The 72,089-nt window shown below is 40.2% G+C and overlaps 1 protein-coding gene across 1 annotated transcript; it reads right to left on the bottom strand.

Annotated features, from left to right (window-relative positions):
* Positions 1 to 19,724: 19,724 nt before the first annotated feature.
* Positions 19,725 to 60,982, bottom strand: LOC129105510 (contactin-4). Its single transcript, XM_054616576.1, is given in 23 exon segments — positions 19,725 to 20,444; positions 20,446 to 20,504; positions 21,871 to 22,039; positions 22,847 to 22,959; positions 26,197 to 26,377; positions 33,012 to 33,127; positions 33,234 to 33,468; positions 33,867 to 33,937; positions 34,520 to 34,669; positions 37,216 to 37,374; positions 39,444 to 39,561; positions 42,048 to 42,220; positions 42,816 to 42,943; positions 48,422 to 48,572; positions 48,900 to 49,029; positions 49,305 to 49,447; positions 52,499 to 52,683; positions 52,904 to 53,006; positions 53,558 to 53,761; positions 55,914 to 56,009; positions 57,102 to 57,277; positions 57,432 to 57,555; positions 60,922 to 60,982. Coding segments are annotated over 23 exon segments (3,078 nt in total). The 3' UTR covers positions 19,725 to 20,411.
* Positions 60,983 to 72,089: the final 11,107 nt, after the last annotated feature.

The raw sequence follows: 72,089 nt of genomic DNA, 5'->3' as shown, positions 1-72,089 counted from the left end.
ATAGCCCCACATCCAACAACTTATTACACTTAAATCATATCCTTATAATAATAATTCACTGACACAATATGAGTTCATGATTTTAATTACCGAAACCAAATCAAAGTAACCAGTACTTTTACATTTTATATTTACACTTTGCCAATATTTATTTAACATTTAAACTTGCATTAAATGTTTAATTGCATGTTATTTATACCTAAAGCACCTATGATCTATAATTTCATAATAACAAAGCATCATGACAATGTGAAAACAACGTGACACCGGGAAAGTGACAAAAGAGGGACGAGTACACAACCAAGCCAATTAACTAATCGCATATCAATTCAACATAAGCTGAGAGCTCAGACTAACTGTTGCGTTTGACGTCAGAATGTGCAGAAGTACGGCCACTGCATGAGTGGAAAAAGTTTGCATGCAATGTTGTGTGGTGGCAGAAACATAAACCATAACATCAAAAAACCATGAAGCAAAATCAAAGGTGTGTCTCAGGGAGGAGAGAGAAGCAGCGACTGAGCTCCAAGAGGGTTTTTAAGAGAGAGCGCTGACGCACAGTGACACACAGGGTTAAGGTGTTACCAGTGGAGCTGATGAGCCCAGGTGTTGCCACTTTACTGATCCCCCCCCACCCCCAAAACGCCTTGATGTCATCTTGATTTCTCGTGCCTTAGTTGACGAGTGAGGAGTCAAGGCAACAAGGATTTAACAAATGAGACATCGTCTCCTCAGAGTGTGATTTTAGAAGCAGCAGCAGCAGCTGAATCAGCTGTCCATGGCTTTGTTATAGCTCTGTATTTTATGATCTCTTTCATATGAGCATAATACTGTTTATGACTAGTTTTTTTTATATTTATATATATATATATATATATACTATTTACTAAAAGATCAGTAATTGTGGGTTTAAGTAAAGGATCTGAATAGTTCACATAGTACTCATAAATTGTACTGTGATTGTGCTTTTTAATAAAAAATGTCTAATGATAGGATCTGTTATGTAATAAACCTCCTATGCAATTTCCACAATTGCACGCATATGTCAGAGTGTCATTCACTGTGGTCTAAGAATATCCCTGAGGGAGGGGCTCTCAGTGCTTTACTTTACAGTGAACACCATGCTCAAATTGAAAACGCAGTGTTTCACAGCTCTCACTGTAATGTTAAAAATGGCTGCATTTCCTCCCAAACAGTCCCTGCTTACACTCACCTGGTGACCCCCCAGGGCACTGTTGTTGATGAAAAGAGGCAGCCCGATCTGTCTCCCAAATAGAACCCCATCGTCGAAATGTGCGCGAGCAGCAGATTCACTCGGCGTTTAATGAAAGCTTGGAGACATTGACCTGCGGGAAAGTGTTAGCCAGAGGTCAATGAGTGTGTCAAGTGTGGTCGATGAAACAGGCTGGAGCAACGACCCCCAAGCACTGTGAGAACCCCACACAAACGTTTTCACGCGGGGGTCTCGGGGTGATAACAGGATTTGATAAGTATTGATTTTTAAGGTTATATGAGACCCTCCTACATACTGTACATCAAAAAAGTATTTGACGCCACCCGTTGTTTGTTTGGTATGAGGCGCTCCCTCACGATGGCGCTCAAAAGGATGAAAGCTGAGGCAGTTGTTTCAGATTCAGAATATTCAGCATATCCTCAACAATTGAGCCTGCACATATTTGACACAACAACATCGCGTAATTCCACACAGTTCCCCTCCAGAGGGAAACGGGGCCTATTTCATATTTATGTCTAGTGAGGAGATGGTGTACTTGGCTGCGCTTTTGAGCGAGAGATTTCCCTAGCCTCTCACATAAAAATAAAAAAATACGCTACCACCCTTTAAACATTCAAGTCATGGTTCAGTTAGGTGCCTGCTGTCAATTTTATTTATCAACCTCCCTGGCCTGTTCTTTCATTCAGACAGGCGCTCCATCCGCCCCTCGAATATATCTCGGCAGGAGGGATGCAGTCGCCACCTACGAGGCATCCTCAAAGGCAAAGGGTAAACACGGCTCTCTACAGCACTTAATGTAATCACTGGGCAAAGAAACACATGCCTCAGCAACATCAAGCTACAGCACTGTGGGAGGTGTTAAGGTGAATAAAAGTGCCTCTCTGCATCCCGTGGCTTTGGAAGTGCAGATTCTCTTCAGAAAGGGGCCGCATCCCAGGAATTAGCCCCATCCCTCCGCGCTCCTGGTGTTCGCTCTTTTCATGCGGCACGTTGGCTGCAAGGCTGCGAGAACACAATGACTCCCCTAGGTTTTACGTCTGACAACGGGGCCGTGACGCTCGCAAACCAAAGTGATGGTTCCCCCGTGTGGAAATGCAAAGAGGAGCAGCCGCAATAAAACAGATAGATGCCCTGGATAATGCCAGAGGAGCACTCAAACTGTGGGGTTTTAATGACATAATGGGGGCAGTTGCATGCGTTTCCTATTAATTTGCAGTTTCACTTTATGTGAGAGGAGTACCGGTAACCACGTGAGAGCCTGAAGTAAAAACACACTGCTCATAGGGTGGCCATCACAGAGGATCTCGTTTAACTAATTTGCATTGAATTTTCTCTTTTTTTTTGAGGGTTTCGACTCCACTATTCCCAGTTGTACCTTGTTTTCTACCTGTGCAACCATCGTTGTTTTCCTTTCATTCCTGATGTGTCAAAAGATTCATCTCTGCAAAATGTTAGACCATGCCCTGGGTGAATACTGTCTGCGGGGAGGATCTCCATATTTTCTGAATAACCTTTAAGATGTTTGCTGCTGCAAAGAGTTTGATAAATGGGCCTACAATTATGAAAAAAAAGTATTTTTGAAAGTTAAAATAATCCCCTTCAGACTAAAGCGTGACCAGTATAATCTGTCGGTTCCTTTTTTATTCCAGTAGCTATATACTCATAATTTGCATTTGCTTATTGTTAATTTGACTTAAAAGACATAAATTAGGCTTTTTAAAAATGCAGAGTAAAAGCAGAACGCTGGTGCTTAAATTAATTAGCCTATAGTTTACGCTACACTGACGGCATGCCAGCAGCTGCTGCACAATTAGCATATGCATCATTATATGAACGTTTAAAACTGGTGTTTCATATTAATTCATCCTCCAGTAGAAGAAGTTGGCAACATGTGTGGCAAAATTTGAATTATAATATAGGCTTTATCTAATTTAACTGTATCCCAGTCTAAAGGGTCTTTTATAGACAAACACGAATAAGAAAATAAAGAGAGATGAATATAGAATCTTATCATCATTAAAATGTTATATTAATGGTGCTTAATTTGAAATTCAGTGCATATCTACTGCCTCCATTCGGCTCTCAACATGGCGTTATCAGCTTCAACCATGCTATTTTAGAGCAGTGCAGAGCGGCGGCCTTGTGCTATCAAGAGGGCACGCTCACATGCACGAACATATCGTACGGAGATCCTTTAAACTCAAATTTTAAGAAATACAAATAATTTGCTTGCAGTTCAATTAAAAAGCAATGTGGTTGTTGGACAGACCGTCGTTGACATCCCCGTAGTCCCACCGCTAGTATGGCTGAAAAAATCCCGGTGCAAAGGGAAGAAGACGGCTGGAGCCTCACTTGCCCCAAATAGGTCACCAGTATAAGGAATATCTGAATTATGATCTGGAAGACAAAAGAAGTGTAGTCGCTGAGCCACTTCCTTAACTTTCCTCATACTGCACCTTCATGCGTCATTGCTCATACTTCTGCATATATGTGGTGTGCTACATGACAACCATCTATAAGGAGGTGAAAATCACAACAAATGGAAACAGCTCTTCCCTCTCTCAGAGGATGAGGAAATAGTTAGATCTTCCCAGTGTGAACTACTTTTCACAGAGCACTAAGAGCTAAAACACATCATCTTAAAAGTTCCTGCACTGGATGTGAAGAAATACTTTCTCACTCTAAGGTGAGAACCTTTCCTCTCACTGCCTGTGCACAATAATTACATCAAGGGAAATGTGATTAATCAACAGGGTTTTCAATTAACAGGGAAGAAACATTTCTGAATATGACAGCTTTAATTTGTCAATTTAGTTTGTATTTTCATACACAACCAAGTCTGCTGGGCTCAACTCGAAGAGGGCCGGGGATAAACCCCAGACTGAGGGAAGATGCGTCGCCTCACATCTGTCGAGGAAGTTCAAAATTGCAGATCATGCCATGAGAGAGTGAACGCAGAGTTAACGCGGCACACTTGTTTTGGGACAGAGCCATGGCCATCAGTGGCACACACTCAAATAACTGATGCACTTAGAGGTGTTCGTTCAACAGCCAGAGCGGCACGGACAGAGCACACTTCATTGTTATTTTTTCATGCTTTTTTCACAGATCCACCGTATATTTTGCCGGATTGGCGGCGATGCATGGTCTCTGTTTCTTCGGATTGAAATGGGCCCGACTTGGATGTATTTGCTCAGCGATGCTTCAATAGCATTTACTGCCCTCGCAGATGGCTGCTCTCCTATAGCCTGGAGGATCATAGTCAAGTCTTAGCTGCTTTTAACTGCAACCTAGCGAGTTGGCTTCACTTTGTGTTAGTATTACAAATATCTCAGGGAGAGGAGGGTATTTATTCCCCGAACACTGGCAGATATGAGCAAGAGAGGACATGCAATTTTAAGGGGAAAAAATGAATGCACGTCTATGTGACAGCATGTGGGTGCTATAATTTGGTTGATAAGACATGATGTTATTTTCGCCATTTTGCATCCCACATCTGAATCAGGACCCTCAGTCATGTAGCGAGCCTTGTGCTTTTCCCCCACAAGAGAGATGATGAGGCTAATCCAGGACCATTCGATCAAATGAAGCTTTTCAGTCGGGCTATCTTTCAACGTCACATTTCTTTATGTTTGATCCATGAGGTAGGCTTGTCCCGTTGGCGTCATCTATCATCATCAAGTCGAGCTACTGGGCTCTCCTGACCACTGAGCAGTCGCTCTAGGGAGACGGATGCCTCCGAGGAACATCTGTCAGTCAAAGACTCACGGAGGCTTAACTGCATTTCCATCTTCAATCAACCACAAAGGAACGCATGAATCTTATGCACTGGAATCTAGTCCTTGTCAGGTTTGCATGCAAGTGTGCTGCTACTTAGGTACACAGCCAAACTCTGCATGTAGTCAGACTGACTTCCTCTTTGACATTCAATTTATAGTGATATTAATAATTAACTTTATTTATAGAGCACCTTTTATACAAGATGTGAAGCTCAAGTGCTTAAAAAATGCAGAACCTGCATCTCTTATAGCTCTTTGTAGGGTATTAAGTAAAAGACCTGCTTATAATTGTGTTAAAAAACCCAGCAGTAGAAGTTCTGAGAACTTGTGAAGGATTAAAGAACAACAAAGGGTTCTGCAATGTAGGCCGGTCCCAAACCATTAAAGATTTTGGGGGGGATCTATGAGCAGAAATGGAATATTATATTCATAGCTATGTTTTCATTGGTGGTATAACAACATTAAAATAAGAATCATTGTGTTTTTCTGTAGCTTAGAATTAGCCCTTCATATTTTCATAGGTCGTCTTTACGGAGTCCGCCATGTTGCACCACCATGTTTCTACAGTAGAACAGAACGGATAAATCAAACACTGGCTCTGGAGGGAGCCAGCAAACCAAGGCAGACGACCTGACACTGAGACAAGGAAAACACACTGTGTAAATGCTTCAGGGCAGGAAGGTGAAAACGAGAGACAGGTGAAACTACTCAGGGGGAAAAAAGGCGGGAAAAGACAGAAAGGCAGGAAGTAAAACCAAAGCTTGGCACAAGAGGAGAGAACTTTCAAAATAAACCAGAAAACAGAGTATACAAAAGCCAAGGTAATTACAGCAATGTTCATAGACAGGGACATAGTATTAAATTATTCAATATATAATTATGTAGAAAAAAGTGAAACTAACTAATTGGTTTTGTTGCCTTAATCTAACATTAGTTTGGTTGAGTAACGTCATCCTGAACGACAGAAAAAAAGGAGTGCAGAAACGTAGCATACGAATTTGAAATTGATATATTGTGTCAATATAAGAGAATACATTTTCGGGACTATTTCATGAACTGCCATGTGACAGTGTTGGGTATTTAGTTGGTTGCAACCAGTTGGCAACCTCCAGTACTGGCAAGGAAGTGTCTTAAAACTTGCGTTCTTTCTACTGGACATCAGGGGGCGCCTCCTCTGGTTGCAAAAAGTCAGATTGTATAGAAGTCTATGAGAAAATGACTTACTTTCTTCTATCCCTCTTAGAGAAAAACAGACCTAAGCAGGGTATGCTTTATAGCATGGCTGCCTTGTGATTGACAGGTCGCTTCTGTCCCTACCAGAGCCGTAGACAGCATCTCTACGTCACTCCTCTGCAGACCAAATATGGCCACTTCTGTTTACTGGTTGCAAAAAGGTTGCAAAAAGCCAAAATGGCGTCTCGAGGCATTACAATGGAAGGGGTGGGGGGTTGCTGATTAAACATCTTCTTTAATCAGCATTAAAGAAGATGTTTGAGATGCCGTAATAGCTCAAAAAGATGGAATGCAAAATAAGACTTTGTGGAGCCTTCGGAGGTGCAAGAGCAGCAGTTCATCCTGTCACTTGAGGGTCATCTTTGAGCGTGTTTGAAGGCTAATCAATGGCGGACAACATCTAACTACAACAACCTCTGATTTAAGCAGTCTAGTTAGCAGAAAACATCCAAACATGCCAGTGCTGCTCACCTAGATGGACCGAAATATCAATGCATCGAACAGCTGCTGATGAAGCACTGACAGAGAAAGGCTGTGGGGGGGCAACATGGTCCCCTGAAGGAAGGGAAGGACAGGACAGGCAAAAGATTTCGGGATGTTTCGCAGTCACAAAAGGTTGGGCCCCATTCAGACACAGAAGACGACAACGTTAATTGGGGTCACACCTCCGGGAGAAACTCTCCTTTCAGTGTAATTTTTTCTTGGTGGATGATTTGCCCGCAGGATCAGATGGAAAACTGGTACAAATTAGCCAATTTTTTCATCTGAGTCCCGCCAGTGAAGTGGGAAAACTGGGATCATTTCATCAAATCATATCGGTGTTTAGAAACAATATGTGGCGATTCCTCCGTTGCCAATAATAATAAGCACTCTTGCCAAGTTGCAAACACAATGTCATTAATCTGTTGTGCGCCACACTCAATTACTCCATTTTCTCCAAGGAGCTGGGAACAGACTGTGGCCTTAACTGTGGTTTCACACCATCTATAATTAGAAAAACAATTATTCAATTCCATGATAATCGTGGCGGCGGCGCTGTGCAACGCAAGCATATCACTCCCTGTGTACAGCCAGAGTGTCTCCCTCACCGTTCCCTCTCACCTTCAGAGTTCACGTGGGGCTAATGAACACAGCTCATAAGAGCTGCATGCTCCCACGATGGTTCGGGAGGATATTTCACCTGTTTATGTTCGCCATATGGTTGTTGGGGACCGGGGAATAAAGGTTACCTTCAAAAGGGGTCTCCACACACCAATGTCCTGTTTCATGTTTGCTTATGTGATAGTTGTGCAGAAGCTATTATTCTTAAATGCATTTATTTAGGTCACTTTGAGGACACTGTCACTGTCCTTTACTAAAAACCCTGAAATACCTTTAAATATATATATATATACACTGTTCATTTTCATGTAGAAGTAATGAAATTATTCTTTTATTTATATTGTCAGGACAGTCAAAGTCGAGTAGTGTTCTTGCAATGAACAATGTGACGTTTTGTTAATAAGACGTGACAGAAAGGAAGGCCTTTATCATTGTTCACTTGTTTTCCTTTCAGATTTTAAAGCCCAAATTAAAGCAAAAATGTATTGTGGACAATTCCCAATAGTATATTTGTATTTATCTATGCTGAATTGATGATTTTTTTACTAATTAAATCTTAAAGCCATTGGAAGCTCTACTATTAATCAACAAAACCCATGCGGCTTAAGCTCTTGTTGAAGTCTCTTTAATACCTCTTTAGCAAGTTAAAAAATATAATTTAAGATATAATATGAGCTAAGATATGTTTTAAACAAATAAACAGAAACAAAAAAAGTAATTCTGCAAATTTCTGCTAGTTAAACTAGGTGTAGGCCCAGTCACTAAAGCACTAAATAACTATACATAGCTTCAGGAGATGCATGCACTAAAGGAACATAATATCACTATGTATATAAATTAGCTGTGTGAGCTGTGTCCAGCTGTGGAAAGCCACACCAAAGTTTACTCTTATTTTGCTTCTTTTTAGATCACTCCTTTTTCTTTGCCGCCTAACGTGCTAGCTTCAGCTCCTTTTGAGGTTGCCAATCATCAGGGAGTGTACCTTCAACGTGATTGGTAGAGACCTCGGCAGCTCTACTTCTTGGTCTTCTCATGTTGGACGCTGTGGTGACTCACTATCTAGAGGTACAAGTGGTTTTACATGATGGGACAGGGCGGGGCTAGCTGGTTAGCATGCTCATTTGATTGGATATCTCTGCAACAACGTCTACACTGTAATCGCTTCACATTCTGTGATAATATTAGTTCATTTTTTAAATCATGTCAAAATTCTGCACACTGCACCTTTAAGACAAAAATAATTACATGTTGGTAATAGTGAGGATATAGGATAGCCTATACCTTTTGTAAGCACTAGAACAATATGGGCTGTTAATGCAGGTTACATTGCATTTTTGGACATTGCAACTCGGTTGCATACTATGCAAAGTGCTCCAGTGAGGAAATGGCAATATTGGCAATAATCACTGATATGAAGTCAGACCCAGTGGCTCCATTCAATCATACACATGTATGCAGCCTGTGGTCTTCCCTGCAGCTCCAGTCAGCGTCGGATATAGTGCTGACACGGTCCAGATGTCCACCCAGCACTCAGGCTGATTGCCTGAGACAAAGTGAGAAATGAAAATAAATGACTTCACCGGAGGAGAATCCAAGATCGGATCAGCGCTGAAGGACAGGAGTAAAGACAGCTAGTGAAGTAAGCCAGGGCATATAAACTGCAGAATGTGTCTGTTATGTGCTGTGTTCACTCAATTTATTATTCTATTTTTTTTTTGTTCAGTTTTGTTGGTTGTCAAGTAATTTCTTTCTCTTTGTCATTAACAAAGGGTCTGGTGATATGGCTAACAAGCGCAGATTTCTTTAACATCTATCCGTCTTAATGATGTTGAAGCAATCGGTCGTCTCAGTAATTGCATCTTTGAAGACGACTGCTTCACAGAGAGCACAATTGGCAATCCCCGGATTGGTAATTAAAAGTGCGCAGTGGAAGCTGGGATGGGATGATTAAGGTAGTGCAGGCTCTCTACTGATAGACGGAATAAAAAACTATATTGATAACAGTGCAGAGTCTGTATCAGCGTAGGCCTGTCATTCATCATCATGCAATACACACCAATTGAGATGTTACAGCTTTATAAAGCTGTTAGCCGGCTAATTTGTTGGCGTACAGTTGCGTATTTACACATCCAATAGACACATATCAACGATAGCATGTCCAAAGGTTGTGCTTCTGTCCATCACAAATCCAATACTAATATTCCTATTCTGTTGTTCTTCCTGAGGTTTTTTCCATTTTCTTTCCCAGCTAAAGTTTTATTTGATTGTTTTTCATATCTGAATGGAGGGTCAAATGACAGATTGTAAAGCCCCTTGAGGCAAATTTGTGATCTGTGATATTGGGCTATATAAATAAAATTGAACAAAACAAACAAACCGTCCTGTGTGGAGGAATATGCTGGGTGTGATTCATGTACAAATCCTGTTTATTTGGATAGCTGTAGAACTCTCCCACCCAAATCTAAATTGTTTTGTGTGAATCCTTGTTTAATTGAATCTCTACAACAAAGGTGGCGGTTGCAAAGTTAGCAAGTCATAATAGCTACATTGGCTTGAAACCAACTGGTATTTCCCTTTTTAAGCATAGGACAGTTTAGGCTATTTTGACTTCCACATGATAAATAATTGACATTTTCCATTAATAATAAAATAACCAACCCGATCTCTTTATCTTTATCAGGCTCATGTGAAACTGTCTCTCTTTATGTCCCTCTGCCCCTCCTGAGCTTCAGGTTGCTAAACATGTTACACATCACCGTAGTCTCACACCGTTTCTACCACATCACTGTTTGGTTTTTCTAAGACGCTCTTTTTCCTGTCACCGCCTGTGCTTTCTCACATGCAGCAAGGCGGCAATTGTGAGACTCGTAACGCCGTCAATATACCATTCACTCCTTCAGGGTTGCCAGTTTGGTAAATCGTTCCCTATTATCAATTTGAATAATCACACATAGATGAGCAGTTTTCACACACGCACACATTCATTCAAAGCCGCCGCAAATATTTAGTAAACACGTCCAGTCCGGCGGCATAGAGACTATAAATCGGTGCAGCGCTGCCTTGTAACGGTTTATCATCCATGCTAGTGTATCATCCTATTTACAGAGTAGATTTAATGTGCTGCATAGGCATGAGTCCATAGAGAATCATACTATTTACACATAAAGAAGATATTCAGCCTCCAGTCAAAAAATAAAGTGAGCATTTATTGTGTTTTGTCCTTTACACACTGTTCTTATATGTGTGCTTTGGAAGCTCCTGTGCAAGTAGGATGAAATACAGGCAACGAATGATAGAGTATAAACTCATGTTTCGGCGATCAATAATTTACAAAGGAGTGATCGGCGCGTCAATGTCCACATCCACCTGGGATTTCCAAGGTTAATGGCATACATGCATTAATGGGCCAAAGCGCAAAAGGTCGCTTGGCAGGATATAACGGATAAGAAGACATTATTCTTCTGTACTGAATGACACAAGCACGCAGTGAGCCTAATGTCAAGAGAAAAAGACGAAGTGCCAAACATGTCGTCTTTGCTTTGAGTTAAAAATAAAAGGACATGTGATGGTGTATTCAAGAGATGATTATGTACTGTTAGCGTTGCAGCAGGGAATAGATAATGGAAGACAAACACGAGGTAGTAAATATACTCACCAGGAATATATGTACCAAGCAGAGGACATGCTGTACTATAAGACGGCAGACTGACACAGAATGCTTTCTAGAATCCTCTCAGTGTTGCAGCGGGGTCGTCAGTACGGTCGGCATTCACACTGTAGCAGATGTGTGAATTGCTGCTCATGTCAGACTTTTTTAGGATGGTTTCCTTCATATCTATTCTGGGATGTAACCAATATCTGACACGGATGTGAACCGACAGCCATGTTGAAAAGACTGTGTGTAGAGCGAGAGTAACAAAAGATGTCACGTATCTGCAGCTTGTTTTGAAAACATCTCGGTTTTGATGCCTGCCCTCCATTTTTTGACATGAATTGAGGCTTCTCCCCAAATATCAGTCAAGCTATCAATTCAACTTCCTTTTCAAGTTTATCTTTATTTTTTATATATATATCGTCCTTCAGGACAGAAAAAAATGCTGGCTTAACCAAGCCGCCATAGAGCAAACACTAGTCGATGATATATTGTAATGAACTGAATAATGGCCAAATATTAAATGCGACATAAATTATAATTAATCAAATGTTTGCTTTAAGCTTTATGTTTAGGCTATAGCATTGACTGTATACAGGAAGTGGTTGTTGCCACCATGACGTCACTAATTGGAGTGTTTACTGCTGTTTTAAAGCCTTTAGTTTTAGCATTTTGGCGGTCGCCGTCCTGATTTTTTGGAACCAAAAGTGACCATATTTGGACGAGGGGGTGGAGTTAGGGAAGAGTGAGGCCAGGGGGAGCACAGCTGGCCCATGTACCGTTAGCATAGTGGTAGCTAGCTAGCTTGTTTAGCAATGTGCATCCGACTACTCTTTCTTAACTGTGATATTAGTTGGAATCATCATTTTGGCTTCAGATTAACAGCCAGACACAACCAGACACCACTGTTGTAGCAACCAGGCGGCAACCTCCTGTTCTGCCGAGCAATACTAAATGCGGCGGTGTCTTAAAATTTGCATTCTCTCTACTGACCAGCAGGGGGGTGACTCCTCTGGTTGCAAGAAGAGGTCTGATTGTATAGAAGTCTATGAGATATGACCCTACTTCTAAGTTGATTTATTACCTCAGTAAACATTGTGAAAATGAGTTTATGGTCTCAATATCTAGTTTCAATTCTTGTTCAATACAGCATGATGTTCATTTAGTCAATTATGGTCCATTTAGAGTAAAGTAGACCATAAAGGTGAGTATATGTTCGGGCGGGCTTACTGTGATTGACAGGTCGATGCCACTACCAAAGCAGTAAACGGCATCTCTACGTCACTCCTCCGCATTCTTGATATGGTATAGAACTATTGTAGCAATGCAGTGGTAGCGACGCCCTAGTAGCGACGCTGTGCTAGACATAAACTCATGTTAACAATATTTACTAAGGTAATAAATCAAGTCAGAAGCAGAGTCATTTTCTAATAGACTTCTATACAACCAGACTTAATTTTGCAACCGGAGAAGTCGCCCCCTGATGGCCATTGGAAAGAATGCAAGTTTTTAAGGCACTTCTGCTTTGGCACACAGGGCGGTTGTCTTTGGGCTTTAGCGAGGTCACTTATTACTCTTCTTGTTATAACACAGTATTTAGAGTGTTTCTTCCATGGTATCATTTAAAAAAGGTTTACTGACTATTTTTTATCAGCAGCCACAACACAATATCCATCATAACAGTGAGGTTCTGTAAAGAAATGTTGGCCTCCACAGACCACAATGAAAAATGAAAGTGATGAGTGGTGTGTTTGTCAGTCCCAGCCCTCACCAGTGGTCTTCCACACAGATCCTCTTCTCTGTGAACCCGGGAGGAGAGCTCTACAGGCTGCCTGTCAGCTGTCCCACGGTGCTTGGAGAGGGCTCATGGTCTTTTTAATTCCCAGCCAATCTTCTGTCCATCACATCACTTCATCCCTACTTTAGAGCTCAGCTCAGGTCCACACACTGTCACTTTCTGACATATCTCGCAGCCTACACCTCCACAATACCAGAAAATATTGTCAGTTTCTCCCCGCCCCCAACTCACTTTCAATATGAACATCAAATCATATTTTCAAACTGGATGTAGGTACAGAGCCTCCTGCCTTTACCTCCCCACACCAATCCACTCCATATTCAACTTTTTTTTAGTACAGTGTGTGTTTGTGAGAGGGGGAATAAAATATGAGCTTCGGGTTTAATTTTTTACAGATCACCCCACGCTTATCAGGTGACCTAAGCACTTTCTTCGGATTGTCCCACATGTTGATAATAATGAGCAGGGGTGGATTCCGAGCAGCAAAACATGCACATCCCAGCAAAGGTAAAGAAGACACCCTTTAGTCTGCTGCCATTCTCAGGAGATTTTCTATGAATAAAGGATTAGCTTCAAGCTGTGAGTCAAGCTCTGGTTCTTCCAGTTGCTTTACATATTTAAGGCCAAATTTTGCACTGGCAGAACAGGCGGCTTAAAGTCAAAGGAGATTGTGCAGCAGTTCTGTAAAGTGGGGGCGAGTCTTGGGCGAGTATATTGAGAGTGAGTTCCTGAAATTCGAAACGTACACGCATTGTCAGGTTTGTCAGAGTTTATCCTTGACTTTCCTCCTTTTGAGATTGAGAATGTTAAATTGTAGTCTCCAAAAATAAATAAATATTCTCCGACATGTTGGGCATATTTACAGTAAATCAATTTCTTTATGACACAGAGATGATGAGCTGAGATCAGAAAGCTTCCTGTGAGCTCTGAGGAAACTCATATCGCTGCTGATTTTATCTCACAAGACTAATGCCAGGGATAAACTGCCTAATCCATCATACATTTAATTGCCTCGACCAGGATCTTCACTACTGATATCAACTTTATGAGCATATGTACATAACTTCTGCCTCTCTAAATGCCAGGTGATATTATGAGACTGTAAGTCACACATACAGTCATGAGAAATTCCTATTTGGTGAGATGATGGTTTTATTGTGACGAGTTATCTTGTTTTCTTGAAATGTTCGACAGCTGCCGTGTACTGTATAAGCAGGCCTACAGACTTTTGGCATATATCTTGGTGACCTGTTGCCAGGCAACTTGATCTAATTTTAAGGTGTTAAAACAACATATTTAAGGACATGTCGTGTGTCATGCAATGCCCTGTTCTTATTCCCATCTTGTCACAAATGGATGCACAGTCTGAGTTTTTAACAAATGGTTAACATTGTAATTTAAAACAAGACTACTTGGTAAGGTTTTTGCAAAAGATCACTATTTAGGTTTAAAAACGGACGTTTGTTATGTAAGTACAGTGCGTAAGTCAGGTTGTCACATATGGATGCAGGGGAACAGTTTAAATACATGGTTAAAATTGTGAAATCAAATAAAACAAATTGGTAACGTGGAGAAGCAGTTATGGTTAAATGCTTAAAATAAGGACCTTTCTTGCGTAAATTAAGTTACGTAAGTAAGCTGAGTCTTCATCGTTAAAGCCTCACATACGGACGAAAGGGATCAGCTTTTAAGTATATAAGTGTTTAACATTGTGACTTCCATCAAATCTACTTGGTAAGGTAAAGGAAAAGATCATGATTTGGGTTTGTTATGTAAATTAAGTAACATACATAAGTCAATGGATGACTTTTGGTTTCCCAGCGAAAGTGAACAGCAGTACCTTGAGTAAAACTCATGTTTGTTTGAGACATCCATCCATCCCGACCTCCTCGCTATGTGGACTTCCTTGCTCTTTATAGAACGTCATCTCAATTCCAGAGCACCTGCTCTAAATGTCTTATAAGGGTAGCGTTAAATGTCAAGTAAAATACACAAAATGACTTCAGATAGTGGCATGAAATTATACACGATTTGGTGATTCCAGGCTGTCCCAGGTCCTGTCTGCAGACACTGTATGAATGTATTTATTGTCTGTGTAGTTGTATAGTATGTGTATTTATTGTCTGTGTAGTTGTATAGTATGTGTATTTATTGTCTGTGTAGTTGTATAGTATAGTATGTGTATTTATTGTCTGTGTATAGTTGTGTATTTATTGTCTGTGTCTGTGTATGTGTATTTATTGTAGTTGAGCTGCTGCAACACTTGAATTTCCCCCATGGGGATCAATAAAGGAATATAATAATAATTAAGTTTGATTCAACCCTGAATTGGTTTGAGGTTAGGTTCTGTGGATGGTCACAACACCTGATTATTATAAAATTGCTTTATGATCTGGCCATTAGATAAATAAATATAGATCAGCTGTCTCACACTTTGAGAAGGTCTACAATTCTTGCAGGTCTGGTTGTTGTGTTTTATTACCAATAACAGATCATGTGGGATCATATCACTGTGGGATCTGACTTTTACTGCAACCAGTAATAACGAAACAGGAAACAAATGAAAAGGGAGCGAGTAGTGAAAGGTCAGTCTTTGTTTGTGGAGAATCAGCACCAAATCTAAACTCAAGATCTATAATGTAGTCTTACCTGGGACAGTTTAATAACCCATATGGAAATATGTTCCCTGTTTTATAATGATTAAAGATTAATGAGGCACATGTATGATAACTAGCTATTACTTAAATGGATCCCTATTCAAGTAAAGGGCATCATTCACCACAGTATTTACCAGGTATGGTTACAGGCCAGCAGTTTCACCACATGTGTGATTTCTATTAATTTATTTTTGACTGAATAAACACAAGTCTCACATTCCAATCTTTTGCAAGTTTTTACTTGGTCCAGAGGGAAAACTCTGCCTCTTTCCTTACACCTTTCTTTCACTAGTGCAACCTGTTTCAGTCCCACAGGATGAGAATCCCTCAGTGTACTTACTCACAATTTGCCGTGATTCTCCACTGCACGCTCTGTAGAACAGCAGAAATCTCCTGAGACCAATCCCACAAAGAACAGGTCTGCTACCTCTCAGTAAGGTGTGTGAATCACACAAGCTAAAACACATCCACTGATTAAAGGGTTTCAATGTGAAGGATTTATTGAGTCTTCTTGCCATCTCACAGAGATATCTTATTATACTAATACAATGGTATTACTGAAGTAACAGATTGCAGGTTCAGTTAAAGAAGCAAAATAATCAGAAATAAAAGTTGGAAAAAAATCACAAATACAAGTTTCAGACATTATGAAATATTCCAGCAAAAATAAAGATACATAGTTAATAGCATTAAACAGAAAATTGTAAAAGGATTTCATTTTCTAGGTTACAGTAGGTTTTCAAAGAGACGTGGTCAATTTAACACATTGTTGACATTTTAAGTGGCAGCTGTTAATAATAATAATCAATCCTTTATTAGTCCGACAATGGGGAAATTATTTCTCTGCATTTAACCCATCCCGGAGGAGCAGTGGGCTGCAATGAAGCACCCGGGGAGCAACTTGGGGTTAGGTGTCTTGCTCAAGGACACCTCGGCATGTTGCCGGTAGAGGGGTTTGAACCACCAACCTTGTGGTTACGGGACAAGCGCTCTACCTCATGTGCCACAGCCGCCCCAACATTATAACACATGGTTAACGTGTGAAGTGTTTGCAGTTAACATTGTCACACATGGTTAAAGTTGTAAAGTGGTCATGAAAGAGGTGGTAACAAAAGTTACAGTTGTGAAATGAACGTTGTAATGTGTGTTAACTGTTGCGAAATTGACGTGGTTAACATTGTGAAAGGCTCGAGGTTAATGAAACATGAGATTAACATAGTTAAACGGTCACAGATAACATTGTTACATGTGGTTAACTTAGTTAAACGGTCACAATTAACGTTATAACATGCAGTTAACGTGAACAGACGCGTTGAAAGTTGTAACATTTGGTTAACGCTGTGAAATGGACGCGGTTATTGTTGGAAAGCATGGTTATTGATGTGAAATGGACGCGGTTATTGTTGTAAAGCATGGTTATTGGTGTGAAATGGACGCGGTTATTGTTGTAAAGCATGGTTATTGGTGTGAAATGGACGCGGTTATCGTTGTAAAGCATGGTTATTGATGTGAAATGGACGCGGTTATCGTTGTAAAGCATGGTTATTGGTGTGAAATCGATGTGGTAACAGTGTAACATTTTGATAACATTGTGAAATGGTTGCAGTTAGGTTGAGGCAACACAACTACTTGGTTAGGGTTAGAAAAAAATAATGTTTGAGTTAAAATAAGTTTGTCTTGGTACACAACTTAAGCTACAGACATATACACATGACATAAAGTTGTCAGTAAAAATAACTTGTTTGACCCATCCACCACCATCACCACCACCCTCCCTCCCACACTTTCTCACTCTTAAAACTGATCTGAGGATGGGTTTACATGAGCATTGGGTGAAAGTGCAGTGTGTCTCATACAAACGCTTTAGGGTGCTAGTGTCTCACTGTTGAGACACACAGGGCCACCGCCCAGGCATGGGTTTAAGAAGCCCTGGGGATGAGACCAGGCTGGTACAATATCATAAAAAGGCAATTCAAATAAAATATGCACTGTGCATAAAGATCTGAAATCTAAAATATTACAGTAGCACGTCGTTACATTTCATCACAACAACATAAACAACACCTTCAGTAGCGTGTTGTAGGAAAGTGACAACTAACTGAAAATGTCTCTCCTACAAATGATGTTCATTAGGGAAATACATCTTGGATTAAATGTAATAATGTTGTATTATGTTCTTCCTCATGTCAGAAAATGCAGGATATAAATAATCTATAAATTATTAATTGTTATGATGTGATATCCTGTTATGGTATGAATAGCTTCAAGAAGACTTTCAAAAATGTCCTGTTGATGTTACATCTAGGTGAGATGAAGTTTCACTTGTCAGTATTCTGAATGCATTCACTTCATGTGAATATATATGAAAAGCATGGTCTTATATACTTACTTCTCTTTCAGGTTTGGGGGTATGATATATATTATGTGGTAGGTGTTATTAGTTGTTCCCTTTTTACTCCATTTCTCCCCACTAATTTACACAAAGTACAATTTCACAAAAAAGAACACAATATATAACATATAATCTATGTTTGATAAGCCTGCCCTTTTGCTCAAACAATAACAATCTGTATATTTGAAAGAGTGCTTGAAAGCGGATTTGAAGAATATAAACTTGATAAGGCAAAGCAGCTTTGTTAAGCATTCATCTTATCTGGGTTTGTATCGGTTTGCAATATACGATCCATTTAAGCAGCAACTCCAAGTGTTTCTTGAAACATGTTCAAAAAAGCCTTTTGGGATTAGCCTGTCTGTCCTTGCATAAAACAATACAAAACATTCACGCCTGTCATTACTCTGTCGATGAACTGGGGCAAGTATGAAAGCGTTGATTAAGAATGTCTGTTATAATGGACTATGTGACAACTGTGGTGACTGGTGGTCACAGTCAGTAACAAATGTATCTTTAATTGTTTTATGCAAAATGAAACATAGAATGTCGACTGTTGAAGCAGATGCAGTTGAATTGTTTTAATTTCAGTGGTGTTTGCGTTCAAAAACTTTCTAGAGGACAAAGTTAACTTACTAAAATGGGAACTATTTGGCAGATTTAAAGGGGAACTCCACATTCCTTTTACCATCAAAGTTGGGGAGTACTAAAAAGTTCTTTAAAAGCCTTTTATACAACTTTTTTCTTAAATGTCAACCTTCTTGTCTGTAGTCTAAAGACTACAAGTTTAAAAATGAAAAAGAAATCTGGGGGTGTTATCGGACAACTGAACTGTCTGGTTCTCCTAAATCAGTTGTTTTTTTGTAAAAATGTCTAACCGTGACAGTGACTTAGGGGCACAATGCTAAATCTGTGGAGGACTCTTATAAGGAAAATACAGCAGGTTTGTTTGGGGTTATAGGCTAAGCTGCTTAGTCAATGCTATTTAGAGCTAGTAGCAAACTCTGAAACAAACATGGTACATCAGTTGTAATGAACCAGGAAGAACTATTGTTGGTTGTCAGTTAGCTAGCTTACGGCTCTTCTTAACAAAATGCACTGAGCATTGAGTGCATGCACCATTTCCCATGGATACTTCTACATCTTGTACCTCTACCTGACATTTTTGGAAATATGCTTAATCGTTTTATTGTTGAGAGTTAGATGAGAAAATCTAAACCACTTCTGTATCTCCTCTCCCTTCACCTTGCCCTCAAATTGTACTTTCAACATGGACCTGAAGCCGTTATCTATGCTCTCTATGCCACCAGACTACTTTGACAAAAAGACCAATTTTACCCTCCATCACACAGGAGTTGAAGGTCTACCGCTGCCTCGATGGGTTAGTTTCTTTGTGTTATTGTATGACTTTGGTGGTGTTTTAAAGGATGAGATCAGTTTTACCAAAGTTTTACCAAAAGTCACACAATGACATTAACAAACTAATCGAGGCAGCGCTAGACCTACTAAATGTACCTTCTGTGAGGTAAAATAACAGTTTTTGTCAATTGAGTCTTGTGGCTTTGAAGAGAGCTTAGATAAAGGCTGCAGTTCCCTGAAAAGCCTGTCTGACGGCAAGGTAAGGTGATGGATATATTCTAAATAAAGCATACACTGGGAGTGATATGATTTATTTAGGTGTCTAAAATACATTTTGCTGCTGCCGCTGTCCACACTACCTGTACGTTTCTCCAAACTGGGGGAGTTCTGATCACAACCTACCGAGGCTTATACACTGACTTGGAAAGGTACCTCATACAACCTGTTTCAAAAAATCTATACTATCCCTTTACCTATGGAGCTGCTAGTCAATTAGCTTAGCTTAGCTTATCATTAAGACTAGAAGTGAAGGAAAACAACAAAAAATCTAAAGAAATGTAATTCCTTAAATGTCAAATTATTCCTTTAATTATATGGCATATTTTTGACTCCACCACCTCCAACAAAAATGGCATAGGTCTACAATTGAACTTTTTTTTACTATAAAAGATAAACACATGACATCCAAATAATGAGCACAAAGTGAATACATATTAACTGAACCCTTAGATAACAAATTGCATATGTATAGTTTGTGATGTAAGTGAAACTTGTACCTTTTGATCCGTAACATTCATTGAGGTCACAGCAAGCCAAGAAATGACTTTGAAGTTGAGGCAAAATAGGTGGAAACAGAAAGTGAGATGAGAAAACTAGGACACACACGGCCCTGTGCTCAGGTTCATTTCAAAATAACAGATAAGAAATTCATCTTTCCGTGTTTATCAAACTTGTGCATCCTGGAGGATTGCAGTGGTCCTGAAAATAGGCAGATGAAAATGGTTTTGTAACTGCTGTTGCCTGTGAGTAACAGTCCAGCCACATATTTGTAGGCATTTGAAAACTTGTTAGAACGCTCCCATCATCCAGTTTTGGTTTGCAAACCAGGGGTTTAGAAACTGGCAAGTTATCTTACTATTTCATAGATCTGACACGTAGAAGAGAATCATAAATAAGATCATGTCCAAAGCTGATTATAAAGGCATTAGAAGCTCAAAAAATGACCATAAAAAATACAAAAAAAACCCATCATAAAACAGCAAATCCTCATTGGAGCTGGACACAGACAGCATTTTGAGTTAAGACCTAGAAAGAAAAGAGAAGAAAAAAAATATTAAACATGGGAAGCATATTGATGTTTTGAAAATATGTTCGCAAAGGTTGCATAACAAATTCAAGATGTGATTTTAAGAATGCAAAGTGTTTTAACGTTTTAGTCTGGAAGTTAGGTGTTCATGTGCAAGTTATCATTGAGAACACCTAAATCCTGCGAGTATGTGGGTTTCCTACAAGGATGACTTGTGAAAAAGGAAGACATGACCACAGAGTTATCATCCTAAATCTGTCAACTTACTGTGTTGCCACCTACAGGCAAAATGCCAGCACAAAAATAGATGAGTAATCTAAATTTGGTTGCAATCTCACTTTTTTAAAAGTTATGGTGACCGATGTCAAAGACACCATGTCTTTTTTTAACCAAATACATTACGTACCAACTTTGGTGAATATTGGGTTAAAGTATCTATATTATTGGTGGTGAAAACAAGCTTTGCAAAAAATCTATTCTTGTAGATAGAATTGGATGTGGTGCATTTGGATAGAAATACATTAAAACACTAGAAACTCAGATACAATACAGCTATGCTCAAAGGACGAACATCTCAGGAGTTACTAATAAAAATATACAGTTTTTTATAAATGGTCATATGTTGGCACTATATGGCCAACATTAGAACAAAATAACTGGTAAGCGAAACCTAGCTCCGAAGATATTAACGTTTGCCATTTCGATTCCATGGCAACGGACTAAACTGTACCTTGTAAGCTGGTTACCTGGTAAGGTTTACATTAAGCAAGTAGATCTAATTTATACTGACAATCTTTTTTTCTCTCTCTCTTTGTGACATTTGTCAAGAAGCACTTGCACTATCCTAGTTATTGTAAAAAAAAAAATCTGATAAGTAAGTTCATAGCAAAATGACTTTGTTATTAGGTAAAGCCTGTTACATATTAAAAAATATTATTCAAACACTTTATAAAGCCTTGTTATTGTAATAAATAATACAAAGTTTGTTTTGAGGAAATGTAATTTTAAATCATTCTTATTGTGAACTGTCTATTTTAGGCACAATATAGCCTCTATCTGCATTTTAATACAGCATATTCCTTATTTATGAGGAAGCATGATTCAATATTTTGAGTAAAAAAGTAGTGTGTCTTGTGAATTTCATCTTCATGAGGGTGAACCGTTAGACAAAACCACTGTACTAGAGCATGGTGCAGTCTTATTGCAATTCACGGGTGTATTCTGAAGGCCTTGTTCAAGCTACGGTAAAGCTGATAAACAGTATCAGTCACACGGGATTAGTTACACAGAGTGCACCCGTCCCACCGCCTCTCTGCTTAATTCAAACTCCAATCGTCGGCATGCCGCAGAGGGCTTCAAACTTACTGGACATCTTTGGTATGCGGATGGGACCACTGCTGGTGCCATCGCCCCCTTCCGTCAGAGCTTTGATCTCAATGAGGTAGTCCTCTCCGGAGGGGATTTGCAGCTCCACGCTGGTCTTATTGGTTTCCAGTACGGCGGTCCTGCCGTGCCAGTTCTGACGATACACAACCTGGAGGAGAGTGAGGATCCTGGGGTGAGCATTTCATTCTCTAGTCGTAACAGTCAGGAATTAAACCTTTAGGACCTCTTAGCAAATGGTAAAGTATGACTTCATTCAACATATTAAATTAGCCTGTGAAAAACAAATCAAGTTCCCTAAAGCAGGAGACTGAATTTTGGTTATACAATCCCTCTCTGGAGGAGGTAATGAATTCAAAATGCCTTGTGAGGTGCCAGCTCACTGAAAAGTGGAGGAACATATTTTCACAACACCACCTCAGGTATATTTTATACTTTAAAAGCATAGAGAGCCAAACTGTGAATTTCGTTTTTAAAACATGAAAAATGGTAAGAATTAGTTTACTCTTGATTCACAGCAATGCAAAATAATGAAACCATTAATGTCTACAGGCACCGCACGGTCCCTTACAGCAAAGCCTCACGAAAAACTTATCATTAAATGAGCAGGGCCGCATATCTCTGGAGAATACATTTTATTTATATATCTGTGGAATGCATTATCAAATACAGTGTTTTTTTATATCCACACATGTATGCAAAGCGGATCCAATATGAGTCATTGTTGTACTGGTTGGAATAAGCCAAATTCCTTCTGTGGCATGACGCCTTTTTTATCACCTGGAACCGATCTTTTAATTTTGAAAGGGCCAGACAGGGCCAATCCATAATGTAGCACTGGAGCGCTGCGGTCTATCTTTCCACTGCGATGAGAAAGCCATTTATCGGGATGACAGCTGCTGAGGCTCTATTTGTTTCTCCACTTCTGGAGTTTCTGCTATTACTCTGACAAACTCACCTTGTACCCTGTCACCTCGGACTCATTTTCCATCGCCTTGACGTGTTCCCAATTCAGAAAGATCTTAGAGTTGGTCAGGGTCCACTCGATATTCGCTGGGGGCTGACTCGGAGCTGCAAGAAGTGTAATGATGTGGACAAGAGGTTCACAAATTAATGCATAAAACTGTGTCATTACCAACAGTGTTCTCTACACTTACATTGTTATAACATCTGGGCTCTCATTTATATCAAGTGACAACCTCCGGTTCTGAAGTGAAGCGTATGCTGAAGGGCCTTGAACTTGCATTCTTTCTAATGGCCATCAGGGGGCGACTCCTCTGGTTGTAAAAAGAAATCTGATTGTATAGAAGTCTATGAGAAAATGACCCTACTTTTCACTTGATTTAATACCTCAGTAAACATAGTAAACATGAGATTATTAGTTTCAAGGCTTATTCAATACAGAATGATGTTCAATTAGTAAATGATGGTCCATTTAAATAGACCATAAAGCAGGGTATGCTTTAGGGCGGGGGTAACTTGTGATTAAGAGGTAGCTACTGCAACCAGCTACCACTCTACGTCACTCCTTTGCAGTCCAAGTATGGTCACTTCCGTTCACTGGTTGCAAAAAGCCAAGATGGCGACGTCCAAAATCCAAAAGGGCAAACTCGGGGCTTCATAACGGCTTTCTACAGATCAATGGATGACGTCATGACGACTACGTCCACTCCTTATAAAAAGTCTATGATTTATAATCATTATGAATAAATGGAGGCCTGAAAGAGGTGTACAACGCTACCTGTGCCAAGTTGCGATCAGTAACGACAGACTGAACAGGAGAGGGACAAACGGGACAAATACAAATAATGTCCTCACCTGTACGGAAACTTAGGAGACGGGGCTAATTGGTGACACAGATGGTGAAGTTATGAATTGAAACCAGATTGTAGAAATGAAGTTTCACTTAATACCGAACAATCAAACCAACCAATTGTATTTATACTTGCGCTTGTATTGTTCTATAACTATTCTATAAGCACCTTTTAAAAGAAAAGATATAAGCCAACTCCAATCTCAAATCAAAGTATGCTCCATATTTCATCAGCGCTTTCTCGCCATCACATTCCCTAGAGTGCAGAGGGTCAGACTGTATGGTAACAAACAAGCTGATGAGATTATCATGCGGTTGTAGAAATCCAACATCACATCAAATGACATTGGAGATCCCGCTGTGCTTCCTCCTGTCCTCTCAGCCGGCCCTTCACCAACAGCACTTATGGATTGTGTAAAGTAGCATAGAGTGGAAATAATACCGGTGACAGCTCTAGCACAATCATTACACTCCATTTCCTCATTATAAGTCCACTCAGGGTGTAGCCAATCAGTCAGATTGTTCTAAATATATACTGTGGTGACACCCGTGCGTAATGCTGCCTGACGGTTGTTGCCATGATCCATCACAAGGAACTATTGACCAGCAAGAACATTGACCATTTGTGGTTGAACGTGGGGGTGTACAGGGTCGGGTATAAGGCTGAGCCAGATGTGCACATTTCCAGGTGGACTGTAATCTACAATTGCCTGCACAATTAGTCTGATTTTTCGGCTTGTGTATGCAAGTATAACTTTAGTATGGATCCTATGCTCTGTTTTGTAAATGACCCTCTTGGACTTGAAGCAGAATGAATTTCAAACTATTCACTTTTCAACGTCCTCCATCACACTGGAGAAAAACAGAGGTCAAGACAAATAGAAAATGCTTGCTCTCTATTTATGTGTGTGAAGACACAGCTAAAAAGGATGAAAGTGAAGTTCACCCTGAAGCAGCAAAACAAGTCTTTACTGCCTCATATTTCAGTGAACAGCTTCATTGGTTGGGAGTGGTTCTGATTTTGGTAGGATGGCTGCTGTGGCCTTTTGTTGTTGTTGTCATACATGAATGATTTCAATGAATGAATAAACAAATGAATAACAATGAAAAGACTACTACTTCTCCTCCTCCTCCTACTCCTACTACTAGTACTAGTACTATACTACTACTAATAATAATAATACTAAAAATAATAGAATGTATCACTCAGATTCCCATTCAGACATTCAGAAAACAATTTAAAATATATTTTATATATTAAACATTATTTTGCTTTAATGTATATAGTTGATTAATATCCCAAACCAGATCAGATGTAAGAAGGATTTAAGATTTTTAGTCTAAAATATAAAATCTGAAACTGAATCTCATTTATTGTCAATATATTTTCACATACAAAGAACGTGACCCACCCACCCATGGCATTACATGCAGAGCAAATGTAAAAGTGAGAGGTAGGCCACACAGGGTGGGAGGGGCGGTGGATTGGTCCAACAAACACAGGACTTTCATCCAGCAGACCGCTGTTTTTGTCATGTGCAAAACTAAAAGTAAAGTTGACCTTGTGTCACATTTGTCATTTGTCTCCTGAATCATTTGTGTCGTTAGTCAATCAAGCTAATGTCAACCATGCTCTTATACTAAATCTAACTAGTTTTGTTGCCTGAACCTAACTTGTTAAGACTGAAGTTTATTTTAGAAAGAGACATTTCATGTAACAAGCGTATATCGACACACTATCACTGATACATGATGCAAAACGAGGGGTAGGTAAATTAATGGTTTGTAGTTCAGTGCCACTGACCAAGCTGCGATATTTGGCACATTGGTGTGAGAATGTGTTTAACATAAACATAATACGAAACAACGAAATCAAGAATAAAAGCAAGCATTACAAGGACATTACTATAAAATGTGGAAAAGTACATTACAAATACAATATATCATAATAAAAAATATAATTAATCTTGCACTCTCAATACCAATATCCATAATGTGTGTGTCAATGTAGAATATATATATATATATATATATATATATATATATATATATATACAGTACCAGTCAAAAGTTTGGACACACCTTCTCATTCAATGGTTTTTCTTTATTTTTATTTTTATTTTTATACATTGTAGATTTTTAGACAGTTTTATGAAGATTAATATGTGGTAAACAAACAAATGCTCAACAAACCAGAATATGTTTTATATTTTAGATTCTTCAAAGTAGTTGAATGAAATGCTCAAAAACTTTTGACTGGTACTGTATATTTTTTTTACGTCATTAAAGTCCCTGAAATATTACGGAGGACATGGCCTCGGTTGTATCTGCGTCCCTGGCCTCATAGCCAGTAGTGACATGAGAAATGTCTCCAACGACCAATATCTCTTCCAACATGTCAGTATTGAATTTAAATGGACTTGAACCTACTGTGGGAGGAATGGTGAGTAAGTAAAAGGCTAAAGCAAAAAAAGCACACTTTTGTGTGGACTCACGTGGTTTCTTGGTCGTGTTGTTAAAAGCGGGGCTGCGGGGTCCAAGTCCAGCGCTGTTCTGGGCTCTGACTGAGATCAGATAGACTGTGCTGCCCTTCAAGCCAGAAAGCAGAGCCGTGGTGTCGATGACCCTCACTGTCTCTGCCTCACTCTGCTCAGTTCCTTCCTCCCAAAAGAGAACCTGGACCAAAGATACGAGGGTTACCACAGACATCCGGCTATATTCTTTGGCTTCTTTCATTTTCCGTTACCGATCCATAGACCAGTACAGGTCAAGTCAAAGCGTATTTATTTTGCCAATTCCCCACTGAGAGCCTCAAGATGTGATTATAAAGAAGAGTATTATTCTAAAGTGCATATTGTGCACGTTGTCACAAACTGGCTCAAGATATGTGATAAGAAGCAAAAGGGTTATACAAGAGAAATTGAATAAAACTAAAGGGTCAACTAGGTTTAAGTCTTTGCTGAAACACTAATTCTAAGGAAATAAAAGAGTTCCACACTATCAGCTCAGCTACAGTAGGTCCTGAGGCATTCCAACCCACATTTTTTAACCTACAAAGTGATACCGTATCTGACAATCAGCAATACCAAACGCAGCACTGGGAGTGAGAAGTGCAAGGATAAGGAGCTCGTCAGCATCTGTATTCATAGGGAGATCATTTATGACCCTTAACACGAGACAGGGAAAGCCAGACAGGAACATGTCAAACAGATGGTTTTGAGAGGAGCTGCTTATTCAATTGGCTGCACACAGGGTTTCAGGGATCTTGCTAGTGAAAAAGGCAGATTAGTGACAGGGCCTGGAGTTGCTGATAACAGATGCTTCTAGGAGGGTTTTTATTTTTAACACCAGCAGTTTAATTATAGCACTTTTACCAGCACTTGGAAAAAAACCCTTAAACACCTGAGCGGAAGAAGTTTTACATCTGGTACACTTTTAAACACACACTCACATAGGGATGAAAGAGGGGGATCTGAGGAGACTTAGACTGTCTTGCTGCATCTTAAAGTCTAATGGAGATCGTGGCAGAAAAGTGCATCATATCACCATAGTTGATATATATATATATGATATTATTTCTTTACAGCCAGTTTCATTTTTTTGTGTTGGACTTTAATGGGGGACTAGCTTTTAGTATCAAAAAGTACAGTATCAAAATTGTATGTGCATAGCCTTCATTTTTTGTGACTACCGTCTTTCTGATGATTTGCATATAAAAAAACCCAACTGAAATGAAGATAAAAGAAACATTAACAGAAAGAATTAGGTCTAAAGTAAGCACTGGATTGTCCTGCCAATAAACCTACAGAGTTCACTGAATTATTCCCATGACAGCTGAGGCTACCAAATTCTTCCAGAGTTGTTTATTGTAGAAAACAGCAGCTGTTCTGTTGTCTCCCCTACTGCTTCCTATAATGTCAAGCAAATTGACCATTTGCTAAACCCCTTCCCCAAACAGTGATTGTCCTATGGTAGCTTAGCAACTGTAACTAGGGACGGCAGAAGGAGTGTGCATGGAGCTGTGATAAAAATAACACTCTGCATTTAAAAGCCTTTTAAAACCTGAAAAAATACAAAAGCCAAAGTGTAAGAATGGATTAAGCAGTGTGTTTATCTGCTCTTAAAATAGCATTAAGACATTAACATGCCTTTAGCCAAACGAGTCAATCACTGTAGAAACTTAGTGCTACTTCCATCACCCCATTAGCATCTCATTTATTAAGTATCTACAAAATGTTGTGGCATTACAGGTTATGTGTCTGAGTCCTTAGCGCCAAAGTCTGCCTAATTGAATTCACTGGATTTGGGTAAGGTTACCTAAGATGCATTTGCTAAACTCATAAGTGGTCCTACTCCCCCAAGCCTTTTCTCGTGTAAAAGTGAATAATTCTATTTGAAAACCTGTCTTTTATTGTCCCAGTAGTTTATGACAGTCAACATCTGCAAAGTTTCTGTTTTTCTTTTTTTCTATATTTTCCTATTACACACTAGGTATAATATGTGCCCTTACTAGCTTGCTTGCAATACAAAGAATACAACAGCGCTGCTTCTTCATGTCCAACCAGACAAAGAAAACAAACCCCAAGGGACCCTATTAGCCTGACATTGTGAAAAGGGTTTTTACTCCTTCTACTAAAAAATATCTGAAAAAAAACACTGATGCGACGGCTTCAACGTCAGCTGCTGCAATCTTTATCTTTTTCGTGGTCTCAAACACGCCCCATATTAGATAAAGGGTTGTGATTGGCCCATTAGATCTCAAATTGCTGGAAATCTGTCAAAAGAGAAGGGGGGCCAGACACATCTGCCAGAGAAAAATCAATCATGAGCTCTTAGATTCATCTGGTTCCCAGGTGAGAACCCTATACCCACAGAGGGCCCCCAAACATCCCAGGCATTGTCGACTGATTTGTAGTAATTGCAATTTAGTTCAATAATTTTCACAATATACTGTAGTGCAATATCTAAGTATGTTTGGCCTGTCCTGCAGAGGGAGCTTGTGTCAAAATCTGGTTTTACAAGCTTTCTTGTTAAATTTTTGCACTCAGTATTTTAGGGCTGGTTGGTGTCTGGGCAAATAATTAAGCTGCCCCATATTGTCTGCTGGGTGCAACAGATCAGCTAGACTTGGATAGGGCAGGAGGGCAGGGCACTTTTTCCCTCGAGGCCTGCTTACAGGTTAATCCTGCCTTGCCCAGAGACTTTTATAGATGCGTATAGTTTTTAAGGTGAAGCAGACAGTCTCAAAGGTTCAAAGTGTTGAGAAGATAGTGTTTGCTGAAGTATTACACTTTCTCTGTTTCTCTGCTGTATTTAGGTCTAATGGCTCCTGCTATTTTCGTTCATATAGCGCATATAAATCACAGTATCTCGCCATGACTGCCAAACTTGGTAAGTCATTTACATCCAAGCTCAACTGCAATGCTAAATACAGCGGCTTCTTTCGAACCAGTGGTCTGCTGCGCTCTCACGTTTTCTGCCATTTCTTCAATGCGGTTTTGGCAGACATGGGAAATATATTTTATTCCTATTGTCTCGTTTTTTTTTGTCAAGCCATCAAACTAAAACTCAGAGCTATAGAGTAATGCCTTTTTAATATAGTCACCGTCCATGAAAGGCTTTCCACGTTTCATAATGCAATGAGCAATGCCATGCTCAACATCATTTCATGACAAAAAGTACACACAAAACAGTACTTCTGTAACACAAACTCCACTTTTCTGTCCACAACAGCTGGAATACCTGCATTTTAGCTTTCCTCAGTAGCGTGCCTATCATTGTTTTCCAAGCAGAGCCTGCTGAGTGACAATGTTTCCCAGATGTTGAATTTTTAATGTTAAGATGTTGGCCTTATTATCATCCCAAGCAATTCCTCAGTTTTTTTTTGGTGCTGCTCTATACATTACTCCTGATGTAAATTCAAAAAACACACTACAAGGAGGCATTACTTGTTTTTGTCTTGTTTTCTTTTGTAGAATAAATGAACAACACTACAACCTCATTTGATTGTGAAACTTTGTGATGCAAAATTACAATAAATGATCCTTGAATCCTTGAAATATTAGAGCAGCTATTCTTACTAGCTAGCTAACGTTCCCTCGGATGAAGTGCCACAAAATCAATCGTTTTTTTGGGGCAGAAAATGTATGTGGGAGACAACCCTGAACCAGTAAAAGCCCCAAAGCGTGTGGTAAGGAAATATGACCCTCAATACAATACATTTGGATTCATATAAGGGCAGTAATGCAGTGTGTCGAATGTGGCGAAATCTCATTAAAAACATCTAAAACCATCAAAGCCCCAGAGACAGAAAATTACAAAGACACTTCACTAAAATGAAAGGCTCTGCTACCAATGTCTAAATGGCATTTGTGGGCCACCACTCATGGAGAGCCCTATATGGTTGATCAACTCTGCCTAGACAGATTGGCAGAGGCATACGAGTGCTCTCAAGGTTCTCTGCTCCAAAGCTGGCTGCAGAGAGACTGCAGCATTGTTTCTACTTATCAACCTGATAATCTGTTTTGTTTTTCAGTTTATAATCCATTTTGAAGCAATACATACAGGTGTTATGGTGATAGTTCAATCTATGATGAACAAAAAGAACATCACGTATATCCCTCAAACAACAAAGCTAACAAGGCCAAAACATGTGTTTGATCAAATGCAACCACACATTAGAGACATTCAGAAGGCATGCGTCCTCTGTTAAACACCAAAGGAATCACTGGTGTTAGCGCTGGACAATTCCCCAGAAACAAATCATTGGCAACCAGATCTAAATAGGGACCACTTCTTGATTCGGAACACTAAGGGCCTCTGATGAAACACATTCTGGCCGAGCACTGTGTTCTAGCAGAGTGTATGGACAAGACATTATGAATGGGCTCTGCTCTCCAGTTTCTCCATGTCCCTCCCTTCTTGGCTGCTCTAATGATGCTGTGGGCATCCTCTGCTGGGACTTTCAGGAGCAACTACAAAGGGAGGTTATTTCTGGAGTTCATCCAGAAGACTGCAGATACAAAAGTTTATATTTGAGCAATTTTCTGGGACTAGGGGAAAAAGCAGGTATACTTTTCTCAAGTGCTCCACAATAAGCAACCATGTTATTTGTGATGATTTGCAAGGGACAGTCCTGCATTTTTACTGTAACGAGCTGTTGGAACTAGTCCACTCAAGCCGTATATTAGGCCCAGTAAAGTTAGATCCTTAGTCCTCTATTCTTAATTCTGAGCATATCTATGATTGAGGGATTACATCTAACCGGCTCTCACCATGGCAATGGCTGAGTCGGCGGCTCGACGCTAACAATGGCAACAGTGCTGAAACAGCTAACAGTGTTAACCTGAGTGGGATTGGAGTGTTGGCGCTACAATACGGTGCCTGAACACATTTGTTTTTTATTCTTGAGTGATACCCTGGCCGACGTAAATCCTTCACCTTACCTTTCATGGAATAACCTACATGAACAACAGGTCATGGTTTGGCCCCTGACCTCTTATAACACTGTGTAGATAACATTAGAGCCGCTTCTGCGTAAATGTGCTCATTCTATTAGCCCATGTTCCCTGTATCTGATGGCTGTGTACATAACAGCATGTGGATGTGTAAACAGCTGTTTGACATTAGCAGCTTAAAATGTGACAACCTGTCACTTTTATGTTTACAGCTTGTTTCCACTGCCCCCTAAGTGGCCATCAGTTATTGCTGGCAGAAGTGCCAGTGCAAATGGTGACCATTCCCCTGACAGCGCCAAGGGAACTAGTGTACTGGAGGATGAAGAAGTCTTAGTCAGGAACAACTTTATAGGTGGGGAACCTACCCATACGGAAAATAATGTACGTATGGCACGGATGTGTAAAATGACTGCAGTAGTTGGGAATAAATAGGCCGAATCAGTCCTTGAATTCTACATAACTGTCCATTATGCTATTATAACATATAACATTCACAAAGAGCCAGTTTGAGTTAGTGATCATTAACTTACACACTCCACACCACCACTTAATTATCTCTTCGGTCTAATTACAACAGAGTGAGCCAAATTGTCACTCTAGCCAAATATAAAATAAATGATGCCCTTGATGAGACATGTCTTCTGGAAAAACACTCTCTTGGGAGCCTTGCAAATTACAGTCCAGATCAGTGTCATCTGTTTTATCAGGGTCACACCCAAAAAGCATTTGGTTAGGGTTAAGTTAAGGTCAATAGTATGGTGTTACCACAAAAGCAACTATGTTGTCTAATCAAATCTCAGTAAGTTGTGTTTAGGGCTAGCCCACGGATAGAAATGCAAGTAAGAAAAGCCCTGTAGCTGTTTTCATCTAAATACAATGTAACCCTTTCTAAAAGCAGACTAGAATATTTAATAATGACTGTTTATTTTGCAGATGCTATATTACTTTAATTGGAAACCATAGCTAAACATAACTAATTGTTGCAGCCTTGTAAAGTACACTCTTGGGCATTGAAATGCTGCGTTTTAAGTGCCTGTCTCTTTAAGCACCCCTACCCAAAATACCCAGTCTGCTCTGATTGGTCAGCATTTTACGGTCTTCCTCATCTGCTTTTTAATAAAAAATGAAAGAAAAGAAAATTAACATCCGACAATTTGGGGTCTTTATTGATATAAATCGAACAGTGAGATAACTTATCTCTATATTTTTCTAGATAGAATAATACAAATAATGGTAAACCAAATATTTGGCAACATTAAAGGTTGTAAAAGTACATTTATGTTGTGAAGGAGGTGTATATCTTATATTGAAGCAAACTTGTAAAATGAGTTCCCCTGTTTCAGCATGAATATTCATGCAAAACACTCTGCTCTGTTTGGCTCCCAAACAAGCCGTTATGGTGCTTCAAACTCCTGTCTTATAACAATGTGTGTACCAAACACTGGCAATGACCTCAAAGCTTCTCCGTAGAGATCAAGCCACCTGGGCATACCCTACCATATAAAATACCTGGGATTTAGGAAAGACTGTTATTTTTATCTAGGTTTTCCACAGCCAAAAATCCCAGGAGAGTGTTTGTTGTACAGGGTAGTGATGTATGATGTTCACACTTTCTTTGTGGAGACTGGAACAGCTGCCAACAGACCTCTTCATCCCCTAGATTAGCCAGTGAAAAATCTCCCACTTCAACACATGCAGTATTTCAATGTCAGAATATTTCCACGTTGTCGCCACCGGCGGTTCTATTAAAATGAATGCCGGCTTATTGTACTGCCAGTCATTTTGGAATTAATGTCTACTCCTTGTTTGAATATTCCTTGTGGCACTATTATTTCAACTTATCTTTTTCATACCTCATACGCAATGATCTTCACGCTGCCGGACCCGCTGGGAATTGGTTCCCAGTACACTTCAATCTCAGAGGCTGACACAGCACGGGCCCAAACTCTCGATGGCGCCTCAGAGGGCTCTAAATAGGAGGGATCATGAATTATGCATGTTAGCAATTAAGAGTGCATTTCTTGAACACTAACAACTTTATTTCTGTTCGCAGCGCATATGGGAGGGGAACACACCTTCCTCTGCAGAAAACACTGTGACGACGGGGCTTAACGGCCCCTCTCCCATGCTGTTGTACACTCCCACTTTAATTTCAAACTGGGACAGGGGTGCGATGCTGTCGTTCCTGTAGATATATCTCGATGCATCGGGTGATGCCAGCACCGTCTGGATCCAGGTGCTGCTGCCAAGTGGGCGGAAAGCCACAACATAGCCAAAGTCCTCTCCGCTCTGCTGTTCCTCTGGAACGGGCTGAGATAGGGGGGACAGGAAAGTTACGCCTTTGACCCAAACAACTGTGAGGAGAAATTGAATGAGGGAGTTGTAAAAAAAAAAAAAGTAAAGTAGAAATAGTTTTTTTATGTCCAACAAAGTATTGAGCAAATGCTCAGCATCTTTCTGCACTTTGAGCAGCATCCAAAGAGTGTAAAGTTGTCCCCTAACTCTAGATTTACACATATGAAAGTTGCACTGGCTCCGTATCTTCATTTTGATTTACGCGACAGGAGGGGGCGAGCTGGTAACAAATCAGAGAAGCTCTGCCTTTAATTAAAAGACGTTCCACTGAAGCTAGGCCACTGTGGACGCGCTCCCTCCTTAAGGAGTCGTCACAATGGATGCCCACTCAGGAATGCACATGATCCTCTTACCTCCCACGTTATGACGAGTTCTCCTCGAGCTCCTCCGCCGCCGCTCACATTAACTGGCGCGACCTTGGGAACTATGAGAAGGCACAAAGGAAACTTGTCTCAGGCAGGTGCAGATGATTCTGTTAAACCGCATAGTGTTGAATGAGTTGGTAATAGTCCCTCTGTATAGCTGCTCATTAAAATAAAACGGGTTGATCACACAACTGAGGAATCAGTTTTTGTCCTGAGAGTGGAATTGCCGCTCTCAAAACAAAATGGTGAAGTTATTAGTCGAGTACCATATGTTGGCCCCATGTGTGAGGCACGACGGGAAACTTGTTCCCTTGTGATTCAACCAGCGGGACGGAATTAACCAGCTTAAAATAGACACATCATGCTGACTCCTCGTGAGCCGATAGGTCACTTTTTTTCCTTCTTGATGCAAAGATGAATTAATCACATTCCAGAGATATGACATACGAGAGCTGTAGCGTGGATGCTTGACTCTTTAAAAAGTGTAATTCCATTTTCACTTCTTTTGCATGCGACTGAGTAATCTAAGCATTGGCATGCTCCCAACATCACAGGGAGCACCAGAGGAAACAGTTAAATCACATTCTCGGAGTGGGGTTGATTCATTTGTTACGAAGAGAGACAACAAATTCAGAGGATACCTGCTGATTCGGTTCGAATCTGTTTTGATGGCGTGCTGGGCTCTCCCACACCAACGCCGTTGATTGCCACGACCCTGAATTCGTAATCCACCCAGGGGTTCAAATCTTTCACTGTTGCATGCATCATCTGTCCAGGCACAGAATCAGGAACTAGGATTAAAGAATTTAGAATTGAGATGTGTTTTTTTCCCTTCTTTTCTTTTTTTAAAGGCACATTTCACATTTTGTCTCCAACAAATATGAAAAAAAAAAAATCAGAAACCAGTGAAGTACATTAAATCGAAATGGTGACATTTGTAAACCTTTTAATAGTATTCCTATAACAGTACGTTCAGCACTCTACACCTACAGCAATTATTGTGGATGTTGCCCAGAAATGTCTCCATGTCATAATGCAATTCACACAAACATGCAATGAATAAACAGAATTAATAAGCTGTCAGAGGAGGTCGCTTAAGTTGATGTGATAAACGTCCACCTGCAATCAGCTTGTTATGTTTCAAACTGCCGTCTCTCAGATAAAACTGTTACATTAAATGAACCAGTGTTGAGGTTACAGAAGAATAAATTACATAAGAGCTGAGGGAAAAAAAAACTTGTTTTGCTTTAACTTTTCATTACCAAGTAAATGTTGATTGCACAATGTAATGGCTTTAGAATAATGACACCATCTGTGTATAGAATGGTTCCCTGTAAGCCTTGCTTTCATGGTGCAGTTCAGTCTGCCACCGGGTACGGCCTCCTGGGATAATGAAGGCTCCACTCACGGCACAAAGTGAGAGCGTTAACCATTGAGCGGCCGAAGAGGAAAGCACTTTTATTTTCCCCAGCAGGGATCGTAAGTGGCGGATGGTGGAACAAACGTATTGATTTGTATTGTGATTTTACTGTGTTGTTAATAAAGTTTGGGGAAAAAAACGGTGGAAAGTCAATATCCTCCCCAGTTGACGGAGAAGGCAGAAAAGGCATTGATAAAAAAAGATGTTTAAACAAGAGTGAACCTCGAACGAAGAGCTCCAGGACTTGAGAGGCTTCCAAACTGACATTCACATTGGCTTCCTTTATACGAGATCAGTAAGTAACAAACCCTGACTACTTATTAAAACCACCGGGGCGTTTCACTCTGCTTTTATCATGGCACTGTGTTTTTGGTAGTTACTCGGCGCCGACAATAGTAGCAATTGGAAACACTGCGGGGGGGAAAGAGTTGAAGACTTGTGTATTTCCACTTTAATGATTATTTCTGAAAAATAGTCTGGTAAGTAGAATGTAGTATAAGGAATATAAAGAGAAGGCTGATGTCTCTATATATTCTACACTTTATATAACCGAACGTTAACAACCTCTATCGCAGATGTAGAAAGGAAATAAAGACCTACAAAGGGAGTTTAAATAAGCTGTAATACAAGCTTCTAAACCTAACCCCTTATTAACAGAGAGTAGAGATTATCCTTGTAATACTTTGTTCATCCCCTGTAACATCACAAATACCTTTCATAATAACACAGCAGCACCACTTACTACGATTTAACTTAAAAAGCCTCTTTGTATTAGTGTATAACAAACTGATTATTATTATTTTCACAAAGGTAGAGCTGTTGCAGTGGATTGCACGAGTTCATTTGGAGTACTCGATTATGTCTGTAATTCATTGACTTTAATATGACCGTCAGCTGTTTCTCTGTTTTGTGAGAACCCCTTTTATTTTGCTTTGTTTATTTTTAAAGGTTTGGTCATGTCAGGCTCCTATTTCCCCAAAACTGCACACATAGCTGTTTGAACAAGAGCTCGACATATAAATTGGTCAATTACCGTGTTGCAGATATAAGTCTGTGTCATCAGCTGCAGTACTGACATGCCCATATTATGTTTGCTGAATTGTAGTGTCTCCATAACATATCAACAATTTTCCAACAGAGAGCAACAGCAGGTTTATTTTTTCAACTGTAAAATGTTCAAAAGACTTCAAAACTTGGTCACAATTCTTTAAAGAACATGTGAAGATCAGTTTACTTGTAACAAAGACTACTACTCTACCTGTGGGAACAGTTGTATAATGACCCATGTCTTTCTGAAAGGAACTTTCTAAAATTTGAGATTTTTACCGGAAGGGCTGCGTTATGTTCTTGGGTTTTGGAGTTTGAAAGACTTTGGTATTTACAAAACAGGCTGGACCTAACAGAAGCAATTTTTGGTTGCATTATGGGAAATGTAGGATCTAGTGTTTTAGACGCTTGACCCATACTAGGTACTAAAGGTCAGGATATCTCAGCATCTGCTGAAAAAACTTTCAATATTCTTTTTCAAATCTGTCTCTTTTTTGGGTCTGACCCTCATGAAACTGCAATGCTAAATCGCTGGAGTATCCCTTTAAGGGATCCAAAATGTTTGCTTATGTAATGTAAGTGTAAAACTGGTGTATTATTATTAGATTTTTTAACACTCTTATATCTCAAATGTCCTCAAAAGACCAGTATCTGCTATTTTTCTTTTTACATGCTGCATGTTAAATTCGGTTTACTGTTTGAGCTGCATCATGTGTGAACTTAAGAATGATGAAAAGTGAAACACTTTAACAACGGGACCCTTTGTTTTTGAAAGAGACTAAAGTCTCTTATGACCATAAACTCACACATATTACAGTGTAATTCCTCAGTATTGACTTCCATGCATCTAAAATAATAAGCAGCTGGTACCTGTTCTCACAGTCTGCCAGCCTATGGAGAAGGGGGTCCTTGCCTGGACCATGTACATGGTAACAGGACTGTGGTTGTCAGGTCCTGAGCCCCAGGACAGTTGCACAGCGGTGTCAGTGATGTCGCTAACAACCGGGCCCTCCGGGGCACCAGGAGGTCCTGCAACAGCCAGAAACGAGGACAGACACCTGCATCAGCCTCGCTGCACAAAGACACGCCAAATCAAAGGGAGTCACTTCAGGTGAGCGGACTCAGAAGTGATTCATAACTTGGATAACATCCTCGGTGTACAGCTGGTAGATATTTAATGGGTTCTATTGGGAGTGCCAGTCTAATCAATACACTGAATAGTGCAGTTCACTGAGGTTAGAACATCTACTGTATGGTTTTACTTACAGCATGTATGGAGGCCAGACGGTTTCAGAAAAATATGAGATCTACTTTTTTCAAACTATGAAATAAATAATGCTGGGTGAATCAGGAAGTTTCTCTCCTGGAGACATTTGTGCCTTCAGCCAGAAAGAGAAAAAGAAATTAGCTCTAACTAACCATGATGAGATAAATCATTATTTAACGATAACATTATAGTGACCAGGGATTTAGGAAAAACAAGGCGAGAATTGAGATCTCATTACTTAAAAGAAAGAGGGAAAGAAATTAGGGGAAAGCACTAACATGAGATCAAACAAACAAGCGGGCAGATTTCCTGCTAAGCTCACAAATCTGCAAAAAGTAGCCCTGAGCCCTCAGCGGGACTACCTGCTGTTGGAAGAAGATCACTGGGTATCAACAATGCTTGGTTTCAGATAATGCGCACAATCCGTATGTAAAACCCGCTGCCGTCTGACTTTGGCTGCCGTCTCTTGATCTCCTGCTTTGCCAATCTTAACCTCCCAGACAACAGCATTTTATTTTCCCTCTCCATTTGGTTATCCATTTCATTCACGGGTGACTGGCTGTGACTGGCTTAGCTCTTTACAGTCAAAGGGATCAGGCCAATAGTGTGACTGGCGCAGAAAAGGAGAATTCATCAACACGCCTCTCCAATATATATTGCATGACCTTTTTGGAGCATACTGTAGTGTGCTGTGCCTTCATGAATAAAAACAGCATTTATGCAGAAGATGTCTTTGCACAGCAAACCTCCCACTTTCAGGACTTGTCTTAGTCATTACCACACAAGTTAAAATAGTTTTGTAGTTTTACTGGAAAAAATTGCTGTTTCATTTTAATTTATTATAGATAATCCCACTACTGAATGTAGGAAAACATTGAACATTGTATTGGCCATGATCAATGTCGACTTACAATTTATAGTACAGCATATCCTATGGGGGGTGTTCCTAACAGTTGCTTTTTATGTCCAAGACTTTATCATCACATATCATCTGTTAATAATAAACAATTATTTTTTCTTCATCTGACTTGTCTCTCCTGATTTAATTATTTTTCTCTTTGCTAACACAAACAGCACGGAGAATATAATCATGACAGTGAAACCATCTGACAAGTAAAGTGTGAATACAGTTTGGAATCGACACCATAGATGAAAACATATCTACGATGGAAGTTTATTTTGAAAGGACACTAAGAATTTAACGAGCGGAAACTGGCACTAGGGGCAGCTAGAGCGTCAAAGTTTGAAGTTTAGGGCCACTGAAGGAGCGTCTATTTTTAACAGTTACATTAAGGAGGGATCACACTCACTGCCTGACTAGAAAATCCAAAATGATACGTCAAAAGTCACGTGGGTGCCTTGAATTAAATAAATCACTGACGTTTAGCACGTCAACCTCCTCTATGTGTGTAATGCTACTTGAGATAGCCACGTTTTAACATCAAATATGTCCTCAGCAGAATATATGGAGTTGAAAACTTTAGAAACGTGTTTTTACTCTTTCATGAAGCTGGTCTCTGATCTTACTGGATAGCCCCGAGCTCTCAGAGTAACTTACCTGTATCTTTTTAACTTGATGATCATATAGCGCATGGGTTAAAAACAGAATAATTAATTTCAAAATGCTCACGGTTGTCAATCACAAAGTCTATTAAAGCTGTTTTTCCTCTGAATCCCACAAAACTGACATCATTGTGCTGCAGCTCTCATCTGACAGCAGTGGGATGTGTGCGTCAGGATGTCAAGATACACACACACTCAACGAATAAAAACAAGAAATTGAAAACCTCCGTAGAGAGTGCTAAAAAATGACAAGCAGGAAGAGGTGTACCTCTGACAATTAAGTCTGCTGCTGCTGAGACGGTGTCAACTTCAGTGTGCACCATACACACGTACTTCCCAGAATGCTTTAGCTGAATGTTCCTCACCATCAGGTCACCTGCAAATCCCTGATGAAGAAGACACATTAGTACAGAAGTCTTGCTGAGGAACAAAAACAGCAAAAGTAGCAAAGTCATAGTCAAAGAAATACAAGAAAAGTATGGAAAAATCCTCAGAGCACATATCATTTTTTTCTCAGTCATACGCAATAAATCCTCCACAGCAGAATCTTTGGAAGAATTCTCCACAGGACTACAAGATAAAAAAACGATAACATGACAGGCTAGCAAAACAAATGAATTCAGCTTTACTTTTTAAGGAAGGCCACACAAAAATGACTTGTTCTTTTTCATTGGAATAGTGTTCATTATGTTTATATTTTACTCTTACAACTCAGATGAATGGTTCTGGCAAGAATTGTTCGTCTTTCTTTTAGCATTTTACTGCTGTGTGCGCCCACACACCCATATGTTTCTCCAAACTCTTCTTTTTTTCTCCAGCAAAATACAGCGATCCGGAAACCGACCCCTTTTGTGTAATAAACGAAGGCGAGTTGAACAGCTGTTGTGATTATGTTTGGTGCGGAAATGTCAGCGCTGTGCGGGCAACTTCAGTGGGCCTGGTGGTCTTGATCACAGGGAGCACTTATCTTGTTATTACGAACATTTAGTGCTCCTTTGTTCAGGGAGGAATTGATTGTTTCGCTCGTACAGGGAGATCACCTCGGGGATGGAGAGATGCCATCCCTGTTTTCCCCCTCAGACAAGCGAAAAACAGTAACGTCTGCTGGCATCTGTTAATTCAGTGTAAACCCCTTCTGACACATGAGCTTAAAGGTATTCCTAAAAACACGATTCCTTTGGTGCGTTTATGTTGTCGTTCATTCAGTGTAAAAAACTGAGGCAATTAAAGATATGTGCCTAGCAGCACCCCAAAAACTCACTAATTAAAGAAATAGTTTGACATTTATATCTGTCCATTAAATGTTTTGCTACAGTCAGCAGCAGCTTAGCTTAGCATAAATGCTAGAAACGGGGGAAACAGCTAGCCTGGCTATATCCTACCTCTGAAGCTCACTACATTTAGTTAACTTTGCACAAAAATCATAGAGCTAAGACACATAATGTGTGCTAAGCTAACCGGCTGCTGGCCACAGACAGACATGACAGTGGTATCTTATCATCTCTCAGCCCTTCAAAGTAAAACACATTTCCAAAAACTATTCCTTTAACATGCATCTTCTTTGTTTAATCCATACATAAATGATGAAAACTATATTGACACACAATTCCCTCTAACCCACACATTTCTTTCATTACACCAGTACTGGCATGATTACACGGGCTACCTGTAACGTTAAAGATTGATTTTAAAATCATTTTACCTGCTTTCAAGGCTTTTAATGGTTTATAAAAATAAGATCTCTCCGATTGCTTATCTGAGTATGTTGAACAATGTTCCCTCAGGTTGTCTAGTGCCGGCTTGCTCAATGATCCAAAAATGACTTACAAAAGTTTGGTGATGTCGCCTTCTGTTGTTATGTAGCGGTAGTTTGGAACAAACTTATCTTAACAATACACGACAAGCAACTTTTGATAGTTTTAAGGCAAAGTTTAAAACATGTTTTATGATCTCGCCGAGGTGGATGGGTCAAACAACTAGCGACCCTTCATCCAGGAGACCGCTGTTTGTTCCACATGTGAAACGAGAAGTAAAGGTTGATTTTGTTTGTCATGCGACTTGTTTACTTCAGTAAAAACACTTCCGTAGGTATTTTAACCCAAACAACGATCTTTTGAGTTTTGTTGCCTAAACTCAATTAAGTATTTCACAATCTTCTCCTTAACCTGACTAAGTATTTCACAACCTTTTCCTAAACCTAACAAAGTATTTCATGTCCTTTTCCTAAACCTAACAAAGTATTTCACAACCTTTTCCTAAACCTAACAAAGTATTTCACAACCTTTTCCTAAACCTAACAAAGTATTTCATGTCCTTTTCCTAAACCTAACAAAGTATTTCACAACCTTTCCCTAAACCTAACAAAGTATTTCACAACCTTTCCCTAAACCTAACAAAGTATTTCACAACCTTTTCCTAAACCTAACAAAGTATTTTACAACCTTTTCCTCAACCTAACAAAGTATTTGACCATCTTTTCCTATAACCTTACTAAGTAGTTTGTTGCCTAAACCTAACTAAGTTGTTTCCTGTGAAGACCGAGGGTTTTATTGAAAAGACTGTATGCATGTATCGAGCTGACACGTGTTGCTGGCTTTCAAAGGAAAATGCACGATTCATAAGAAGTTACTTTTCATGAGATATTATATGAACCGTTATATGTTGCACCATTAAATACATTAATACATTAAATACAATCAAGGTTTTGATGAATAATTAGATGGTTAAGAAGCATTAAGGGGATTCAATGCACAATGAAATTGATTGAAAATCCTCATATACATGAAGTAGCAAAAATGTGGGTCAAATCCTTGGTGCTGATTTACTTTGCCTTAAAGCCCAAAGAAGAAGCATTCACCCATACCATACATACCCCTCCAATCATCTCAAAGTGCTCCTGCCTGCTGAAATCAATGGCTTTCCCGTTGAAGAACCACTTGAAGATGGGACTGAGGGACGAATCACTGGACACCTCGCATGGCAGCACAATGCTCTGTCCCACGGTGGCGTCCAAACTCAATGGTGGGACTAAAATCTTGGTAGGTTCTAGAGCATTATGATAAGAAAGAATCAATTGTTACTGTGTGAGCGCTGTATATCTATAAAATCCAGCAAAATGAAGAAAGTAATAAAGCTTAATTTGCCCAGAACAATCAGACTGATTCTGCTCTATCAGTGTAATTAAGTGACCTAAAATAACTTCACTTAGGAAGTGAATGCCTCTCATAACTCAGTAATGAATAATTAAACACACTGCAATCACAATGTCAACTAGAAAGGGGAGAAAAAAAATAACTCCCACTCAATGATCATCATTATTTAAAAACCCAAATCTGAAAGTGCTACAGCAGCTTTTTTTTTAAATTAAATGTTGTGTCAAAATATTCCTCACTCACAGCTACAGGCGGCGGCGGTTTGCCCCACTCCGCTACATGCACAATAACTCACAGCTGACAAAACCACGGATGACTTATACGTCTGTCAAACCGGCGGGAACATAAAACGGCAATATATTTCATTATCAATTTCATGCTTGAGCTAGTATTTTTTGCCCCCCCTTAACAAAAGTTGAAACCCTTGCTTAAAAAGGTAGAGTAGAGAAAGTCTGTGGAGAAAAACAACAACAAAAAAAAGGAAATACCTCTGACCAGCAGCGTCCCAGTGCTGCTGGATGTTCCAAAATGGTTTCTGGCCAAACACGTGTACCTGCCTCCGTCAGATGTGGAGATGTTGGTGATACGAAGCGTTCCATCCTCCATGATTGTCTGTCTGAGGAGAGGGACAAAACTGAAACAGCCCATCACGACTTCTCAATTCGTAAGCTGTTAATTGAATGAAAAGTGATGATAAGGATCAAATTAGAAACTGCTTCCTGGCCGGAGATATGGTGTAATTTCTCAAGCCATTTAAACATTTTTTTTTCATCATTTCATTTTTGAATGAAGGCTTCAGAATCTATTCTAAAAGTATATTTGCACGCCTCAGAAGATAACAATTATCTTAGCTGAAGCAGAACAGATTTGCTGTAGGGTCAGCACAGTATTGACAGCGCAGCAGCTTAAATGCACATATTAATTGGATACACAGCGGGCCACCAGGGCCGGGCAGTGCCGCGATAGGAGGAGTAGGAGAGCGACACCGGAGAGAGAGAGGAGATTTAGAGCGGGATCTTATCGCTGGCAACATGTGGAGATAGTATCAACCTGCTGTCAAGCCATTTCTGAATAGCAATAGCATGGATTCATATAGAAGCATCTCACTTGAAAAAAAATGTCATGTCTGGTCTCATGAGAGGTATAAAGTGGGAGTCAGATGAGAGAAGAAGAGACTAAAACAAGAATTTCACAAAGGAATTTTGACCTCATTGTTGTATGGCTGCAGCAGCTTGTGACTTACTTTCATGAACTACATTTCCCTTTTTTGTTGCAAGTCTTTCTCGTGTAAATGCGGCCAATTAAATCAGATTATCTACAAGTGTGAAAAAATATGAAAACCATACAAGAGAAATGTTATGTTAACAACTTAACCTCTGTATTGTTAAATGGGACATATATCATGGAAAACGTTCTTTTTTTTGTGCTTGTGCATATACAGTTGGGTATCTGGAGTTCCTACCAACCTACAAACTGTGAAATAAGACTACCCAGTCAGTTTTATGTGGGCTGTATAGTTCAGAAAACATGTGACTCAACAAGCCATTCATATTTGGCTCCCCTAGCTGCAGGCTCATTAGAATACATTCCTCCAGGATTAATAATGTTCTATTTTATCTTATTTGAGTATCTCAATCCAAGGCTTGAGATCTTTATCTTTCCAAAAGTCACCATATTTTTCCCTAAAAGCCAATCAGAGCTGATTTTTTCGGGGGGGCGGGCCTTAAAGAGGCAGGCACTAAAATAAAGTGCTCCAGACATAGGTTGAATACAGGTATATATAAATAAATAAAAATATGCGTTTTTTGAACATTAAAGCATGTAAACATGTTGTAGTACAAACCCAAATTGAGTATGAACCTGAAAATGAGCATGATATGTCATCTCTTTAATGCCCTAAAACATCTTAAAATTATTTGTTTCTCAAACTCTCTGAGACAGAGCCTTGCCATGTACTGTCTTGTCTTTGACTGATGTTCAATTCTATTTTTTTTAAAATAATAATTATATCAATTGCAAATTAAATGTATTACTGGAAGAAGTGCATTTTGGGAGGACCATTTTTTTTGTCCTGTGCATTGTTAATGCAGTTCTTCCTTTTCTCATAGCAACAACAACCTTTAAAAATACGTAAGACAGCCTGTATGTAGCATGAGAGGTGACATCGAGGGGAAAAAAATATGGAAGCATCTCCCTGCTGCCCAATAAGTGTCTAACATTTTAAGCAACTCTGATTAAGACTTTCAGACAGACTTTTCTGAGAAAATCAATCTGAAACAATTCAATTTGAGGGGGACAACAGGACTTTAGAAATGAAGTGAAAATATTTCACATCTTGCCCTGAAACGCTTATTTCTGGCGCCTTGGCTCCGCACAGACAAGTTGGAAAGCATGTAAACATATTCATAAACAGGGCCGATAATGCGCTCCTGTTGTGACCTTTTGGATCGAGTAAATCAAACAGGAATGCTGCGAGCAGCCAGCGCCGATATCAAACAGTTTCAAACTGGCTCCGCATTGGAATAAATATGTATTCACTGGAGGCCGCGCTGAGACCCAGAGAGCATGTCTGACACAGGGTGCTTTGCGCTGATTTATTGACAAAAATATCAAACGCTGAGTGATGGAGGCGCGCTGAGAACATGACCCGAGGGGGCAATGAGCTGCGAAACAAATAGAAACGTGAAGAACTATCTGCTTTGTGGACAAAGTCGGATATGTTGGGAATTTCTATTCTTGTCCCAAAAAAATGCGCTGCCTGGGTAATTTTTCTCCCTTTCCTCATGACCAGCCAATAGAAAAAAATGTGATAATTAATCAATCCCACTGGTCACATGGTGACGCAGGTCCAGCGAGCTACATAGAGTCTATGGATAAGAAATGGATGAACGTATTGATCAGAGCCCCAAAAGATAATGAGAAAGGAAAAATTACAGCAAAAGAGGAGCTGTACATTTTACACTTCATCTGACGCATACGCAGCATGAATAACCAGCATGCAAATTAAAAACCACCAAATTAGAGTCAGCATGTGCCACAGTGTTAAATGAGTACATTTAACGGCAGTCTGATCAGATTGCCGCAACGCTCTCTCTCTCTCTCTTTCTGCAGTCTGCTCCTTGATAGATTGGCTGTCAAAACACTGTACCGGGACATGCAATTGAAAATTTAGTTGCTAGGTACATCAGAGGGTGGTTTTCATAAAAGAGTGGAAAACTCTCGCAAAATACTGGAGCGTCTTTTAGTCGAGTGAGATCATAATTAACCGTGTTAAAGTCTTTTTCAATATCCAATCGAATCCACAAAACATCAGGAAAGATAATTTTTGATTATTGCATGTTTCTGATTCACTCACATCTATAGCTCGAAATGAAAGAGCATGAACTGTGTTAACCCCCCAAAAACTGATGGTCCACTTTGCTCAGGAGTTTCTACCAGCGAATTGAAATGGGCTTAAATGGGTTTATCTTCCTGTATTCACATAGGACTCTGGTGTTGATGGATTCCTACCAAAGACTCATCAGAAGTATTTGCACCAAAGAATGAACTTTAGTGAAACTTCATTTGAAACTTTTTAGACTGAAAAGTTTTTGGTAGAAACTTCCTTCAATAGATCTCAACACTCGACTTAATTTTGAGGGAAATCACGTCTGGAGTTTGATTGCCAAAAGGCTAGGAGTATCAGGCCACTTGTTCAGCTAAATATATATATTTTTTTAATTTGTATGATGTTCAAGCTCAAGAGGTCTAGGAGGAAGACTTGGGTGGGTGGATGAAGTGGCCATCCTACAAGAGAAAAGTCCCACTTGAGTTACAGAATAGAGGCTGATTATTTTTTAATCAGAGCAGCTTTAATGTCGGAAGCGTTGAACTTTGGAAAGTTTTAATTTGAAATCAGTGTATCAAATGTGGGGCCACATACAGATGTTAGTATAACCTTGGAAAACTATCCACTACAGCAGCTATTTAAAATCTTACATTAGCAAAATTCTCGATGGTGAAGAAATATGTATGAACTGGCTAATGGAACTGGCTTTGTAATTACTGCATTGAAAGAAAATATGTTTTGTGGGATACCAGCAAGGGGTCATGAGTCTTTTTTGCTCGAGTGACTCCTTCTGGGCGGTCAGGGTGCTTGCATTGAGGAGGTGGGTGATGGCGTGTGTGATGGCGTGTGGTGTATTAAACCCCACAAGCTGAGCTCCTCACAGCTGAAAACACTGTGAATTGGTGTTAGTCGGACAAGGGCCACTATAGAGGGGAAGCAACCATTTGTTAAGACCCGACACCTGTCAAGATTTCTGTTCCCTCCCTGCAGTTTACATTGTTAACAGTGGCAGAATTACCATCAAAACTCTATTTTTGAAACAATAGGTCTTTGATTTCAGTCATCAGAAACCAAAAACAGCATGAAAATGACAACTTTTTATTGCAGATCGGCTGTATTTAGCTCATTAAGTCCACCTACCTTTTTTATTGTATCCAGCTGACTCATTTTAAAAAGAGGCTCCTCTAAAAGGGTCTTAAATATGAACTTGATGGCATTTTACATGACATCATGCTAAAAGAATGAATGTAAAGCTGCAAGTTCTACGCAATAAAGTCAGCATCCTTACTTGCTGAAGATCCATCTCAAGGATATTTAAGGTTTTGCTGCTTCGAGTGCATACTTCACAAGTATCTTTTCAGAGTTTTATTTCTGTCTGTTAGAGTCTGTAAGAGAACCTCAGCTCTGTGACTTAATGTTCACAGCTGTCTGAAGAAACCTACTTGAAAATAAAGGCTGATGACTTTGCACGTGCACATTTCACATGGTGTCAGTGGTTCCTCTGTGAGCCACCATTTACAGCCTTGTCCGAACTGTCTATTAATACACATGCTAACCGCTGATGCTCAACATAAGCATTCTAAAACACAAATTGCATGTATTGCATATGATGCTTTTGACTGGAGGGTGTTTTAATGATGCCTCTGAATTCCTATTTCTTAAAATGGAAAAATAATGTATCAACTCAAAAAACTTAGGACACAATTAAACCTTCTGTTAAACTTATGTTAAAGAAAGAAAAATCACTTCCTAGCAAGGCTCTCAGAGAAAACAATGCTGCTATTAAGATAATTATACGGTTTGAGACTGACAAGGCTTTCTGATGGTGTTTTACATAAGAAACATGCTTTCAACTGTGTGTTTGATGATGTGCGGGCATACTGGACCATATTTTAAAAAGGGATGCCGACTTTCCTTCCCTCACAATAAAAACTAAATGCTCCCATGTAATATCATTAGGGCAAAACAATGATATCAACAGTGTTTCTAGGAGGGTCAGATCTGCCTTCAGTCCCACAGTGCTTCAAGTGGATTCATGTTAGAAAGTGATTTTCACTGATTTGCAGTTTTCTGGGCTGAGTCTCTTTACTTGTCGACCTTTCTAGCAGTCACAGAGCCCAGCCCCTTGCTTTTCTGAACCTACTTAACATTTTCTTCCCCTTTCTTTCAGTGAAATATTTAACTAAAGCAGTTCTCACGCTGTGCTCCAACTCTGTTGGTTCTTATCCTGTGTTTGGGCTATTGCAGCAACAAACTGTTTCTTTTAGCTTGTAGGTGTTGCCTCAGACCCTTAAATCATGACATGGTGTGGCCTGTCATGTAGCCCGGGGTGGAGTTTTGCTCAAGGATGCAGTGCGATGGTTTTTTTTCTCTGTGTTTTTTCCACACAGAGAGCGTCCCTGCAGGGCCTTGGTTCTACATTCAGCACTGTGACTGCCTTGAAGGGCTCTGAAGCTGTGGGACACTTTGAAGTTTAAAAAAGAAAAGATCAAATTGCACTCTTTATCTTGTGCCTCGGAAAACTGATGGAGTAGGAGGTCATGGCCTCATTCTTACATCTAGTAAAAAACCACATCTTTTTCTATGTGAGGAATAAGGTGTCTATCTCTTTCTTGGACCAGAAGAGGTTGTGTTATGCAACGCTGACTTCCCCCTGAATCTCCCTTGAGCAGAGGCATAAATAACAATGAGTTCTAGAAATGAAAATGACCACGTGAGCAAACCCCCTTTAACAGATGCATGAGCAGGGTGCATACATCAGCATACCTCTCGCTGTCCTTCAGGAGTTCGCCCCCTCTCCACCAGGAGATGGTTGCCCTGGGAGAAGCGTGGGGGCGGCACTCCATGACCACCTCGCCCCCCCTCTGGATCACAGTGGACTTCTTCACGGGCCTCCGGGTGAAGTCCGGCGGTGAGGCTGAGGAGCAAACCCTTGTTAAGGTCCATTTGTTTCGCTTTGCGGAGGGCGCAACAGCCCGTGCATCAGCAGAAATGTCAAGTGCATCACAAGCAATTACGGAAATTTTATTTTGCCACCACGCTGGCTTATTGTATGAGAGAATTATGGAAATGAAAGAGAGGGGGTCTGTGGCACAGCGAGGAGCTGGTTCTGCCTCTTATCATTTATTCATTTCAGATAGGAAGCATTTTCATTCCACTGACAACACAACGTACATGCAGTGTATCTCTACCTTGCCTCTGGTTCAATTCATTGTAAATAATACGGGGCGAACAAACTGCTTACCTACAACCTTGAGCTCAGCGCTGGCGTACACAGCTCCGTGTTCACTCTCAGCTACACACTGATACATCCCAGAGTCCAAAAGACTGATCCTGGATATGGTCAGTCTACCCGCCTCCACGTGGATCCTGCCCTGCAAATCAGGCCAACTGATAAATGTGACAATATCTTTCACTGATTTATGTACATTTTGTTTGCGAGATGAGTCAAAGCTTTTGGATCATCCTTTGCCTTTCGAGGTTTTAAGCTAAGCCTGAGTAAGATTTATTTCAGAATTATTTCTAAACAAGACTTTTTGCAGTATTATTTCGAGAGAATTGATTTTTGTGTGTGTGTGTGTAAAATCACAATGAGGTTATCACATTTTCTTATAAATGTCAAATCTCAGCTTAACTTGTGGTGTCTTACCTCTGCTGTTAGCGGCTGACCGTTCTTCAGCCATTTGTATGTGGGCCTAGGCTTACCCATGGCTTTACATTCCCACTGCAGATTAGCATCGATGGCCATATGAGCATCTTTCAGTGTCTGGACCCAGTGCAGATGTTCAGCATCTGTGGAAAATACCAGCGTATATGAATAATTTATCTACAAAAAATGTCAAAATTTAATTGCAGATGTATTTAGTTTGACCCATATCAGATAACTTTAGGAACAAATAAGTTTAATGAGCATGATAATGGTATACTCCAACCACTTTTTAGAAACCACGTGCATAAATGGATTGAAATAACAGTTACTTTTCAGTTGTTTCCCCAGAAAGGTTGCATGAACAGTGTTGAGCAGCTTTTTTTTTTTTACAAACTGGGTGTTTGCTCTTAATGTGGAGAAAATTGCTTTCATATTGTGCAGTTCATGGATTGGAGATCACCAAGAATGAAAATGGCTCTGTGCGACATTAAAGCAACATGGTCATTATCGAAAAAAAAGACAAAAGAAAATAAAACGCGTACAAAATACAGTTTACACAACACCTGCAATTAGAGAGAAGATTAAGGCAGAAGGGAAGAGGGCGGGATGATTTCTCACTAGATAACTGATGTAAATGTGGCCAAAATGTAAATGTTTTAACAATAAAGAGCACGGTTGCGGCCTGCATGGATCTCAGTCTTCGTTGATCGTCAAGTTCAAGTTTAATGAGTACAAATATTCCTTATTGGATGCTCCTAAGATATTGATCATTTACAAATTTTTACTAGTATTTTATTTCTAATAATTGTTTTTGGTTATGTTTTCATTACAAAAATATTTTTTATATTTTAATAAATAAGTTTTGTTGGTGTGCTCACTTTTTGTCTCCTTCTGTTAGTTTTTTCTTTCCCACCAAACCTCATTTTTTTTCAATATTCTATTTACTTCAATTTATTACCCTTTAGAAGTGCTTGATTTCCCAATCCAAAGCATGAATGCACAATCAACTACAAGTAACTCCCTCTGCCCTTAGCATGACCTGACCTTGAATGCAGAGACTAGATAGGGAAATAACTAACAAATGTGGGCTCTACATTTGTAAATAAAGGCAATGGGCATAGAGTTTAATCAAATTAGACACCTGGGGCAGATGAGGTTTTTGCCTCTGGGGGAAACTTATATTTCGGGGTTCTGGTGTAGCGACCGGGTATGTGGGTCATGACTTCCTCTGCTGTGCGCCAACCATTGTTCACAATCCATCAACTTAAGATGCAAGAACGGAGATGGAATTGAGAGACAATGTCTACGTCTTGAGGGTGTATCAGCATCATGTGCATATATTTGTTTATAGAGACTATTGAAAAGCTAAATCATCATGAGACGATAGCCGATGGCTCCAAAGATTGGATTTCGGCCAATGCGCCTTCACCATTTTCTTTCTCTCCACAGGGACTGCTGCGTGCAACCAAAGCCTGCTCAAACGTGATTGGTCAATACTTCTTGGACTACAAACAGAGTTCAGGATAGTCAGACACAGACAAAACAAGCGTCTCCTACATTTACTACAGTGACGTAACCTGTGGTTTTCTGAAAAGTTCAGAGATTTTCAATTTAAAGCGCTCGTAGCGGCCAAACAAAAAAGTGGGAGTGCTCAGAAAAAAGCAGCTGGGTGCGGCGCCTTTTCTCTAGGCGCCCGCATGCGTCCGCATACGTACTCTTCTCATTGAAAATAATTGAAAAAACACACAGGCCTTGACATAGAAATCTAAGGATATTGAAATGTTTTGCACAAATTACACTGAAGGAGGAAAAACTATTCCTTATTCTAATGTCAGTTTTCAGTCAAGCTCGAAGAAGCTTTAGAAATACTGCTAGGTATCAGGAAATACCTAAAAGGATTTCCCTTAAACAGCTGAGGAGACTGCTAGTGAGTCAAAGCTAGATTTAAGAATGTTCTGACTGATACAGTGGCTTAAAGTATATGAGAAGATCATAGTAAGAAAGTGTATTGTTCTCTATTGTACTTATAGACTTGGTAGTATGGATTTTACAAACTAGTACTATGCCTTGTTTTATTTTAATAACTTTCTCATATGCATGTACTATATGTACATGTATGTAATATAACGATTGCCTATGTAATATAACTTCTTTGGAATCATACAGACATGGAATTGTTGCAGTAATTATTTTTCTATCGACCCCAAGGAAGAGTAGCTGTTGCCCCGGTAACAGTTGGTGGGGATCCAAATAAATACGCAGAAAATCAATCCTGGTATAATCACGGACTCAGAGAGAAACTTTGACAGCCACATCGAATCAATAATCAAGTTTGCATACTATCATAGAGAGATTTGGTGGATGAAGCTTTAATCTCCAGCAGTATGGACTTTTGTAACAACCTCTTCTCTAAAAACTATTCAGCTCATTCAGAAAGCGACCCCTGAGTCCTAACGGCAAAGAGAACTGAGAGCATCACAACAACTACCAGTGAGTCATAAAATAGAGTTTGAATCACTGCTGCTAGTCTATAGATGGTCTGACTTTAAACAGTACCTTTAAATCCAGGTTCTTTTTATGTTCTCCTCTACTTCTGACTGAACCTTTCGGCCTTAATTATTTTCAACCTTGCAGTTCTTCTAGTTTCATTTTTCGAATTGGATTTCTATCTTTTGAATTTGTTGGTACATGTCGTGGCTTATCTCCTTTTGAGTGGATTATGTAAAGCACCTTGAATTGCATTTGTGTGTGAAATTAAGACAGACATACACAACTGGCCCTGGCGAGCCTCACAACCGCTTTGTGTCAACAGCCACTTACGCCTTCGTGTTTTGCACGGCTCACGTCAAAACTAGACGCCTTGGAATCAAAACAGCTGGTATGCAAATTCTATGTTAAACCAAAAATGTAAAGACGGATATGATATAAATCTTTTCCAGTTCCTTATCAACGCGTTCAGCAGACGGGACCAGCAGAGACTCTCACTCATCTCTCTGTCTGTAGAAGACAGTCGTGACTAATTTCAACGCTTGCGGTTTGACAGCCAGATTCTTTTTTAATTCTATGGAGGTGGTAGACCTATACTGACGATGAGTAATCTCATTTTCTACCTCAAGCCACTGGTTAAAAGAAATGTTCAGTACGAAGATAAAAAAAAGAGTCATCTCCTTGAAACAAGTATAAAAGTCTCTTACTGTGGAATACGAGTTGCCCTCTGGCGACATTTCGTCCTCTGCTGTTTGCGGCCACACACTCGTACACACCGGCATCCTCCGGGCGAAAGTATGGAATTTCCAGAACCCCGCTGGAGTGGTTGATTTTAATCTTGCCAGGGAGTGGGTTTCCATCAGCTCTTCTCCATGAGATGGAAGGCACCGGGCTGCAGAGGTCACACACACACACACACACACACACACACACACACACACACACACACACACACACACACACACACACACACAGAAAGGTCACGCTGGCCACATGCTCCCACTCACACTGACCAGAAGGACTGCGGCCTGTGTTTTATGTAGCAGAGGATGTCTGGCTACTTCATAAGTTTGACAATGCAATGTGAGCGTGTTTGTGCTTCCAACACTTACTTTCCCAAGGCGAAGCATTCCAGCTTCACCGACGATCCTTTAGAGACTCGGAGGGTGTCGGGAAACTGAACCTCGATCTTTGGCTCGTATTCACCCATCACTGCTGCGTGAAGGATAAAAGCGAATCACATCAGTCCAAACACAAAAAACATGGACATGCAGTTCCCTGTAATTCATATTGGATGTAAGAGCCGTGGCGATGGTGACACTGGCAGGGGAGTGAAGCGCTTGTGTCGGCGCCATACACACCAGCGTTTGGGCTTAGCGGATGGATGAGTTTGGATTACATATCTTGCCTCAGCTCAAATCTGAAGTGGTACACATAAACGGTCCTGATGGGGGTTTAGTACGTGTGGCAAGCCCCTTGCTGTGTGTGTGCTTGCCTGCATGCATTTTTGTCAGCGCAGACTATATTTCTGGTTATGTAAATATGTGCCATCATGCAGATAGACGGAATACACAACCCCTGTACAGTTCAGAGGCTTCGGGGATGGTGGGAAAAAAACTTGCTCGTGAACAAAAGCAAAAACAGTGTCACGCTCAAGACAAGCGATTTATCTCCCCGGCTTCCCCACCCCCCCGTCTCAAACAGTGAGTGTCAGTTCAGTGCGCAAGATAACCAGGAGGCAACAGAGGCGAACTGAGGGTGCTTACCGTCTCTCCGCACCACCACGGGGGTTGGAGAGCTGAACACTGTGGAGTTGGTCATCATGTTTCTCACCACACATGTGTAGTTCCCCGCGTCCGAGGCTACGACTTTGGCTATGTACAAGTTGCCTGTCTTCTGAGAGATAAAACGGCGGGCATCCTGTTGCAGGAAGCTCTGCTGCCCGTTGAAAACCCATGAATATTTGATCTCTGAAAAAGACAAAAGGTGATTAAAAAAACAGATACACTTTCCTGTGACGTTCCCAAAATGACATTAGGACTACTACCGTTGGAGCAGTTGAAAAGTCCTCTGGTTCTTCCCAAACTCTTAGAAATGGTTACAGTAATGATACATAGAAAGTAAAGATAAAAGCTTGCATTTAAATGCGCACAGAGAGAGTAATGGTTACTTTTTACTTCAGCTATTTGTGTATGATAGAATATGCTAGGAATGTTCAGCTGTTATTTTTTTTCTTTAAAGGATATATTTAAAGGTAAGGCCCCCCACTTTTGAAGACAGGAAGTAGGAATGAATTGGCGTGGGACAGAGTCTAGAAGTAGAAAAGTACTAAGAAATGGACTAAGGTTGAGTTCAGCCTGACTGTGTGAAATAATGCAGATCAGACCCTTGTGCTTTGTTTTTTAGTTGTTTATAAACCACAGGTTGGTTTTCGGTCTGAATAGTTTGACAGTATCTGCTTTGGTCTTTGAATATGATTTATCAATGATAAGAAAAAACATGGAATAACTCCTGCTTTATCTTCTGGTGTGGTATGGTATCACAGTAAAATCAAGCAAAGATGGAATTGGCAAGGTCACAAGGTCACACGAGTGCTTTATTACTTTAATGTACTCTGTATTATAGATTTTGCAGGCAGTATCTATTTTGTCCATCTCCAGCACTTGTCACACAGATTAGAGAGGAGGATTCATGACAAAATAAAGAATGTAAAGGACTGATGAGAATGTCAATGTAGCAGTGTAAAACACACAACACACACACACACACACACACACACACACACACACACACACACACACACACACACACACACACACACACACACACACACACACACACACACACACACACAGCAACAGAGAGAGAAGGGAGGAGGGGTGAACTTGGCTATTAGTGCAGCCCTCCTGTTTCAGACACATGACATTCTGCAGTCAGCCCTTTTGACTGGGCAGACGGTAAAAAGTCCCACTCGCATCCTTGAGGGAAAACAGTGAATTAAAATCATTACGGGGGAAAGTCAGGGCAGAAACTGACAGACCTTTCATGATTAGGAACTATCACACACTGAGTCTGTTTAAGAGCTTGCGGTCTCACAGCAACAGAGGACTAGCAGGCACATAATCTCATGTCCACTGACAGAGTTTAACTCTCACCACTTACCTATTGATTGCTCAAAAACGCTTCGCAATGATCACTTCTTTTACCAAGATGCATCACCGCGCTCCTCGAGTGACGCAATCAACAAGCATTAAAGAAGCTTTTGACATAATGTGGCAGCAAAAAAACCCCCACAATTTTTCAATTTTAGAACACCTCAAGCTGGCATTATCGGGTATTGCAAATCCTATCAAATGTGTGACAATGCTGTGTTTAAGAGGCAAAATGAAGATATGGAGGCTTTGCAAAGGGGGAGGGGAGGGGACGCTGGAGGGCAAATTGTTAAAGTGTGGATTCCCGCATGGCCATAGGATTCAGCTGGCAACAGAGAGCAGAGAAAAGGCTGCTACGCTGGCGTGAAATTGTGCTGGTGGGCACCGGATGGCTGCAGGAGTGCGGACCACTTTGAGGGTCTGCTAATCAGCAGCGCACAGACACGCGAGCCGACTCGCAGCTGTGCCACGAGGATAAACGCTTCCCTGGTCGCAGCAGCCACCGGTGGACTTTATTACCCGCAGATAACCTGCCCACATATGAGGAGCAAAAAAAAAAAAAAAAAAAGAAGACAGTTGGTGAAGTGGAGCGCTGGAGACTTTATAGATGACAGCATGGTCACAGATCATATGGGCGAGAAAAAGTGAGCTCAAGGTTAAGAAGTGCGAAGCTATGAACTATAGATGTGAAGGCATGGGTCCGGGCAGGTAGAGCTGTGGCTGAACATAAAAAAAAAAGTTCCCCGTCTGACAGATAAGGAGAGGTGAGTGGAAAACAGTGTGTCAAGAGTTGGAGAGGTAAAACAGCAAAAAGAGGAGGTGGGAAGGTATAGCAAAAAAAAAAAAAAAAAAAGAGACACGCCAGTGTTACAGGGAGATAATAAGCCGCCAAGTGAGGAACAATAAAGACTGCTGAGGCAAGCATGAGTGTGAGAACTCGGCAGACAATGCAGAAGAGTTAGCGCTGTACCTCCGTAATGGGGTGGAGGGCCGCAGAGCAGAACCACGGCTTGACCCTCTCTCACCGACACCGTGTTCCTTGACTTCCTGCTGAAGTTCTGCAGAACTGTTAAATATGAAAAGGAAGATGAAGAAAAAAGACAACTTTTTTAGTGTTTGACAGCTGGAATGACTTTACAAAAAGGTGAGGTTCGAGGTAAAGGGCATTTCATTCCGCAGAATACTTCCCTGTCTGATCCAAAGTGCTCTCACCAATCGAGCTTGAGAGATTACTTTCACCTTTTATGAAATGCTGCCGTGCGGTTTTGAGAGATAAACAGCGGGTAAAACATATCAATCCCAATGTCTTATAAATACCAGCCGAGTCCCAGGAGGGATCAAGCAAATATCAGCAGTGGTCAAATCAGAACTTGACTGATAAGAAATCCAACCAAAATCAAGACGTAACGATCCTCATTCCTTCAGACTAGCACGATGAGGTAACACCGTCATCTCACAAATGGGCGATCGACATTCAATCCGAGATGGTGCTCTGTGATACGAGGGCGGCATCACCATGACAATTATGACATGTGACAACAACTGCCAATCAAATCTTCAAATGTTCTTTCCTGCCCTTTAAACACAGACCCCCCACCCCCCCACACACAATTGTAGAGTCTACAATAAAAAGCCCAAACTATACATCTATAACCCAGCTAGAAGTGAAATGAGGTTAATGTCTAGGATCTTATCATGCTAATACTACTATTTTTGCTCATTAGGAATACATGGTTAGCATGTTATTGTGCAATGTTCTGCAAAATACACAGTTAGGGTATCCTGTGATGAAATATTGAGGGGGGTACCGGAGGCTGGGTGCTACACATCCTCAGCGATAGCATCGGTCGGGATGATGTTATCAGCTGTAGGGCATTCACTCACATGCACTAAAAACACACACGGCCTGCCTAGCTATGTCAACAAAGGAAGGAGAAACTCAGTTAACAACACCGACAGAGGGAGAGCGAATTCATTCTCTGCTGAGGAAGACTTTACTCTCCTCTATCTTTATGGAGCAAATAGCTTTTTGCTCCAGTGAATCCATAATAGTGCACCTTTAACATTGTTATTGAATTAAGTCGTGCATAATTACATAGTTTCATGTCGGTAACAGTATGTACAGTAAATACGAAAACTAGCACAAGACTCTACTCACATGCAAACTGGACTTTTGCCTCCCTGCTGACAACGGTACCAAAAGTGTTGGTGGCGATGCACTGATACACTCCTCCATGATCGATGACATGGGGGTTATTGATCAACAGGTTCCCCTCCACAAGGCTGTAGTTAGGATCTGACTGCGTGTTTATTTCCCTTCCATCCATTTTCCACCTGTAGAGAAATAACAAAATAGGTTAGCTAATGGTGTGATACCATTTCATCTTTGGGGGGGAAAAAAACTGTACAGTAACACAATAACAGCCTGGTATTATAAACACTGTAGTTTCTCGTAATAGACAGTCAAAGGGCAGTAAAAACCACTTACCTATAATGCGGAGGTGGGTTTCCCTTTGCTTTGCAATTAATAAACACCTGCTTATCATCCGTGCTCAGGGGGAAAATACTGTCACTAGGCTCCTGGGTGAAGACAGGACCATGGCGCGTATTCTCTGTGTGTAAAGAAAAAAAAGCACATTAGCAGTACAACAGTGCTCAGCATGTGACACTGAATTAATGCAAAAATAAATCACTCGGTGCTCAAAAAACTGTCTTTAAACTCTACACCCATATAATTAGCTGCCAACACGGCTCTTCTGCGTATAATAAACCCTCTTGTGCACATGTCACGAGGCAGATAATGCACTGCGATGAGAGAGCAATTAACAAAAGATAAGCCTGTGCTATACTGGCTAACTGGCATACTCTGCGCAGCCTACGAAGTTTCTTTCGTCCACAGTCAGGAGGCTTGTTCACAGAATTTTTTTTTATCAGTGTTAATACTCTAATTAATGGGTTTTGTTTTATTTAAAGCTGTGTTAACATGGAAGTGCAGCAACTTTGACTCAATTATTAAATTTGAACCCCATTAATTAGAATTGCTATGTACCATTCTCACACAATACATTTTAAATGAACAAAGATAACAGTAGCAGATTTAATATTCAAAACTTTTAGTATTTGTGTTGCTGTCGTCAAATAAATAGCTTTTTAGCTGTTTAGCATTCTAACTAGTAGACTATTAGCTGTAGCTAGCTAGCTTATTAATCGTTTTCCTTCATCGAACTAGCAGTCAGTCTTGGCCTTTGAGGTAATGCTTAGTTAGGTTTTACTCTAGTTACTAAACTAGCTAGCCAGAAATGCTAACCATCAACGTTAGAGCAGATAAACACACTTTTTAAATCACTCTTGACACTTCTGCTCTTGTGTTTTTAGTTTTGGACGGACATATAGATGAAAGTGAAGAATACCGTGATGGCGTTAATTAGTCTCATTTAGCCACTTGTTGGCAACCCTCTTTTTTAAGACACGTAAAAACTTCAAAATTCACGAGAGGGATACTTCTAGACATATTATATGTTGTAGAACAAGGACTTAAAATCTATTAAGCTACTGTTAACCACAGACCTTATTTGCGGCATCTGACCAAAAAGCCATCAAATTTGAAACAAGGGAACCAGAAGTTCAGAAAAGCCAACTAATTTCTTGATTATAGGATTCACTCCTGCAGCACTCTATTTTGCAAGGCCACTGTGGCTGCATTCTGTCCTTAGCGCCGCCCAAGACGATTGTGATTGGTTTAAAGGAATTTCCTGCTTTACCAGAATGATAAAGTGTGGAGCCAGACCTTTCTTTAGTGCTGACACAGCGCTGTAGAGACAGTTCTGGCTGTGCTAGACCGCCACTTCAGCATCTGGAGCAATCCAAAGCTTGAAAGGCCTGCTTTACCAATGTATGGTTGCTAGGCTAAGGAGGGGTTTAGCAAATTATCAATAGACAGTTCACGTTAACACAAGCTCTATTGCTGATTTAATTGTTACTAAAAGGTGATTTACTGAAACTTTATTCAAACTCACACTTTGCAGCTGGTTCACTTTGGGAGCTTTAATGTACATGCACAGAAGCAAAACACAGACAGAAAGCTAAAGCTATTATTACATGCCAAGAGTAATTAGAAACATTGTCAAGTAACCCAGCTGGCTAATTCAGTTACACTTTATTCCATTATAAGCTTTATGCTAGTAGGATAACTTGGTTAAGGTGTTTACATGGGAGTTGCAATATCAGAGTGCTGCCTTATTCAGGATGTAATCTGATCATTAGAGAGCCTGCGAAGCTGTTGACTATATGCATGATGTTTGTACATGTGTGTCTGCTCAGTCGAGCTTGTTGTCTTAGTTAGTTTCAGCCAAGCAATCAATACACAGGAGTAATTTACCGATGTTGCACTAATTACTGAAATCTAGCATTTCCCCCCCATCCCCCCACACACTTTCATCTGTGTCATAAGACGAGCCGCACGCTGGCGCTCCTTTTGCAAAAATTGGTTAATTTGTCTTTCAGCGCACTTCTTTTTGTCTCTAACCTTGACTAGGACAAAAGAGCTCCCTCCCGTATCATCATCGCCATCATCATCCTAATGAGAGTGGGAGTCTTTGCTTCAGGTAAGGGCCCCCGTTTCCCCCGGCCTCTGAGGGAAGCGTTTCATTTTTAATTTTTTTTTACCCTGGTTGTCCTTTAAATTAAACAAATTAATGAGCCTTAAATAGCCGGGCTATTTCACCAGGGAAATGATCGGGTGGTTCTGTGTGTATGCTCAAGAACAGGCCTGCCCTGTAAACACACCGACTGGACTGACCGCTAGCATGCACGTAAACACACACACATACAAATGAACACTTAATTGGTTTTCATGGGAGTGCATGCAAATTTCAGCTCACTGCCGGGTATGTATGTAGTACAGCACATGCTGCCATTTGCATAACCCTTCATTCTTCTCTCTTGTGTTTGCAGGCTGCATAGATATACCGCAGTGAAACTGCTGACTATAGATGAGATGCTAAATCAATGGAAATGGTAGTATAAATAACAAAACAACAGAACCCATTCCGTGAGCTGTATACATTTAAATGTATTTTTCTGATGACTTGCAAACAGTTGGCTTAAGATCAACATACAGTGTATCCGTCATATATCAACATTGATTCCCACTAGGTCATCTAGGCTGACTGAGTTACCGTATCCAGATGTTAAGTGAGAGCTCTCAGAGAGATTTGAACTCCTCAGCTGTAGCTCACACAGGTATTAAGCAGCTGAAAGCTAACGTTGCTCTGCTTATCTCTCAATGGAGCGGCGTGCCTCAGCTCACAGTGGAATCTATGTTGCTGAGAACTGCGCACGTAACACATTAGCTGTGAGAAAAGAGCCTGTGTTGGATTTATTTTTTATAGTGCTTACCACATTTCACGTAAGTGGCAGCACTTGGACATAAAGCAGGGAAATTGCATAATAAAACAGGGAGGCGTTAAAAATAAAATAAAAACAGAGTGTGAGCTCTCAAACGGTCTCTCTCCAAATGTAAATCCGACAGCGAGTCACGTTTATCAGAGGGGATCTGAAGAGAACATGTTCAACTCTGGCTGCAGTTAAGTATTAAGATACAAATGTAACTATCACAGTTAATCTTTAGAATTGCACAAGGCAGATTCACTTAATCCTGTGACAACTTCATCCCTCCATAGACAACAGCACCACTAAATTCAGACCTCTGTCTCTGTGGTTCTTATTTGCCCTGAAATGCTTCGCTAAGCTCTTTAAAATGTAAGTGAAATCTGCAGATGTTGCCATTTTTTGCACATTTTTATAAAAAATGTTACTAGATTTTTCCCCATCTACACAAGCTAAATGCCTCCTGAGACTATCGCTCTCTTTCAAATGAACTGAAGGTGCATGAGAACAAAGCAAAGCCTCCCTGTAGGGAGATGTAGTATGTATATCAGGTGTGTGTCGTATAAAGGCGACTCTCCTTGGCGTCTCACCAGCCAGGCACTCTTTGAGTGACAGAAGGATTAACAGTTCCCATGGCAACAGCATCTTCATTTTCCAAGGTCAAAGATTCTCCTTCTTCCCATCCAGTCTGGAGGAGAGCGGAGAGTATTTCCTGGGCAGACGCTGCTCCGTTTGGCTCTGGAAGAAAAAAAAGGAAGGCACATGAGCGTGAGGAGGTGCCGTTTACAACAAGCCTTCTTGAGAAATATAAAGAAAACATGCTGGAACTTGTGGAAAATCGGCGAGCCATTAATAATTCATTCAACCAAATAAGCAGAGCCAAAATCCCGTGCCCAAGGGCCAGCTAGCAGCTGATACCGAGGAGCTGATATTTAGTTTATACATACCGCTGCTACACTATCTCATCGTGGCAAATCAAGCATTAAAAAAAAAAGGAAAAAGTAGCTTGCAGCAACAGATGAGCAGAGCTGCCTGCCAACGGTAATGCTTAGCTTTCTAATAACTGTTAGTTCAACATATTTACTCGAGCTAAATGTGTGATGTATGAATGTACAGTATATATCACAGGGAATGCTAATGAATGTAGACAGACTGAACTGAAGAAGAGAAACAAAGTATCCCTCTGTACGCAAATCATTCATCCCACTTAGAAACATGTTAACAGAAAAGCTCATCTTCCATGGATCACGATGCCAGGAACCATTGCCATTGATTCCAAACTACAGAATGAAAGATTTGATCATTTGACCAACCTTGTCGAATGCAATCATAGCTAAGACAGTGCGGTTCGTGCTGTTTCGGTTGCAGTCTACATTTCGACACATCAGTGTGTTGGATATTACTTCTGAGCCCATCGTTGACAGCTTTTATAATCGATAGTTGAACCTAGAGAAAATGATCAGCTCTGAGGAGAGTGAGTTTAGGATTTCATCAGGGGGCCGTAACATGACTTCAAACGAGTGCTAGTGTTCCTTCAAGTAAGCAAATTAATTGAGCACCATAAATAATATTGTCATTAAAAGGCTCATCTTTCTTTGAAATTTGCTCTACTACTTACGAACTAAATTATCTTGGCACACGGATTGACACTTGACATTTCTCATTGAATTGCCTGTTTTCAAGCTTTCGAAGTTCGAGGTTGGCATTTTGGCCTTCGCCATCTTGGATTTTGGTCATCACCATCTTCGTTTTTTTTGCATCCAGAAGTAACAAAAGAGGGTGGAGCTACAACCAAACGCTGAATAAGATATTTTTTAGGCGACCAAAAATATAACAGTTATCTTTCATGAAATTAAAACAAACAGTGAAAGGGGTTAAAGTTCTATGACAAAAATACGGACAACTCCCAAACCTGACAACACCGTGGTAGCGACCTGTCAACCACAATGAAGCCCCGCCCTAAAGCATACCCTCCTTTATGGTCTATTTTACTCTAAATAGACCATAATTTATTAAATAAACATTTTGCTGTATTGAAGAAGACTTGAAAATAGAGACTGAGACCATAAACTCATGTTTACAATGTTTACTGAGGTAATAAATCAAGTTAGGAGTCATTTTCTCATAGACTTCTATACAATCGTACTTCTTTTTCTGCAACAGGAGTCGCCCCCTGCTGGCCATTAGAAAGAATGCAAGTTTAAGTTTCTTCAGCATCTGCTTCACTTTTCAGACCTGGATGTGTCTGCCTGGTTTGAAGTGCTTATCTGCTTTGTATGGTGTTGACGGTACGGTCAGTGTCACTGCTCATCTTTTCTCTCCATAACCTTATAAATGCATAATCTATGTGCTTGTTCTGTATATTAATTGTTAAAAAATGTAAATGAATGAAAGAAAATGAAATGCCACTAAATTTGTCTTATTATTAAAAAGTGAAAATTATTATGACCCAATTTTTTTGATGCGAAACCCCTGAATGCCCCCACATCAAAAAATAGAACTAGTTGTTATATGCGCAAACTTTTACGAGGTCTAGAAAGAAGAACAAACACTGCTTACAAAAATAAAAAAATGTCTCTTCTACAGCATTTCTTTGCCCTTTTCTGTCTCGGTGCCTTTCGTTAAGTGTTGTCAACAGATGGATGCAACAAAACAGGAAGAATCACTACTCATGAAGGGAAGAATGGAGAAGAAGCATTAGCCGTATAGGGAGCAAAGTAGATTAATCATTTATTCTAAAGGGGCACAATGCTGATCATTCAAGCCTCATCTTGTCAGTCATCATTATTGATTTGGTTTCCATTTTTTTCTTTTTCCAAGCTTCTGCCTTTCTGTTTGTCATTCTGCCCACAGTCTTGTCATAAGTCTCAATCAAATATGGACGGATAGATCAATAACATGAGATTTGGTTGATGGCTTTCCTTATGAGATTCACTGTGTTGATATATCGGCCCGTTCTGGAGAAAACCCAATGAAGAAAATGTATCCTTGTAACAACAAGAAGGAGACTCATTCTTTCGACCTCCTCTGGACCGTGAGCGATGCAATGCTCTTTCAATAAACTGCTCCGGTTTCACACAGTTCTTTAGAGTCAGAGCTAAAGCTGTTTGTTGATTTAGACGCTGGATGAAAAGGCGTGAAGTGAATCACACAAAGATGCGTATGGCAATGACACAGTTAAAATGCAAGAGTTTCTTTTTATTTCGGGCTCTAAGACACTTTTGAAATCGATGTGAAATGTTTTCCAGACATTTTGTCAAAACGCCTATCTGCAATCGATGCTGTTATAGGCCGGCACCTGTAAGTAATTCCAAATCAATATGTTTTAAAATTCAGACTCGCTCGCCAAGCGCTGTGTGAGCGGTAGAACTCTGAACGAGTCAAATTAGACCCAGAGATGAAAACACTACAAAACCTGCATCTTTAAAGTGGATTCATGGTTTGAACCGACAGCCACAATCAGCTACTTTATCATCTGATACGTATGAGAGAGACTGAGCTGATAATTGTCTCGGCCATTTTCGAGCCTGAATTCAAATGATTTAGAAGCTTGTATTGAGGAGTTTACTCATCCATAAAGCATGGGGCGGATCTTAATCGCACTATTTGACGTATAACTTCGAGGTAATGTCTACATTAATACCCACATAATTCATTCATGCAAGTGAATCCAAGACGGATCATTTGCCGATACGAGGACGCTGGATGAGGAATTACAGCCATTGGTATTTAGTGGATTGAGAGGATAGGGGAACCATTACAGCCCACTGCAGAGGTTGTCTAACAAGCCCCCAGCAGCCTTGACTCATTAGCCGACGTGCTCAACCCAGTGATCAATGTTAATCTATGTTCGTCGTAGTCAGCTGTCCACTCTCACTTTCGAGCTGATCAACTTTATTTCGTCTTCGCGCAAACACACTCGTTTGGCATTCAAAGTCAGACACGAGCACCCTGATTGCATTCAGCCATAGACAGTAGCTATTATGCATATCGTGTAGAAAATGCAGAGGCCACAATCCCGTAAGGCGTATGAGCGAGGGAGCTGGCGGCATTCCTCCATCAGATAGCACAACTCTGTTTTAATGATGCATAGGCCCGCGGCATCCTTTAGGGAGGATGTGTTTCTTGGTCACAGTCCAGAAATTTAAAGTAGTTGCTTGTGATCCCCATGATTAATTTATGTACCCTAGAAAAAAAATAAATACAATGGTAATAATTCGTGTGCCAGGCGGACGGTGGTCGCAGGTGTTTTGAAATACCAAATGGGATGAGGCCAAGCTAATGGTGCCTGCGAGGAAACTATCTGTCAGGGATAATCCCTAATACTGTAACACCCACCGCCACAGATAATGTGCTTCCCCCGCCTCTCTCACTCGCCCGTGATATTGAGATAGCTGTGGAGAAAATTATTAGAGCGGGGAATGGATATTGACACGGATAAATGCATGTATCCAGAGTGAAGTATTGCCCGGTTTAATGTTCAGTGATGATGAGCTTCCCCGCTCTGGAAAAGCCAAACTGGGCTAAGAATAAAAGGGTGTCCTGTGAACTCTGGTGAGCCGTGTTCCACTTCATTACATTCTGAGTAATTGGCTGACCACGTGACTACAGAAATTAACTTCACCGGCCTTGTGAGAGGTAATTAAGGCTTTTGTTATTTCCCTTTTTTTTCGGAGGGGGGCATACCAATCAGCATCAAACAGGGACCCATAAACACATCGACCCATTGCCGGTCATCACAGCTCTGAGCCCCCAAACAGCAGGAAAACATAGAGCCTCCCGTGTTGCAGTAATTGTTCAATAAACCGACGCTCACATTGAAACATGTCTTATCTGTATAGGGCTCCAGTATCATCATAGGAAGTGCTAGCCTGTGTAAATATCCAGCAAGACTCTCCATCTCAGATCTTAAATCCAGGCAGTCACAAGGGAATGTGAGCGGCGCTGCAGCTGGGGAAGCAAACTGTCAGTCATCGTGCAAGTGCATATTATTACTCATTGACTAAGAGTTGGAGGAGAATATTGAAAGCTATATGTCCTGTCAATCCAATAGAGGCTCATCAAACACAATAATCCATGTAGTTTGGGTGTGGAAATGAATACTTATGAATGCTCAAAGTAAGAAGATACAAAGAACCTGAGCAGCTTCTGAGTTGTATTATTTGCATACTTATATGTGTCGCTGTAAATTGTCCATTTCATTTTTTTTTTTGAAAAAGTGTCTTTGTTTTCAGCACAGCTAAGACTAAAAAACACTGCGTTACCATGGTTACACTCTGACTCTTTTAAGGGACAGTGCCCTAACTGTCACTGTGTCACAGTGTGAAGGGAAAACAACTCTAATCTTGGAAATTCAGATTCTTTTCTAGGAATAATAACCCCCTTCCCAAGCGCCATTATTCATAAAAAAAAATGTGTGGCCATTGTAGTTTTGTATTTCATAATATTTTGTTTTATTTATTTATTGAACACTTTGGGGTTCCATAGCATTGGTCTAGTTTACATCTGTCTAATGACATATTTTAACTTAAAGTCTAATATACAGCCTATATCACAAATTATGTCATCAATTCGCAAATAATTGTGGTACAAAACCCACGCAAACACACACACATATAGCTGACCACACCCACACACATTTCAAGAAAAGGGGAGATTACTGTATATGCTGCACAGCTCCTCTACCTGGAGAAATAGCTATGATCACACTCATTTATTGCATGGAATAAATCATGGAGCCCAGCAGACAAGCATGTTTCCCGCTGATTGAGTACTCACAGAGTAAGTGGAATCTCGCTCTTTCCTCCACAGCCTAGACACTAAGAGAGAGAGAGAGAGAGAGAGAGAGAGACATGGAAAGAAAGGAAGTATTGAGAGTCATGTAGTAATAATCTAAAGACGGTCAGAGTTCAGTAAGTCTGCAGCAGGAAGGGTAAAATCTGGTTTTAAGCTGCTCCTTCAACATAAATATGATGGACGTTAACAAATAATGCTCTCACTGATGAAAATGCAGATTTAGGTTTAGATGCAAATATTTAGATATGCACACATTATCTTCAGGTACACAGGTTGTAGATAAATGGATTAGTGTTTGGTTCTCTGCAGGACAGGTTTCATGTTTATATTCCATTTAAATGATGGTTTTACTGGCTGGCGACAGTGCTGTCAAACCAACAATTCACCCTTAAACCAAATACACTATTTGAGCATGGGCTCATTCAGTCAGCATTAAGAGATCAAACAATCACTACAGGGCGTGGCTACCTTGGGATTGACAAGTCGTGACCACGGCGTTGTCCGGTCTGGGAGTTTTCTTGTTTCCCTCTTACAACTTTAGCCCTTTCACAGTTTGTCTTCAGTTCATGGAAGTTAATAGAAACATTTCGGTCACCTACAAATGTCTCTGTACGAGCATGCAGTTCTACTTAGCTCCACCCTCTCGCGTCATTACTGGTTGCAAAAAATGATGGTGACGGCCACAAACCAAGATGGCGAACTGGAGGCTTCAAAACTGGAGTCCAAATACCAATGGATGAGGGCACAGAGAATATTCCACTTCTTTTAATCTATGCAGTCCATGTAAGCAACAAAAAAATAAATACATCCCAACAAACTGATGCTAAAATAGCTCACAACTGAAAACACAACGTGATTCAGAAAGTGGCTATGCTACTAAAAAAGCTTGTGGGAAATGAAATTAAAGCAATTCAGTGATGCTACTCCTCAACACAGATTACCTGATCCTGTCGTGTTATATTACTTGAACCACGAGAGGCGATAGTGAGTAAGGCCCAGTATAACGTGAGAGGACCAAGAGGTAGATCTGCCCTGAGGCTTCATCAATCACGTTGACGGCAAAGGGTCTGTGTACGTTTCAATGGTTAGTTTATTGGATTAAATCCAAAGTGTCAGAAAACGAGAAATCGACCCCTCACCCTAAACCTTCGTCCTCTTTTCTGCCAGGAGACTGTGAAACCAGGAGTTTCAAGGTTTCTTTCAAACTGAAACCGTCCTGTCCGCAAACTGAAGCTCCGTTTTTCCCGGAGCCTCCGCATGCTCCCATTACAGTGAAGCAGCTCCCCCGCTGTCAGGAAGAAGGAAACAAAGACATGACTCGTTCCCTTGTCTCTTCCATCCTTGACCCAAGCCACTAAACAAACTATCAAAACAAGCTGTTGTCCAGACACAAAAATGGACTAACTACAGGCTAAGATAGCAGTGTTATTTTGACCGTCTCTCTGAGTTTCAGCAGTTTGGTTGAATTATGCTTTGTATTTGCACGGCTGTGAGTAAGTAGTTCGTTTTTTTTTTAAATAGTTGATTTTATTTAGATTGTATGGACACAGTTGTAGGGGTGAATGCTACCCCCTATTTCTTTGGAGCATGCCGCATGACACAGTGCACCTTTAAACCGATTAGAGTCAATAAGCAGGGGCGCTATAGGCTTCATAATGAATCCTAGCTCCTCATTTAGCATCCTGCCTTTTCACCGGGGTCCATTGTGTCAGCAGCTGTGACCCATTTCAGGGGCTGCCTCCTTCTAAAGAACGAGGACTGCAAAGGTGCAGCCTTCACATGACTGAAGGCTACCGTACTGAGCAGCTGCACCCCCCTCTCCCAGCAAATGAGCCCAGTCCATACAGAGGATTAACCATAAAGAGGACACGCACTGTAGGAACCAACATTAGTCCCACTTTCCTGAATAGGAAAGTGCGCTTCCACAAGATTACATTTATTAGGAGAAAAAAGTCTGACATCACAAACATGCACTTCCAGACACGCAAAAAAACTAATCATAATGACCTGAATGTCTGCACTGGCACCGGAGGCCATTTATTCAGTGTAATTTGGTTTCCAGCAAGACAGCCTCCAGTGGAGCTATCCCAAAAAGACTGATAGATTCTGCTTGCATTAGCCATAATAATAAAAAACACTCTGTATTCACTATATTGCACTGTAAACATCAGAGGGGAAATGTGTCTTTTCCTTGAGAAAAGCAAATGGGGAATATCTTTACACCACAGAAATGGTAACAGGTCTCAGGTATTATGCAAGAGCTGTGCTTGAGGAAAACATAGAGCTAGAAACGACTTCCTCTGGGAGCTTGTTTTTGGGTGAGTGGAAACTTTGCAAGACCTTGAAATTGTTGATTCTTGCATCGTCGCATTGAATTTTTCTGGATTGTCAGATTTGGAAACTGCGTTGACTTGTTTTGTGATGATTTTTAATCAACGGGTCTTTTTTAGTTCTATAATTCATGTTTTTACATAGCATGAGGTCATTAAAGCTCCGGTAATCCATATTTTTTAGATAACCAAAAAATGTCAAGTAAAATGGTCACAACCCAACATGAATTAGTGCCCATTTTTTAACTTTTTTTAATAAATAGTTTTGGCTTCATCGCACATTAAGTGTACGTTTCACTCTCATAATTGCTATCAAGCCTCAAGGGAAACATTTGACCCATGGGTTTCGGTCAATAAATGGTACACCCACGGCCGACTGTTGGCGCATAGCCGACACCATCGAAAATATGAGTGAACACATTTTATCCAGACGATCTAGTAAGCTTTATTACTTGAATTAAAATGGCTACAAAATGTCTGGTTGGTGCATGGTCAACAGCTGCCTCAAGTTCTACAGAATTCCGACAGGATTGCCACCATTTCAGAGCAACAGATGTTTCATTTTAACTTTGTACTTCTATTAACTGGTGACTTTAACCATGAAAGATGAGCATGTATTTAAAATTTATGGAAGGTTTCTGCCAGGACATCTACATGTTCTGTTTCATGTGCTTAATAGCTGCCGTCACTACGAGCAACGACGAAACACTCGGCTGTTAACACGGTCACCTGATAAAAAACGCTTGTGTTTGTAGCGCCAATTTTTATGAATACTGTATGCTGTTCTTCCTTCGTGAAAGTCTGATAGGATATTTACAGGGTGTTGTCAAATTTCCTTTTCCATAACACTAGAGGTATAACCTAAAAGTTGCTTGGGGTATAAACAAGAGAGCCTGAATCTAACCTTTTTCTTTCAAGAAGTGGATAAAAACCTTATGATTCTGTATTAATAAAATGAAACTAGGCCACCAATAACCAGCTTCCACATCTTTGATGGGAGCTCACCTGCCGGTGTCGATGAGACACCGTGGTCGACTAATTTATTTCTGTGATGGGCAGGAGAGGCTAGTTAGTTGTTACAATGTGGGGGAAAAAATGTATAGGTCTTTCATCACTTTTCATCTCTGCGTTACAATTTTCTCTTCTTCCTCTCTGTCTTGTCTCCAGGTGAAAATCATTAAAAGTCAGCGGTCGCTATCTACAACATCTTTGAAAAGTTCAGCCCCACATCCTACGGTCAGTCCAAACTTTCATTCCACATTTTCTAACACAACCTCATGTCTCTCAAGAAGAGGCATACTGAATACAAAAAATATATATAACAAATGCTAGCCTTCTAAGAAACTGAGAAAATGAGTATGTTTTCTCTGCCAGATCGCAAATCTGACCACAGAAGGTCATGTGCATCTGAGAAGAATAATGAAGAATAAATAAGACATTTTTGCTTTTCTGTTTAGAAGGTGAGTCTTCAAGAAGACAGTGATCTGAATCCTGTTATACTGCTTATGTGCTACATTATCCTTGTTTCTTTCACAATAACCCAGCTTGCATAAACTGGTGTCAAAACCAGGATCAGAGCTTAAACAGGTTTCTAAAAGCAAATGTTTGCACGTCCAAACATGAACAGTTAACTCCAAAAAACCTGATCATACAATTACCAAGTTAGCACGAATGTAAACTCATCTAGGATTTATGGGACCTTATTAGCAGAAATGGAATCTAATATTCATTATTATGTCTTCACCACTGTATAAACACCTGAAACTAAGAGTTTTCATTACTTAATAATGAGCCCTTCATATCTACATGGCAAGCAAGTTCTCGTCACAGAGTCCTCCATGTTGAGCCGCCATGTTTCTACGAAAGCCAATAAAGGGGAAAAAACAAACACTGGCTAAAGCAACAGCCTCTTTTGTCGGAAGGCCCTGGTCACATTTGCATAGTTACACACATTACACCCAGTGCAATCACAGTCGGATCTGCTCACCACTGACCAGCTCCACCGTTTGGGTTAAGGGCTTTGCTGCTTTTCACTTTCCCCACACATTTATCCTGCTGGTCCGGGGATTAAAACGACGACATAAGTAAGCGTAGCAGCATTCAGTTGGTTGCAATCTGCAACCACACCATTAGACGCCTCTGAATCCTACACGCCGGCCCTCGTAATGAACATGATGTACTCTGATATTGATATTTATAATGCGTGCTCCGCTGCATATCAAATGAAGCACTTTCTAAACTAAAACTCAGCTACAAGGGGGGCAGTTAGGAAGTTTTGGCTTTGCTTCTTAAGACTTAACCTGGAGTGGAAAAACTACCTTGCTTCGTTTTGGGTCTGAAGACTGCCATGCTCAGAGCAAAATAAATAAATGTTTGGCTCCTGACACTGGTTTTATTGTTTGGGATTCAGTTAAATGTTTTTTGTGCTCTTGCTGCTATAAGTTTTGTTTTATCTCCCTTTATCAATTCATGTGCTACACATTTTAGCTTGTGATTATGAGGGTTGATGAATAATCAATGGCATTTTCATATCAATAAATTAGGCTTTTGCATGACGTTAATTTAGAAAGTGATCAACAACATTAATAACCTTACATCTGGTTCGAGACCCAATTTTTGGCAATGCTACTACAGAGAGATGCGATGACAAGACTAAACCACCACCCGCAAAACTATCTGGATGGCAATTAGCAAAATAATTTTAAGAATAAACTATAGAATATGAACAACAACACGAACATGGTCAGTGAAGGTAAACTTTTGAATTGGTTGCTTGTTTGTTTCATCTTCAGCTTAGCACTTGAAAAGCAACACTGACTGTTAGCCGTCCTTACCAGACCACAACTGAAAAGAACACAACTCAATACATTAAATACAGATGCTACAAAATGGATAATAGGCAAACAAAATTGAGTGTCATGTTTTGAGTCCCGACAGATTTTGTTAGAGTTGCCATTCTGCATACATTTGTTTCAACTGAAGTCAGAATGCTAATTAATATCAAAGAAATCATGCAGCCAATCTCAGCTACAAAAACAATCATCACCTCACTGTCCTTGAATACAATGTGATGAAGATTCAACCCAAAGTTGAGTCTGAAAATAGAATTGTAAACACTGTGTGTCTGGTGGGAATGGTAGGGGAAAAAAAGACTCTGGGGAACTAATGTATTTCATGGCTGGCAGCAACAACCGGGGCTTGTTTTGAATAAGTAGATCTGAGTAGTTTACATGGACAGCGGGCCGTCATGGCCCTCCTGAAAAAATATACAAGAGACTCTGACTTCATCAACGGTAAACCCAAAGCAGCACGGACCAACACATTAATCAATTCATAAATAAGTACGGGGATGAATCAAGGACAATTCACGTTACTTTTTTAACGTCTCACGTGAAAAACATTAAATATTCTAGCTCTTGTGACTGAAAGCAGAGGGTTACCATCCAATAAGGCCATTTTATTGTGATTTAGCTCAACTTCAGAATATGAATCATGATGCATCACTCTGTCATCATTCTTGTATCCAACAGGTTATTTTTGATCAAATGTGAAGCTTTATATTTGGAGATTATTTCTCCAAGGGAATACTGATATATTACTCATACTTTGGAGAGTAAGATGAAAATAACAGA

Source organism: Anoplopoma fimbria, chromosome 17 (assembly GCF_027596085.1).
Source record: "Anoplopoma fimbria isolate UVic2021 breed Golden Eagle Sablefish chromosome 17, Afim_UVic_2022, whole genome shotgun sequence".
Taxonomy (NCBI): Eukaryota; Metazoa; Chordata; class Actinopteri; order Perciformes; family Anoplopomatidae; genus Anoplopoma; species Anoplopoma fimbria.
Note: the sequence above shows the minus strand (reverse complement) of the source record. Positions and strands in the feature narration are given on the sequence as shown.